This window comes from Lytechinus variegatus, chromosome 19 (genome assembly GCF_018143015.1).
Source record: "Lytechinus variegatus isolate NC3 chromosome 19, Lvar_3.0, whole genome shotgun sequence".
Lineage (NCBI taxonomy): Eukaryota > Metazoa > Echinodermata > Echinoidea > Temnopleuroida > Toxopneustidae > Lytechinus > Lytechinus variegatus.
Window position 1 is genome coordinate 13,077,281 of NC_054758.1, and position 60,948 is coordinate 13,138,228.

Here is a 60,948-nt window from a genome sequence, read left to right on the forward strand (position 1 = left end):
CATGGACATGATGGTAGTGTGTAGCTCATAGTATTGATTATTGATCGGCTGTATCTTACATCTGAATTAATAATGACAATTGCATTGTTTATGGAATCGATAGCACTTTGTGACGCGGGTGGGTTTTACTGCGTTTTAATTTCATTAAACGCAACTAAACGACGACGGGGTGTTTCACACAGATTTAGGTTTGACTTCATTTTAAAATTAAATTGCCCATTTGCAGTGGAATATAATAAATCGCCACATTTTGCAGATCACGTTCCAACTACGCCTCCTACTGCATAATCATCAATATTATCACTGGATCTATTAAATTTTCATGTAGGTGCTGAAGTATGACATTTAATCACATTCTATTTTTGTGTGAAATGCTACTCAGAAATCAATTTCCTATTTCTAGAAAGGTCGGAGCCATTTTCTTCAGGGAGGATCGCACCGTTTCCCTATCACATGAAGAAGATATAAATAGGGCTGATCTTTATTTCATTTTAATGTATCCCTTTATCTATCTTTTATCATATTTATTTATTTATTCATTCATTCATTCATTCGTTATTTTCAATACATTTTTTATTTTTTATTTTTTTATGGAGGGTCGGTATTTCTTTTGAACGAACACTGATCATTCTCTAGAAGCTCATTAAGTGGGAGTCTCTATTTTGTCAACCGATTCCCCCTCCAACACACCTTTTCACACACACACACACACACACGCACACACAAACCTAAATATTGCGATTCAGATTTTAACTAGTCATCAGACACATGAGTTTCACACTCAAATATAGTTAGTAATTTGATAAGTATCAAATTGATGGAGGCAAAATCGCGACCATGAACTTTGTAGCATATTTTCCAAAACTAATTCAACCCCATAACCTAAAAAAAAGCCCCCCCCCCTACCGTCTCCGTCTCCCACTGTGTTAAGTCCAGAAAATATCACTATCCAAACTAAAAATGGCTGAATAATTAGCATGATATAAAAAAAACACAATCTGATAACATTTGGTTGTGTAAAACTTATGCAAGACACATTAGGTAAATAAAGCGTATTTTTTGTCGCTATTTTTAACCACAAATAAGGTTACAGTATCCCTACAGTAGAAAATAAATATGCAATAATATTCAAAAGGGGGTGCTTATGTTTTATCGCAGAAAGCTTTCAAGTAGAAAGAAATCGTCATAAGTTTGTTTGAATCTATACGACATTTATTTTTTTTTTTTAACCAAGTGTACAAGAATCATGATTCTGGCGCTAATGCAGTTTCGCACCGGTCGATTACTAGCACACCTAATCACCAATACTTGTTCCCAAATGTCATGACAAGTCTCTCAGTCACATTTTGATGTCAATATATCCACCACTTTTCAAAATATTGTGATCGGGAATGGCTGTATTTCGGCTTCGATCTCAACGTCGTTGATCAACACGGCGTAGACATCGCTTCGCGGATCGCTTGGATTCACCGTGCACCGTAATGTTGATATGAACTGAAGTTAGCAACCTAATCATTCGAAAATGTGGCGAACAAACTGCCAGCATGCCGCATGCGAATCTATGTTCGCATGATTTGGTTGCTAACTTCAGTTCATATCAACATTACGGTGCACGGTGAATCCAAGCGATCCGCGAAGCGTTGTCTACGCCGTGTCGATCAACGACGTTGAGATCGAAGCCGAAATACAGCCATTCCCGATCACGATATTTTGAAAAGTGGTGGATATATTGACATCGAAATGTGACTGAGAGACTTGTCATGACATTTGGGAACAAATATTGGTGATTAGGTATGCTGGTAACCGGCCGGTGCGAAACTGCATTAGCGCCATGATTCTTAACCAAATTTCGGTTAAACTCTTCTTACGATAATCATTATTCTTCATTAGTTAGACACTTAGCGTTCCAAAGTTCACAATTTTTTATCTATGAATATTACTTAAAGTAAAAGTGTATTCAATGAATAAATAAAGCTCTGTTTTACAGGGATCAGGAAAATAATAGAACAAACAAAAACGAACAGCAGAGGTATACCCTCAACACAGAACAACTCGCTACTGATGTACAGAGTGGGAAAATTTAAGCATTAAAAATATTAAATATGTGGGGTTTGTATATAGGGCTTAAAGTGTACGGCTGGAAAAAAAATCTTTTGACCGGGAAATGGGTCTTCTTGTAAATCAATTTATGAAAACAAGAACTAATATCAAAGAAATGTCTTAATTCTCACAATCAAAGTTAAATTTAAATTTATAACTGCATTAAGGACGTAACAGCCCCCCCCCCAAAAAAAAAAAATTGAATTGTTGATGCGATTTCAGTCGTAGGTGTATTGTCACCTATCATCATGATCATGTCCATAAGCAGAATATTGCTGAAAATATCTATATCTCCATAAATAGAGTAAAACACACGAAGCAAAATGGTAAAAATTTGTTAAAATCGGATAATAATGGAAGTTATTAAATTTGAGATATTTTCATTATTCCGGTGAAACAGTTCTGGGCATGTCTTTTTGAATATTCATAAGGTTGGCTGATGTAATATCCCCACTTGTTCTTTTGTATTTTATCACATGAAATTAGGTTTATTCATTTTTTTTTTTACCAAGAACTAAACAATTGGATTGACAACCGATCAAGTGCATTAGTTATTTATTGCCGCCATTTATTATATCATAATGGAGACACATCATTTACACATGTATGAAAAATGAAACAATGACGATGTCATGTAATATCATTAAAAAAAGAAAAGTGGGGATGAGACATCATCAGCCCACCTAATAAATATTCACGATGATGTACGTATAACTATTTCACAAAATATTGATAAAATTTAAAATTAACTAACTTCATTATTTGTTATTCGATTTTGATGAAATTCTTAGGATTTTGTTGTGTGAATTTTACTCTATTTATTAAGATATAAATATTTTCAGCCCGGACCATCCCTTTAATAGTGATCATAATCTGACTCTATTCACATCGCCCACTAACACACGTCCAACCGTTAAAAAACAAGATAATTACTTGTTTGAAAAATCTCATCAAGTTTGTCAAAAGTACTTTCAAGTGTAAAGTCAGGTCATTAAAAACTAATGGAATTGCACTTGTGACTGTTTTTGTTGAGAAATTGCATTGTGTCTGAATTCGCCAAAAAAAACCCGAATTAGGTTAGTGTCTTACGTGGAAAAGAGACAAATACCATCAGTAAAATGATCACCAGTAAACATTGTCTTGAGTTCATATGAAAAAATACAAAAGGAAATTACATTATGTTTTTCATGAATGATGATATACTTTAGAACGAGATCAGACGTTTCATATCAGGAAATTGATTGGATAATAACTTTTGTTATTGGATAGAACCTGTAGGCAGAAATAAGTCTGGTATATTTCCATGTTGTCTGAGCGGAAGTGTATGAAATTTGAGGGGGAGGGGGGGGGGGGTTGGAGCTCTTAGGAGTCAAATCTACGCTATAATAGCTTTAATCAAAGACTGAGAAGAATGCAGCATACATGTCTGAGTGATTGTTACATGCAGGGGCAGCGGAGCGAATTTGAAAGTGGCGGGTCACAGGGGAAAAAAGGACCTTTTCTTTCGAAAAGGGAGAATATTACTTATCTACAGTGCGTAACGAGCCAAAATTATTGAGGGGGCTTGATATGTCATATCACGTAAAATTTATAAGAAGTTGTGAGCGAGCAAAGCGATCGATCAAAAATCTTGACATTTTTATAACGAAAATCCTATTTTGTGATAGATTTTGACAAAAGATGTAGAGAATATTGTCATATTTCACCCTTCTCTCTTTTGTTTTCTCTATTTCTTTTTGTTTTTAGTCGTGAAAAATTGGGGGGGGGGAAGAGCCAAGCTTCCCCATCTGTACGCCACTACTTGTCTGTCCCACTGACATGACTCATAAAAATAAGGCACGTAGGATTTTTTTTTTCTTCTTTCATAAGTTGAATTAGAATATTAACTGTTTTCTTGTTTTAAAGAGGCACTCGTAAACACATATTGTGTCTTAACTAGTTTTGTATTGATATTATTAGTTGATTTCAATGTGGCGTAATGAGACAATTATTTGAGGGGTCTTGATATGCGTTAGTTAATGAGCAGTTTGCAAGCGAGCAAAAATGTCGACATTTTCATTACAAAAATCAACAAAATGGGCAATAGCTCATTTGATAGAACTTGATAATTGAATATAATATTACTAAAAAATTAAATGTCGATTAATATAGAGGTCGTGATATGAGAAACGGACTGAATGCAATCACATGTTTAAAGGTCAAATCCACCCCAGAAAAATGTTCATTTAAATCAATATAGAAATATCCAACAAGCGTAATGTTGAAAATTTCATCAACATCGGATTTAAGATTCAAATTCTCGCTTATTTTTCACAAAATAGTTATATGCAGAACATCTTTGTAAAAGATTTTGACGTAACGTATGGAAAATGATATCATATTTCACTCTCATCCCTTTCCTTTTTCTCTCTTTTTTTTCTTGGTCGTGAAAAAAAAATGGGAGGTGGGCGGGGAGGGGGCAAGGGCCCCCAAGCCCCCTCCGCCCCCATCTCTACGCCCATGATAGAAGACTATAAAAGGAAATGATGTATTGTAATATAAATCATTTCCACCGCCATGAAGTGATGTAAATTTTGATTAATCCAGGAATGTATTTTAAGTTTTCAAGAGCTGACTCATTATTATTGATAAGAGGCACCGATTTTGTCACTGCCTTATCATTCGGAAAATTCAATTAAATAAATAGGGCGATGGAATCGTTAAGAAATCCTGCAAATTTAGTGGGCATTTCTAAATATATAATGCGATGATTGCGTACTTTCTTCCTCATATCGTATAAGTATAATATGCGAAACGGGAAACCCCCACAAAAAAGGTAAATCTGAGAAAGAAATGAATGACGGAAAGGAGTAATAATTGAAAAAAAAAATTTACATAGTAGGCCAACACATTATATAGATAACATTGTTTGGTTAACATAATCATGAACCAACCAAGTGTTAGATGAACCAACATTGCATGTAAGAGTTTTCAACCAACAAATAGTTGCCCAATATTAATGATTTAAATAAAAGACACTGTAGGTTATTTTAAAAATACCTGATGAAGATAAAATCGAAATAAGCCCTTTTAGTTTTAGATTTTAGTAACATAAAAAATGAGACTGTAGGTGATTTTAAAATACCAGATCAAGATCAAATCTTGCTATATTAAGAAATTCCTATTTACTATTCACAATGAAAATATATGACAGACCAAGATGAAATGTGAAAGAGGTCTTTTAATTTCCCCCAAAATACTTTTTTAAACAAACATTGTAGTAATCACTAGAGCGAGAAAGAATTAGGCCCTAATCATTCTAATTCAAGAGCTTAATTTTCATTATTCACAATAAAAATATATATATACAGCATACTGATCTGGTTAGAAATGTCAATCGTAATTGCAATTCTTTTCATATTCGGTTTTAGATAATGTAAAAACAGGGTCTTCTGAAACATCTTAATTTCAAACTCAAACTCTTTACTTGGGTACATTCATTTACACTGTACAGAATGTGCTATAAAGTTCATTGAAGAGTCATAGCTATCGTTGTCCTTGGCTTTGACATTTCTAATTTTTCAAAGCTTTACTTCATGATAACATTAAGCTTGGCTTCGCATCAGTTCAATCAAAACTAATTTTTACCCAAGGGAGAAAAAAGGCTCTCGGAAATGGCAAAATTTATATAGATCATAGTGAACCAAAAAGTTGGTGTACTTTGGTTTAAAAGGCATGGGCGGAAATTCTAGGGGGCCTACTATTTGGAAAGGTGGGGGCACAATATCAAATGTCCCCCTACTATTTGTGTTCTTTCATGATGGATTTTTTTTGTCATCAAATTTTCCGGGGAAAAGGAAACCTTGATCCGCCCCTCGTCCCCCCCCCCCCGCCCCCACCTTCGGGGAAAGATTTCCACCCATGTTAATAGGTAGTCTCGTGTTCAAGAAAGCAGATTGATGGGTTAGCACATTAGTTCACCCTTTTCGATAAAATCACCTTGGATGTTTTCAACAGGAAAATATCGTTGCTGGTTACGATACATAATAAACATCGGTGGTGTGTTTCTGAGGGGAAAAGAGACCAAAATTAGTATTCCGATGACGGTCAGAGAGTGATCTTGTTGGCCCTAGGAATGATGTTTTTTTTCTAAGTTTGCTGGTTTGAATAGTTTCACAAGTAAAACAAAACGTTCGTTACCAAAAAGAAGGTCATTTTATAAAAAAAATGTGGTAGGGGGTAGGGGTAGGGTACAGAGGGTAAGAACCCCGGTGACCGCCATAATGAATCATTCGATAATCTGTCACAAGTAATTGTCCACTTGACTTGTTTATAAGCAAGGGGGGAGGGTTACAATAAGTACAAGCAAATGGTGATCATGGTGATGTCAAATGATTCGGTCACATTTACGATACCGATTCCGAACCGACTTGTGATATGCTATTCGAAATAATGCAAAAGCTTTAATCGGGTGAGGGGGTCATTGTTTGATGTGTCTTAAGGGTCAAGTCCACCTCAGAAAAATGTTGATTTGAATCAATAGAGAAAGGTCAGACAAGCACAATGCTGAAAATTTCATCAAAATCGGATGTAAAATAAGAAAGTCATGACATTTCAAAGTTTCACTTATTTTCAACAGAATAGTTATATGAACGAGCCAGTTACATCCAAATGAGAGAGTCGATGATGTCACTCACTCACTATTTCTTTTGTTTTTTTATTGTTTGAATTATACAATATTTAAATTTTTACGAATTTGACGATTAGGACCTCCTTGCCTGAAGCATAAAATGTTAAAATAATGGAATTCCACGTGTTCAGGGAGGAATGAAACTTCGTTTCACATGACAATGACGAAAAAATAAAACTATTTCATATATCATATAATAAAATACAAAAGAAATAGTAAGTGAGTGATGTCATCAACTCTCTCATTTGGATGTAACTGGCTCGTTCATATAACTATTTTGTTGAAAATAAGAGAAACTTTAAAATGCTGTAACTTTCTTATTTCAAATCCGATTTTGATGAAATTTTCACTGTTATGCTTGTTGAATTTTTCTCTTTTTATTCGAATCAAGTTTTTGTTGGGGTGGACTTGTCCTTTAAAGATAAATGCCAGTTGTGGTAACGATCTCAAAATGACTTTTTAACAGAATCCAATATAATGACTACCCAAGTGTCTGTTTGTATGAATAAAAAATATGTGCCAAAGGATTCTGGAAGAAATTTTGTAATTACTGAGAAATGAGCAAAATAAGCGCGAATTCGGGCACTTCCGTCGGGTCTTTATTCCAGCAATAATGATATACACTGTCCTACGTGTGTCTATCTGTGTTGGCGATCCACAGCGTGATCGTTTTTCAGCTTTCACAAAGTTCAGTTTATAAAATTGTACCAGATCTAGATCAACGATGATATAGTAAATCCTAACCTTGGTTTTACAGACTTTCTCACAAAAATCAGTGTTTTACTGCAATTACTTTCATTTAGCTTTAACCATTGCTATGGTATACTAAAGTCCAACTCTCATACGAATGCTCTCTTTAGACCTTCTTCTACTGGCGACAAAGTATTGCAGACCACTAAGCTCAAAATAAGGGAATAAACACGTAGCAAGGCCAAATTAGCGCCCACAGCTGAAATTGTGTCCGACACTTAGCAAGACCACAATGTTTCAGCTAATAAGCTTGTAGGAGGAGAAACTAGAGCCTCAAGCGAGCTAGCTGGAACTACACCTAGCGGGGCTAGGGGAAAATGTCCCCATCTCAAATGAGGGAGGGAGGATAAAGCGAAATTAAGGAACAGAGACGAAATAAGGACATCGAGAATTTAAGGCCATCTCAAATGAGGGAGGGGGAAAACACAAAAGAAATGAAGGAAAAGAGACCGAAATAAGGACATCGAGCATTAAAGGTTGGTCGGTGGTACAATGTTATACTATTATTAAAGAAAACAAATCATGTTGCCTTATTTGGTCGATCCCGCTCCTTCTACTTCCCCTGTTAAAATACACAGGACGCCCCTGCTCCCCAGGCCTGTGGGGGTGAGTACAACGTAAGTGATGAACAATAATTAAAAACCACATTTAAAGGATGAATGGTTGGTGGGGGCTAAATCAGCGTTATTGCAAGAACATTTCCTGTCACAGAATTCCCCTAACCGCCAGATAAAACAGTTTTATCAATACAGTCTACGTGTTTTAATGTTTATTTTTTTTTGAATAAAGAATGGTTTTGTGACTGCGGTTACAAAAATCAATTTTGGCAATGCTAAATGCAGGTGATAGCTTTTAAGTAACAACTAATCGCGAACCTTTGTGTTACGAGACATAGATCTTTCTTCCATTTTGTCATGCTCGTTACTGGTTCACTCTCGAACGAGAGAATCTGTTTGAATTTAAAGACATATGAGATGAAAGTTAAGATAAATCTTACATCTTTTTTTATATCCCTCCTTGGTGGGGCCTCCTCATTTTCACCCCCAAAATTTCGAGGTTATATTATTAATGTCATATTTTGTTTATGTACATTTGTATACCTGCTTGATATTTGTCTGAATTGTAACCATGATAATGATATGTTAGACGTCTAATAATAGTCACATTACTACAAGTCTTCACATCACTATCTTTATTGTTATCCGTTTGTAAATTGATGCAAGCTTTATTTTCTATATAGGTTATTTTGCAATGTGGGTTTTCTTGCGTATGTACGTTATTTTATTTATCCAATTATCTCTTTCTCTCCCATTTTTTGCAGTTCTAACAAAAATGGCCTCGTTGAATTCCAACGTGTGTGACTTAAAAATTTGCCACGCGAAGAAGTTTTTGTATGACTTAATTTTCATCTTATAGGCCTTTAAATTTAGCCAGGAAGATATGTTGATGCGTATCTGTTATTAATCCTAAATCTTTGATATTTTCCAGCAGCTCCAAATTTCCGGAAACGAAATGGATGTATGCTACATTTAATATCGTAAAGTTAGATAAATATCTAAGACGATCATGTTTTTATTTACAGAATCATGTATTTATTTATTGTCTAGTTCCTTTAACGAATGCATTCGGATGTACTCTAAGCAGATTGAAGAGGGAGGGGGACTGACGTGGGTTATAGCAAATTCATTTTTTTTTGTTCAATTATATTAATTTTTTTTATTTAGAGCAGCATAACAATATATTAATGTTATTTATACTACCATCACCACCAAAAGCAACAACACGAGCCACCACCGCGACTACTTCTACTACCATACTACTACTTCTACTACTACTACTACTGCTGCTGCTGCTGCTACTACTACTGCTGCTGCTACTGCTGCTGCTACTACTACTACTACTTCTACTACTACTACTTATACTGCTACAACTATACTAGTCATGCTAGTACTGCTACTGCTACCACTACTTTTGCTACTACTATTCAGTATATAGTATAAGTAGTAGTGCAGTAGTAGTAGTAGTAGTAGTAGCAGCAGCAGCAGCAGCAGCAATATCAGTAGTAGTATAGTAGCAGCAGCAGCAGTAGTAGTAGAAGTAGTAGTAGTAAAGTAGTAGTAGTAGCAGCAGTAGTAGTAGCAGCAGCAGCAGCAGTAGTAGTAGTAGTAGTAGTAGTAGTAGTAGCAGCAGTAGTAAAAGTAGTAGTACAGCAGTAGTAATAGTAGTAGTATTAGTAGCAGCAGCAGCAGTAGTAGTAGTAGTAGCAGTAGTAGTAGTAGTAGCAGTAGCCAGTAGTAGAATGCAGTAGATTGATACAGGAAGTGGCAATGTCATACAACACAGAAACATTTTCCCACTTTATGTATATCAACACGAATCTTTCTGCTTTCCACGTTCAGTACGGTCATCTCCTGCTCACTCTTCAACTACATGTAAGATGAAGCAAAGTACTCCATTGTCTGCCATCCACCATCAATTCATTTCAGGTTAGCGGCAGAAATATGAATCAAATTATGTCTAATTGTTATGAAAGATGTCGCCCTAGAAAAAGAGGCACGCGCGGAATCACAGAAGTGAGCGAGATATATGAAAATAAAAATATTTCGACAAATGATAACTGAATTTCGCATCCATCCCTCTGCGCCATGACTCAAGCGATGTATGGATTTGTCATACCATAACGAGATGTATTTTACGGGTTGCTTTTTCGCGGCTTAAAATTACATAAAATGACGCTTGACATATGAAAAAGAAAACATCGCGTTAAATTGCTCATATACTTTTGCCAAATAAGGGGATTAATTGTAAATGTCGTGTTCGTTAAAACCAAGGCTTAGAGTGTGCATGTGGACTAAAGGGAATTCATTCAAAAAATGCATTTTAAACTTAAACTTAAAAATGCTCAGAAAGTTAACCTCAAATTCTCTCGCTTTGAACCGTGAAACAGAATGATGCACAAATCAATGTGAAAGACATAACGACGTAACAACATAACTTGATTTACCTCAAAAACCTCGAGAATAAAATTTATTTCATCGTATTCCATCCTCAAACAGTACTTTACACTCTAAAAACACCGAGTAAAATTTTACCAAAATTGGGTAAAAAGGGAACATGCATGTTTGCTGGGTATTTTTTTTTCAACGCAACATTGCGTAAAATTTACCCAACTAACATGCATGTTCCCATTTTACCCAATATTGGGTAAACCATCTTTTAGAGTGTAATGATAACACAACATAATCGCTCATTATCGCTAATTGATCCTCTGCATCGATTTCGTGCAGCTATACCCTTATTATTTCACCGAAATGCTAGGAAACCAAATGATAGAATAATACGCGTAAGTTTTATTTTCCGCCATTCTCTCCTCCTCTTCCTCCACGTCCTCCTTGACGTTTCCATCTTTCCTAACCATTCTTTTTTTTATATTGCATACTGCTCATACAACGACGCAGTCACGCAAACGTCTTTTTAAGGCTACATTATTTTGTCATTTGAAATAATTCCACATCTGAATATGTTAAAATCATCATCAAATTCATTTTCATTCCTTAGTCATACTATAGGGGTGGAATGTGAACGACTTGTTTTTCTTTCACGATGTTTAACGGAAAAGCACATTCGTTGAAATCGTTAGAAAAATGATGAGTAATTGCATGTGATATATATCTTGATTTCATAAACTGAGCAATGTTATGAGAGTAACCCCCCCCCCTCCCCTGCATCTATATTGCCATTAATAACAAATGTTTTCGAGATCAATTTTCACTAGCCAAATGTCAAATATTTGCGAAGATTTTTCCCCACTCATTCAGAATTTTACTATATTGCTTTTAGTATTAACACCGGTTTGTACGAATTGCTGACGTGTGGATGTCATGGAATAGTGCGAAATCCAAAGTCTGGATTGGACCTGTTTGTGCGTTTGTTTGTCTTTTGTTGTTTCTTTTGTTAAAGTTACAAAATTACAAAATATATTAAAGAATTAATAAATCAATCATAAAAATGATAGGTCTATTAACATTTAAGAACAATATGAAACGACAGTTGCTCGTGTCACAATATTCATTGTTCTGGGCTTTATTTCGTCTAACAAGTCAGTTTAGTGATAATGGTTAGGATTGGGTTTAATGCTTCAGAATAGGGTATAGTGTTAATTTCATGAGTCATTAATTGATTATTGATAAATGTGTATGTGTAGTAGTTATATCGATTGTCTTGGAGTCATTGCGAATTATGAACGGCTCGAAAAATATAGGACAAGGAAAAGTGGAAAAAGAAGAATAAGAAAATGAGGAAGACGAAAGGGGAAAATGTAATAATAAAATAAAAATAAGAAGAGGAGGAAAACGTGGGAAAAGAAGAAGTGAAATTGAAAAACATTGTTAGAAAAAACCCAAGATGGAAAAAGAGGTGAGAGTAGGGTGATAGTTAAAAAAAAATAAATAAAAAGGAAAACAAAAAGGAAGAATTTTTTTTTATTTTGAAAGGAGGGAAAAGAAAGAGAGAGTTGTAGAAGAAGGTGGAAAAATAATGACAATAATAAGAAGAGGAAGAATGGGTAAAAGAAAAAAAGAACAAAAAAGAAAAGAAGAAGATGATGAAGAATAAAAAAGAAGAAGTAGAAAGAGGAAAAGAAGAATAAAGAAGAATGGAAAACTTTGGAAAGGTATATCACACAGTACGATTGTTTCAATAACAACATCACTGATCAATAATCTTACGGACGAAAATAACCACTTTCAAACCACATTCGCTAATCATGGATACAAATATTGTTCGTGCTGATGATAGTCCTTAAAATTGCAGAAAATACCCGGGACTTAAGTGAGTTAATTACCACCATAATGGACGCCAATCGCTCTGCTATTTACACAGTTTTAAGCAGGCTGATGTGTGAGTTCCCCCTGTCACTTGCAGGCCTCCTTGAAAAGTGGCGACGCGTTTTTTTTTTATCCCTCGTGGAAGGGTGGTTGGGCATGGTCGCCATGTGGAGGAGGAGGGGGGGGGGGGTGTGCCAACATTAAAGTTTGAAGAAAAAACACAGCAGCGGAATGTGGTGAATTTGCAATAAATCGCATATTAGTGGCACACATCATGATGCTAAACGTTCCCCCCCCAAAAAAAAAAAATAAATGAATAAATAAATAAATAAAAATAAATAAATATATATATATATATGTCTTCTTCATTTGTATCATTATTTTAATCGAATTGATTATTTATTATTCATTTGTTTTATTTGATCATTCATTAATTTTTCATTATGGAATATTTTCAACTTGGTGATAATTCATTGATGTGCAAAACAAACTTGGATGTTGTATCTCCTTATATTTTTCAGACGCTTCAATCTGAAGAAGTCTCAATTAAAAGACGAAAGCTAAAGCAAACAAATGGTGTCCTGCGTCATCTGTTGAGTTGGCCTCATATTATTACATACATGTATATAAATATATATATTTATAAAATGAAATAAAATAATAATAATAAATAAATAAAATAAATAAATGAATGAATAGTAAATAAATAGATAAATGAATACATAAAGAAAGAAATAAAACGATAAAATACATTTTCTCTCCCTCTCTCTCTCTTTTCTGCGTCAAGTCGATTCCTTCGGCACTTTTCATACTTCAGGTGACACGACATTTTCATGACGCTATAATAGTTTGTTGTAATCATTCAATGAAATTGCAATGGGAATGAATATAATAATCGCTAAATTCATCCATGCCGGTGTCACAGTGTCACACAGTGTGGTCAAAGTGTGTTCACATAGGGGACTATGTATTCATGTACTGTTGAAATGTTCAAATTCAACAGTGTAGAGATATTTTCACACTGTGGATACCTCGAAAGTGTGACTGTTCACAGCATGTTCACATAGTCGACTATATATGTGAATATATGATTCACACTGTTGAAATGCTTAAATTTAACAGTGTACAGGTGATTTCAAACTGTGTTCCACACTGTGGAACACTGTGTTCTTTCTAGTAGGGATATAGCGAAACTAAGCCTGCGATATAACCACGATTATATGAAAGTATGGAATTAACATGCAAAATCTCGATCAACTCGAGTTGTTTCTACCCTTCAAAAGCCCTGCGTTTGATCGTTATAGCTTCAAACAGCATGTTTACGACATGACTTGTATCCCGTTAAATTTCTAAGAATTCATCAGTGCAATAATGGCAATCAATTGGCAAATGGCGTAGAAGTTCAAATTGTATAGACTGTATGGACGTGGTGGTGGCGAAAAACATGCTTTCAGTATTGTTAATTCTTCGATCGCTCATATCAAGGGTTGATATCATTGCATCGATTATCAAAGAAATTCTCTCTAATAATTGTGATAATTTGCACTTTGCGTTTGTTTACTGGAACGAAGTGAGTGTTGTAAAAAACTGTTTTCCCCATTTTTCTTCTTGCTTAGCAGCAAACGGTTCGCGCAAGGTTAAGATGAATACACCTATACCTCAGTGAAATGTCCTCTGCAGCGGCGTTGAGGCTAATCGAAACGGGTTTTTTTCGCCGGCTAGACATAATAGATTGTTTGAATGAAAATGAATAAAACGACTGTCTTCTACTCGACGAAGGTCTTCAACCACAAATATAAAAAGGTCTTCAAGCTCGTGTGACGAGTCACAACCCATGCAAAGGTCGTATCCCTGCCCCCCCCCCCTGACGAGCTTGAAGACCCCCCCCCTCCCTCCCGTAGGTACGCTGGTGTTCGTCACAGAGTTACACTGTAAAAAGTATTGGGTAAAATTTCAACCAGCACGAGGGTAATTATGTGTCCAGCCAATTGGGGGCAGGATTTTATCCAATGCGCGAAGCATATTGTCCAGTAAGGTTGAAAAATAAGCAACAATTACTTTAGAATGGGCAAAATTTTACATCTCACTGGATAAATAAAAATGCCCAAAAGAAATGCCAAATGATGGACACTTTAACCCTCATGGAGCATTTTACCCAATATTTGTAGAGCGCAGATCTAGGGAAGCATAATATATTGTCCAGTAAGGTTGAAAATAAGCAACAATTACTACAGAATGGGCAAAATTTTCATCACACTGGATAAATAAGAATGCCGAAAAGAAATGCCAATCTCATGGACAAATAATCGCCCTCATGGAGCATTTTTACCAAATATTTTTTTAGAGTTTAGGGTTAAGCATAGGATAGTGTATAGTGTTACGTCCGTGGTTGAATTTGGTTGTTCCATAACTTCCATTAGTGTGCGAAATGTATAGCCTAGCAATTGTCACCAGAGAAAAATGTCATGAAACCTTTTTATCATCTTAAGCATACCAAAGATTTTTTTCTGACATTTTGGCAATGGCATTGTTTATAATTAACAATACCTGATATTCTTTAGACAAAAGGATGCCATTAAAGATAAATGAAAGTAGATGCAGTAAACACTGATTTCACGAGAAAGTGTGTGAAACCAAGCGTAATTGTCACTATATCATCGAGGATCTAGATCTGGTACAGTTACATAAACTGTGAAATCTTGAAATCTACGCTGAAAAATGTTCCCTCTGAAGATCACCAACACAGATAAGCGCACGTGGGAGTCACAGTGTATAATTATTGCTTTGAATGTCGGCCCGACGCTTGACCCGAATCCCGTGCTTATTTGTTAATTTCTCAGCAATTACACAATTTATTCCAGAATCCTTTGGCATATATTTTTCATTTATACAAACAGACACTGGTGGTCATTTCATTGCATTGCATTCTGTACGAACTCATTTTGATATCGTTACCAAAACTGGAATTTATCTTTAACTCTGTCAAAACGTAGAACGAGAAATTGAAGTTCGCCATTGAAATAACTGACTCCTAGACATGCGAGATCGAACTTGTTAATAATGATAATGAATTTTCAACCTTGGCGACACCAAAAGTAGATTCAACCTGTAACAGCGAATGAATAACTGTATGTCCGACAGTCTTCTACAAGTAAGTTGTCAGTATATCCCTGAAGTTGGTTCGCTGTCTGTGGCCGAGCCTGTGGGAGCGAACTAGCCCCAGCATAGTGAGGAGGCCAAAATAGTTCCAGAAAAATGTGGAGGGGATACGTGTATTAGCGCGAGCATGGTTACTCAGTGGCACAGCGCTTGCCACATAACGGAGGTCTAGTTTTCGCTGTCTTCGTTCCAGGGCATAGTTATACCGAAGATTTACCAACCATGCAGGGACCTCTTACCTATACAGGGCCTGCTAATATCCAAAGTGAAATAGCCACAATGGGTAAATAAAACTTTGTAAATACTTGTTTATGTATCCGAAGTTTTTCCCCTAACATTTTCATCGCAATATATAATATTATACAGATATTGACTAATGGGGTGTGATATGTAAACATTATTTGGACCCCGAGAGAGTAGGCCTATATTTTTTTACGAAGCGCGCAGCGCTGAGGGAAAATATAAATCCTTCAGGTAGTCCAAAGAATGTTATTTCACACATCTGTTATATTGGATAGCTCTAGCCTTTAATGGTGAAGATATATCTAGACTGTAGATAGATCTTGGTCTACGATGCATGCCGTAGAACTAGACCTTTTCTGACATTCACAGTGACTGGTGGAACTGGTATAACATTAGTCTAACGTTAGGCGCAGTGAATGACCCTTTTCAAATCAAAATCAATCAATCGTTAGAGTCCGTCCTGGTCTATTCTCCAGGACCCAATCAAACCAAGGCAAATCGAGAATTAATGTTGAGCCATGATCAGGTGCACATTCTGATCTAACTTGGGGATGAGATAAAACATTACTGACTTAGGTATAAATGTAGATCTATGTCAGACCAGGTCGCGGTTGTGTTACTGTTGGTGGTGGTCCTGATCTTCCTGTTGTCGAACCAGGTCCAGGTCACCAAATATAACGTTTCGTTAGCACGAAAGTTAGATATTAACGTTAGATCATAACTTTAGCAAGATTAGATTTATTTAACAATTTGGACTCTAGTCCTCTAGTCTAGATAAAGATCTAACAAATTAGAACCATATATATTAAGACCCAGCTTGTAGGTCTTGGCCTAGGCCGAAATGTAAATCTACTTACCCAACTTTGTAGTCCGAAATTCTGATCTAATTCCCAATATGCTTATCAGACAGCACCACAAAATCTGACGTTAGGCCTAGACCAAACTAAATAAAAACCAAGCTTCAGTCTCTATCCGCTGGACTACGATGGCTCCAATCACCAAAACATAGCCTATCCAGAAATTGTTGAATAAAAAAAATCCCCATAAAAGACGGTTATTCCTGTCTACACAAATATATAACCCATATCAGTGACTGAAGTAGGCCTTACGTTAATTCTAACGTTAAACCAAAGACATCTAACCCGGAAATATAAATTTCGCGGTCCAGTCCGAATGATATCGAGTGTTAAGCGATTGCAAACGGTCGCTTATTTAGTCCAACATATTTTATTTCTGTGTTATTGGTAACATCTAGTCCACAAGAGGGCACCATACACGTAGAAAAATATGGCTCACAGGCCTAATTCATTTCCCATCACAGATTCGTGTGTTAAAGTGGCACTTAAAAATAATTCATAAAAAAGGAGGAAATTCGAGGGTTCAAAGTTTACTACCATTGGATAGGATACATGTCTGACATTCCATATCTGACCAGAAAAGGGTACCTCGACGGGCTCATTTGAAAAATAAATCAGCATTTATGAAGACTTCACCTGACGGGACCAAATTCATCACTTGAGAGAGTAAAATGACCCTAATTCTTCCGCCAGTAAAAATATAGTTCCATAGTGGGGATATATCTTTCCAATTTGGAAAAAAGAAAGTTCAGTAGGTACCCTCCATAGAATCAGTGTTAGATTGTCAGTCATATTCATTCATTTTTGTCAATCAGCAATATCAAATTTAAAAATTTAGCAATGGGTTGGCTTTAATGAATATCTATGGCCTGCCAGTTGTGATTAGGCCCATGCAATCATATATTTATGGACCGGATGGTCAATATAATCATCGAAGGTGGACCGGCTGGGAAAATACACAGATTTCAATCATACCACATGACGCGCTATGGACCAATAGCTATCTAATATTTTGCTATAATCATTGATATAATCACTGAATTGCAAACGGGAATGAATATGATTGCTAAAACCACAGTGTGATCACAATATATTCACATAGCGGACTATGTAAACATATAATTCCCGCTGTTGAAATACTCAGGTTCAACACTGTGTGTATACATCGACAGTGTGACTGTTCTCAGCATGTTCACACGGTCGATTATGTGAATATGTGATTGACACTGTTGAAATGCCCAAATTCAACAATGTGAAGATATTTAACACTGTGGATACCTCGGCAGTATGACTATTCGCAGCATGTTCACATGGTACACTAAATGTGATTCACACTGTTGAAATTCTCAAATTTAACCGTTTGAAGGTGATTTCACTATGTGTTCCACACTGTGGCACACACTGTGGAAACACTGCGTTCTTCCCAAAAGGGATATAGAGAAACTAAGCCTGTGATTTATCCAAGACTACTCGAAAGTATGGAGTTAACAAATCTCGAACGACTGAAGTTGTTTGTATATAACCTTGAAAAAGCCCTGCGCCCGATCATTAGTTTTGAACAGCATGTTTACGATGTGATTTCTGATATATATCTTCCTTTAATTTCTTTCATAAGCACCATCATGACAATCATCTGACAAATTGCGTAAAAGTTTAAATTGTATAGACTTGGTAGACCGGTTTTGTGGCGAAAAACATGCGTTCGTTCGTATTGTCTAAGTCTTCGATCGCTCATATCAAGGGTTGATATAATTGCATCGATTATCGATGAAATTTGCGCTGAAAATTTTGATTAATGCAGTTTGCGTTCGTTTACTGGAACGAAATGAGTGTTAAAAACCTTTTTTTTCTTTTCTTCTCTTCTTGCTTAGCAGCAAACAGCGCGAGCAAGGTCAAAATGAATACAGATATTAAACAGATATTAATGATAAATGTGTCGTGAATACGACCCAACATTACATTACGAAGGATTGAACCAAAGTTACAATCGGAGGCGGGGAGGGAGGGGGGGGGGGGGAGGATGGGGTAAAGGCGTGCAACCCTTATTAGAAAGGTGAAAATAGGCAACTTTTCGCATTATTTGAACCATCGTTACACCATCAATAGTGCAGGCCTGCATGATTTAACGACGAAGAAATTTTTGCCTGAAAAATTGAGAAAATTTAAACTTTTTTACCATGTTTACTACAACCCTAGGCCTTTTTTGGCGTCTCTTAATTAAGGAGCAAATAGCTTAAAATAATTTGCATCCTAAAACGAACTCCAAGCTACACTTTTGAAGAATGCTATAATTGTATAATTGTTAGATAACAGCTATTTCATCAATATATATGTGTGTGTGTGTGTGTGTGTGTGAGGGTGTGTGTATATATATATCACAAAAACATAGCATCTTCCATTCTTAACCGTTTGGCCCTACTGGATAAATTCATACTAAAACTTTGTCTGAATATAATCTCATAATACCATAACTACGAGGTCTGTGGCTCCTTGCAGAAAGAATTGCAATCAATCGCAACTCTAAAAATCATGCGCAACTTGATTTTTAACCAATCAACATGCGCGCATTTGGGACTTGCGTTTGATTTTTGGGCTTGCGTTTAAACGCAACTCTTTCTGCAACGAGCCCCTGTACTACTTTTGCGTGTATCAGGGTGTGGGTGTGTGTGAATATGTTATGTGTGCGTCTGTGTACATGTTACATGTGCGTGTGTGTATATGTTATGTGTTTGTGTGTATTCCGCGGGTGTGTGGTTGTGTTTATTTTGCTTTTGTGTGATATGGGAAAAAGTGATGGTGTGATAATATTCACATATGAGTGTATTACTAGGACGCGTACATTTATTGTGTATTTCATCATGTTCATGTGGTCATCAAAGTAGAATGTCATGCCTTTACTGCCTACGATTATTTGACATCTTTTATAAAATGAGATGTCAGAAAAACATGGTCAAATTCTCTCAACCTTCGGATGTGTACAATTTATGGCGTAGTTTGTGTGTGTTAAAAACGAGAGAAATGAGCAGATGCAGGTTTTAAATACCGTTTACCTTTGGTAGCATTACAAAGTCCACCAATACAATTTTCTTATCGGTTTTCAAAATTGTTAAGTGTTCCTAACGCTGCCGCACCGTCTCTCCGGCGCGCTAATTTTCCTCTAACTATTCAGTTAATTTCTTAATGCAAATACATACCAACGTTGCTGCATAAACTTTGAAGCTATACACACAATGATTATTAATATCGTTCGCTGCTGTTCAAAGATGTTATAATGTAGCATTTCGCGTATTGCAACTTGTGACAAATGGATGCAGGAACATAAATTTAAGAGCATTGTGAAAATGGCCATTGTGTTGTAAGAAAAGTAAGAGAGGGGAATAGAGAAATAGAAAGATGGGGGGGGGGGTAATGGAAGAAACAAAGAGAGACAGAAGTGTCTTAGTCTAGCTGATATGTCTCCAAACTTAACACCACACAGCAAAAACTGGTGTTAACCGGTGTACATAGATGACCACACCAGTTATTTTACACCGGTGTTAAATTGGCGGTGTTAGTTTTACACCTATAGGTGTTATTACAACACCTTTGGTTGTTACATTTACACTCGTTGGTGTTATGTTCAATCTTTAGGGTGTAATTTTAACACCTCAGGGTGTGGTCCTCTATTAACACCAATTGGTGTCAGTTTTAACACCACAGTTTTTACAGTGCACAAGAACGGACCATGATAGCGATTTTTCGCAATGGCAACACGGACGGATTAACACCACAGTTTTTACAGTGCACAAGAATGGACCATGATAGCGATTTTTCGCAATGGCAACACGGACGGATTCTGCTACGCGGTAAATCTATTTTGAAACTGCAAGTCGAATCACAATGGTCAGCTGAGAGGTATTTGTCGATAAACCGGGACAGTAGATCGTCGTAAGATTCGTAGCTGACGAAAAAAAAAATCCGAATATGTCGTTTGTCCAAATTCACCGATTTTTGACAAGGGTGTTTTGTCATTGAAGTACTTTTGATAAGACATTATCAACATTACAAAAAGCGTCTGCTTAGTGAGTGAAAAACGCCCTGCTATACGGCAATAATGCCCTTTGGCAAGGCGTCAATCTGCATCTTGCCGCATTGCAGGTAAGTGATTTTTATCTCTCTCCCTATCTCCAGATTCATTATCAATCTAATAAAACGAACGTTCATTTGGGCACTTCACTCACTACTGTAATCGTATCAATGGAAATAAACCATATACAAATAACTAGCATCTTGTCAAATTCATGTAATGTGCTTCAACAGAATACAATTCACATACAGTTCGTGCGATTTATCTAGTGCGAGGTTTCTGTGGCCGAAAGTTACACATGAGTTCATCCCCGGGGCAATCATTAAAGGCGTATTTTAGCATCCACTTCGCCGACGTTTTCTGCAACGTTCGTAATCTATTGAAAAATTCCCGTCAAATCCCAATGGACAGATTAGAAGTCATTGTCGAAAGTTGTTTGACCGTGACATGATCTTAAAATTCAGACAGGACAAAAAAAATGCAAATAATAATGTCCTTTTTCCAAAGTCCAGGTCGACACTACCGTTTGATTTAAAAAAAATCGACAAAGGTTATTTTGTATTTGGAGGGTTTGTAACAGAAAAAAAATATATGTGTCATAAGAAAGCATCTGCGAAGAGATTGCTAAAATTTCCCATTAACCTTCCAAGTGGATTTTATGCTACCTACATTTTATGAGCAAGATCTCTCCATCTTTAATTGTTAAATGCTCGTTGGAATTTGGGTTGTTATTATTACTATTATTTTATCATTGTCATCAAGGAACAATGTCTGACAACTACTAACAGTTAGCATACCATATGTCACCGTTAGACAAGTTTCGATAAAATTATCATATAACTTACAGAAATTGAGTAAATACTTTGGGTGAATATTCATCTTTTTTCGCATATTTAGTTTCAATTTTTCGTTGCCAAATAGTTCCAACCTGAGAGTATCTTCAACCAATAATGACGGTTTTCAACTCTTGTCAATCATGATAATGGAACTATAGACTGAAGTTTTCTCATATAATTGAAGAGGCAAAGAAATGGAGCTATCGACTGAAGTTTTCTCACATAATTGAAGAGGCAAAGAAATTTAAAAGTCACTTTCTATGACTCGTTTTTTTACACGTGAATAAAATCAAAAGATAGGCGCAATTGCACATATGAATTCAACTATTCTAAGACGACACATCTTCCATGTGCTGATCATGCCAAGTAAACTATTTGTTCTTCTTTATTTGAAACATTTACTGCACTCCTCAGTCATGTGATTACATCATGCACAGATCTTTTAAACTTTTCTGTTGACTATATAGCCGGCTAATTGCTCTTTTCACAAAACTGGAGCGAAATAGATACACATCGCGCATCAATTTATCACAGATATATCAATAGGAAACGCAAAATGGAGCGATTCATACGCTTCCGCTGCGTGCCGTTTCCATAACCTTCTTGAACCGTCACTTGTATATAACATTCACCTATTGTTGGTTTAGCCTTGTACTTTTTTCTTTCATAAGTGAAAAGTAATACCTGGACATGCGTTTGTTTAATAGGATGCTAGATTTTGTTTAACCCTTAAAGTTTGGGAAAATGATAAGGAAAATTGGTTTTAAAAGGAAACACATCGAAAGGTTCCAAGAAGTTTTTCAGAATCATTCAAGCCATCCATGGGCATGTCTCGTGCTCATTGATACGTTTTTTTATTAATCAGAAGGAAAATGAGACATAAGTCTTAAGAACTTGAACTGGTGTTCTCTTGAATAAGCAATACCAATATGAGGTCAACTAACGGCATCTCCAACTCTTATCCTCCACAACATGAACTTCAAACAGAAAAGTATGGACACTGATAAAATGTAAAAACTGTCTTTCTTTCCATCCGATGATGCTGAATTGTCAAGCGTAATGCTAGTTTGAAATTTGCCTATGTTTCATCAAACTACACTTCTATTTTTTTTGAGGGGGGGGGGTTGTCTTCCCCCTTAGTCCGTTGAGAGCTGAAAATAACTGAATTGACTATTTGAAGAAAAATGTAAAGGCAAGTTGCTGTTGATTTTCTTTAGACAGTAGCGTATCTAGCGGTGGGGGGGCAAGGGGGCACGTGCCCCGGTCGCCAATCTCAGGGGCGCAAAAACTGGCAGAGGGGCGCAAATGAATGAAAGGAGAAAAAAGAGAAAAGGATCGGGAATAAGGCGCAGAAATGGTATACCACTAAAGGTGATTAATACCCCTGTCCTATGCTTTTACCATGGTTATGCAGTGTCCAATACATTTAGATAATGACTCTTGTGTGCCTTTATACGCATAAATGAATATTCGTATTAATATTAATACGATATTAGTATTAATATTAATATTGTTGATGTACTTATTCTCTTTAAGAATTCCAACAGAAAAAAAACAACATAATACATATAAACGATTTATTTTTTTCAGACGCAATTACCGTAACTCTTCGTCTCTATGGCTGCGGGTTTCCATTTTGATGACTCTTTGTGGTTACTCTTTATTAATTCCTACAAAAGCATCTAAAATAATATTTTTCTTGTTTAATTGTCCAAGCTTTTCATCACGTGCTGATTTTGATAAGGAATATACGAATCCTCTTCATCGATTTTTCCAATCACTAAAACGTCTCTTTTTAAATGAGATGTCTATGTAAATAAAAAAAAATCAGCTCGCCTCGCCCTTTGCGCTTGCTTTACGCCGATGACATACGTATCCTTTTCATGAAGTCCCACAAATAGTCCTTAATATTTTTCTTTTTCAGGTAAGTATATAATTAAAATTTCAGCTCAGCATTCCTGCTTGCATTAACTGCTTAGTTAGATACGCATCGATGGATTACTTCTCCCTAAAATGTCCAAACTGCAGGTTTAAATATCAATAATTTTTCACCTCGCGCTCGCATTATTTGTTATCATGTATAATCATGTTAATGATTACAAAAAGTTCTTAGAAGATTCAGTCCTGGTATTATGTTTTAGTTTTATTTTGTCTGACCATGTGTTCACTAACTAGAAGTATATATATATATATATATATATATATATTATATATATATATTATATATATATATATATATATATATATATATATATAACTAATTCTTTGAAATGGACGCGATTTGAGAGCTCGCCCCGGGCGCCGTTTGCCCTAGATACACCACTGCCTCTAGAGTTCGCGATTATTCTTGCCGTTTCCGCGTTCTTCTTTTTTCGGTATTTTTTAGAGCTACTCCAAAAAAGTCAAATTTAGATTCGAATTTTGCGCTGACGTAATCTTTCACGCCTATTTCCAAAGAAGGGGAAGTCCCACTAATGTCATATTTATTTCACTTCAGACGCAGAGCTATTACAAAAATGTGTTGATGAATGTTTGACGAATTACATGTACATCAAAGAATCACAAAATAATATATATTACGGGAAATTTGATAGGCGCTCATTTGTGTGACGTCATGTGCGAGAAGCACCAGCAAATATCATGTGGCATTGAGTTTCAATTTCCATTGGATAACGACGATGGAATGTTTTGAAGAAGTCTGGATAATGTGTTTGATTATATTGAGTACATGGATGAATCTACTTTCAATTTTCTGGGAAATGACAATGAACTTTACATAATATGATATACGGCTTACGGAGAGAACGGCCCGCGGCTTGCGGCATTACAATTTTAAAGATTTTAAAATCCATAACTTCATCAATAACCGATAAATTGGGGCAACTGTTTAATCGTCATCTTTTTGTCCTTGGTTTCATGAAGCTGACGTCAGGGTTGCCCCCCCCCCCCCTCCTGCCTTCCACCTCTGAATGCGATTGGTGGGTTTTGACAATTCACTTGTCAAATTATCTACAAATTGACAGCAGCTCCGAAAGTGACGCAATCGATGAGCAAAAAAAAAATCAATAATAAATGAACTGAACTTTACAGAGGATTTTATCACTGAGTGAAATAAATAAGATAAAGGAAGCGATGGCAGGGACTAACGCTAATTAATTTATCAAAATTTGTTTTTCCTAAGCAGAAGGAGAAGTCTTTATGATCATGGCCATTCATAATGTAGGTTGACGCTTCTACGTCATTTCGCAATCACCACGTTTTGTGATGAAATGGAAAGACGACCGTTACGGAACACTCAATGAAAGGGTCATCGCATATTTCTTGGCTAAAGCTAGCAGCCGCATCATCAATCATTCTATTTTATTCCAATTAAAACCATGACGAGATGGACTCGTCATTATCCCTTATTATATTTTAGCAGGAAAGGTGATACCTAATACTGTGAAAAGGATACATTTATCATCATTTTAATAATATTTTCAAAGTACGTCGATGACTGGCTTAAGGTAGTAATAGATCCAGAGAAAATCCGGAAATTAAATCCGGATGCAAAGGTTTGCAAGCCCAGTTACCAAACAGAGAATGGTAGTATTTTGATTCGTAATTTTTTTTTGTAAGCCCCCTAACACAGTGTGCTCACATATTGGACTATGTGAAATTATTATTATTCACGCTGTGAAAATGCTCAATGATGTTCACAGTCTGTTGGTATAGAAGGCTACGACTGTGGACATGTGATTCACACTGTTGAAATGTTCCTATTTAAAAGTGTGAAGGTGATTCCACGTTGTGTTCTACACTGTGAACATACTGTGGCACACACTGTAGAATACTGTGGTACTGTGGAGCGTTGTGGCCCAGTGGATTAGTCTTCGGACTTCGAAACAGAGGGTCGTGGGTTCGAATCCCAGCCATGGCGTAATTTCCTTCAGCAAGAAACTGATCCACAGTGTGCTGCACTCAACCCAGGTGAGGTAAATGGGTACCGGTAGGAAGTGATTCCTTAGAAAGCTGTGTGCGCTATAAACGCTTAGCTTAGCCGGGTAATATAGGAGCGCCTTGAGCACCTAACAAGGTGGATATGTACGCAATATAAATATCCTATATTATTATTATTATTACAGTGTTCTCTCCAGTCGGGATATCATACTCCCTTACCATATGAATACATTTTGCATTATGATGATGCTACAGTCATACCAACGACACTGACTCCAAACCGACCGATGGTTTGGCATATAATGTAACGTTCCAGCTTTGGTTGTTCCGGCGTCGGTTCGCCAATCTGACAGGGGCATAAGACTGGTCTTAACTTGATATGATATTGAAATAACGGAAAGCTATATCGCCTCACCTCGAGTTTCATGCAAGAACGTTGATTATTTTAAAGGCCTACTCATTTTCGATTCCTTTATTCGTTCTCATCGAGTGTTGATTCCAAAAATATTCACCCTCCCCCACCCCTCCTCCACTTTCACAATTTTTCCCTTCTTTTTTTTGCAGAAACGTGACGGAATAGACCAGTTCGTAGTTACTTCATGGGCAATTTTGGTCAAATGACCTTTCATTTCTTTCATCATGATAGGCACATTTCAAAGCAAGATATTACGTAAGCTTGCCTTACATAGCAGGATGAAGAAATTGAATAGACCAGGTGACTAGAATAGCACACCAATGAACACTTAATGAAGGTATTTGTTGCATTCCTACTTTGAATGCATATCTTAGCATGTTGCACAATGTACTTGACAAACTGTGAAATACCAGTCGTTCGTGGAAGCATTGTTGTTTTTTGTGGATGTAAATGAAAACGACAATTCAAAAGAATATATGAATAATCAAGACATCAAAGTTGTTGCTTATTTCATTAGATTTTAAAGCACCATGTCACTTGAGTACAAATGACCTTCTTCTGATCATGCGTAGAATCTTTTGATCATGCGCAGAAATGAACTAGGAACTGGCTTATATCAGGCATGATATCTGTTAAAAAGTCAAATAGTTGTAAACACAGGCGTCTCTCGATGACGCTCCATCGTTCTAATGTAACAAACCCTCTTAATTGCTCTCCTCTAATATTATGATCTCTTTAATTATAATGACGTTTAAATACCTTATAAGAACGACGCGTCTCCACGTCTCGACTCGGGTTCTGGCAACATGACATGCCCATCGCATTATAAATATAATTATCCCGCTCATCTTCGGGGTCGCCATCGTTCGAGAATATAAAGCGTGATGATGGAACAGAGATGATTGATAAAACAAAACCACAATAACAAATTATATTGTGATGTCATTACCACCTGCCGTGACGTATATAGGAGCTACGAAGAGTTGCCCACTCCCCCTCCCCCTCCCTCACAAGTCTCCCACCATCAGTCAGGGGTAGCGTTACAGTTAGGGGGGCATGAAACACGAATAAAACATTAAAAATGAAAATCCTAAGCATAAAGTATCAAAAGGAAAAACAACATACACGAGAAACAGCTGTGAAGTGTGACTTAACCTAGATAGTTATTAAAGTGATTGGTTAACATTGGTTTGACTTTTAAAAAATCTGAGCTTGCAGGTCACACTTCTCACCTGTGTCTGTGATATGTTACAAAAATGAAGCCCAGAAAAAAATTGCGTTCGAAAGTAATTATTTAGTGCTTGAAAAATTGAAATATAAAGTGACCGGACACACCATCTTAATTTCATCCCATACACTTATGTGTACTATTTAGGTGTCTATAAGACGCCTATTTACAAAATCAGGGTTTTCCTTGTAGTTTTCGCTTTTCATTCTCAATAATGGTTGTTTTCAGGGTTTATTAGTTCTAATACATGCACTTGTACACATGTTTCATCTTGGTTTGAGATTTTTTTAAAATCAACTGCTCACAAAATTAAACAATACCTTTAAAGCAGCAACGAACCAACAGTCTCAATAGCGCCACCACAAGTCCTTAACTACTCACATCTAGCCAGCATAATGCAACATTCTGAGCTGTGTGGTCCTTCAATATAGGCCCACTTGAATGATAACACACTAATTCACCACTCAATACATTCATACCACACCAACTCACCACGTATACAAAACAGGTAGTTTTCCCCCCCCCCAAAAAAAATGATAATAATAATGATAAATAAATAAATAAAATAAATAAATAATAATAAATACAATAAAAAATAAATGAATGAATAGTAATAATCTATCTGTATAAATGGATCACAGGCTGCCTGATTCCCTGTATTACTAATGATTAACTAAAAATGTATAATTTTTAGACTAGTTATGATCTGCAGCACACGGTCAATTAGAGACCTACAATTTAAGAGCCAGTTTGCTCCCCTTTTTCATGGCACTTGGATCGATTTTTGGCAGGGGATGCTGATGTACATTTGAAAAGAAAAAAAATTTCACAACAAAATGAAGAACAAATTGGTCCAGAGAAATTCGAAAAGGAAAATAAAACAGTTTCAATACAATATTAAGGTCATTTTGATGATTTTTTTTCCATTTGTACACATCTTTCAGAATACCTGGGGATGCTGGGGATGGATTATAATACACGCAGCACCCCGAAGAAAATTTTGGGGAGTGCTTCAGAACCTCCTGCACCCCCGCTTCCCAGCAAGGGCCGTGCCCTTTTCAGAGGTAAGCCCTGTTAGTCATCTTCCGGAGAGGAGAAGATGGGATGCCCACATGGAGCTAAAACAAGGAGGGTGTTTGTATAAGATATGATGACTGATCCTATGTTTAGTTTTCACGATGATGTTAATAATTATCATAGTGATGATAACGATGACAATAATAATAAAAAATGAAATAAACATCTTAAACGTAGATATCAATAAAAACAATAATCATATCTAAAATCATATACATGCCCTTTATAATGATTTATGTATTGCCTTTCGAAGCAAATGCTCCTGATAACATCGAGAAACCAGGGAGGTAAAAATAACATGGTAGAGATATCCACGACAGCGTGTTACTAGTGCAGCATGACATGCGGATTTAGTGGAATATCGTAAATCGTTACGCAGCTCTAGATCAAATTTTCGAGCAATCTTTTACAAATCTCTAGATCATGATGACCCTCACACTCTAAGTGAAAAGGTTTTAAATCAAAAACCATTATGTTGAAACATAGAGAGATCTGTGAGATAGGAACGATTAAAAATGACATTTATCTCTTTATTGTCACTCCCGTGCACGTCAAAGGGACTCGTGAAGTTTTGCGAGTGAATTGAACTTAAAAAATTATCAATTTCTAAAATCTGATTTAAAGAGATAATTGTATATAATTTCCACAACATACTGAAAATACACAGGGATGCTGAACTTTGCTTCAGATCATGGGGGGGGTATAGTCCCCATCACACACACACACAAACTTACATGGAAAGCAAAGTGTTAAACTCTCTTTACGAATTATTTTTTGCCAATTGTGTTTTTTTAACTTCGTAATGTTTAAAGACCATTCTACCCATTTTATGAAATTGGCAGTGATATTCCAATTCTATTTTATCGACTAATGTTTCTGCATTTAAAACCAAACTCAAATGTTCATTCATTGATCATGTTGATAACTACGAATGCTAAATAATCTCATAATTCATATTCACACCATTTTCCTGACCGCCCCCCCCCCTTCCTTGTTGGATTAGTATCTTTCTTTTTCTCATGCATTGTTTTTTGTATAAGCCAGTTCGTAGTTCCTTTCTGCGCATGATCAAAAGATTCTACGCATGATCAGAAGAAGGTCATTTGTACTAAAATGACATGGTGCTTTAAAATCTAATGAGATAAGCACCAACTTTGATGTCTTGATTATTCATATATTCTTTTGAATTGTCGTTTTCATTTATATCCACAAAAAACAACGATGCTTCCACGAACGACTGGTATTTCACAGTTTGCAAAGTACATTGCGCAACATGCTAAGATATGCATTCTCAATGCAACAAATGCCTTCATTAAGTGTTCATTTGTGTGCTATTCTAATCACCTGGTCTTTTCAATTTCTTCATCCTGCTATGCAAGGCAAGCTTACGTAATATCTTGCTTTGAAATCTGCCTATCATGATGAAAGAAATGAAAGGTCATTTGACCAAAATTGTCCATGAAGTAACTACGAACTGGTCTATTTGTATTCTGTTAAACTTTTATGTATGGTACATTCGGGTTTCCCCATTCAATAAGCCTCTGTTTTTAGAGGCACCTTAAACATTTAAAATCTATTCGCCATAATTGTTATTCATGTATAACTTTAATAAAATTATATTGACTTTGAGCATGAAACGACATTGATAGAAACTCGAGACCCGTCTGAAACTTTGTACAACTTTCTATGACGTACATGGATTTTCTGCAGGGAATACATGTATGGATTTTATATCAATTCTATTGGACTTGAGGTAATATCATCGATTTCATTTTTTACATTGAAAAACCGTAGTTAGATTGATTGTGATGAAAGACGTATTTACCATTATTCAGAATAGTATTTTTTCTATCTTCTGCAAATCACAGGGTTTTGTATTCATTTTATACTAAATGAATCAGAATTGAACCCCCCCCCCACCATCATATCTACCTTTAGACAGTGACGCAGAGTGTGGTATTAAAGGTTCAACTTGCAAAAATAATTCGATTAAATTAGTTTCGCATGCTAACGGTGACATTTCACTCTTAACTTGTATTCGTATGTGATTGATATTTACACGCTACAAAGTGAAATGTTAAATGAGTGATTGAAATATTTTCCACATGCTACCTTTACTTCTTTAAAAGGTTCGATCCAACACTTATTTTTTTTTAGATTTAGCTTTGTGTAACGTTGGATATAGCCTTTGCAAAAGGTTGTCCCTCCTCCAGCCTTTCAACTAGTGATTTAACATTTCAATTTTCATTGAATACTTTTAACTTCATGACATCATCATTGTTCGTGACATATTATTTTCATCCGAGCATTTTTTTCTTGATTTTTTTATTTTTGATATCTTACAGGTCTAAAAGTCTCTCTTATAGAAATCCCCCATTCCCACAGGTGACCTTTAATGACGTGCTGTTTGCGAAGACACGAAACCTATCTCAAGTACAAGGGGAATACTTTAACTGTATCGTAATAGCTATTTCAGTGAATTGACCGATTCAAACGCCATGTGCGTGCCACAATGTGAAAACCAGAACCTATCCCTGGGCCTCGTCTAACAATAAGTTGCCATCGATTCCATCAGCAATTATTGAGATGAGGCAACGCGAACATCTAAAATTGTATATTTGTTCAAAGTGTTTCCAAGATATGATGCGTAATTGCCATGCCAATTCAGGGTGCTCCACTCTGTTTACAAAAAGACACTTTGCAAATTCCCTGTAGGGAAAATGATGACATTAATGGATTTCTATATAGTTCAGGTTGATCGGATCAATCACAACTCATTGTGAGACGGTGCCCGGGTTTCTTGCTATATATATATCTGGCAGTAGCAACGCGGTGGAATATCACGAGCGGATGCGGGTTAAATCGAGGTCACGTGATTGATGAATGCGATCAAAGGCGCCATGTAACGTTAACTCTATTCACATCTGACGGAGACGCGGCCACAATGGGTATTGTGTGTATTGTAGGGTCACTGCGGGGTGATCCCTCTCTCTCTCTCTCTCTCTCTCTCTCCCTCTCTCACTTAGCTTAACCATGTATCTATACCTGTCTCCATTGCTTTCTATCTCCTCACTCTCTTATATGTATTTCTACCCTTCTCTCTCCTCTCTGACTTTATTATTTTTACGCTTTCTTCCCCCTCTGCTGTATCTCTTTCTGTCTCCCTTGTAATTCTCTTTTTCGTTGTTGCTGTTGCTGTTCTGCATTCTCTTTATTTCTCTTCAGCCACTTTATTTTCCCTGTATTTTTACGTTTGTATTTAATATTTGAATTTTCTACAATTTTAAAATTCAATCTCAAACAGAATTCCTCAATATATTTCCGCGTATGTTTGCATTAATATCTTTCTAGACACATACCGCACAAACCCCTCATCCATCCTTCTGCTTGTTCTCATATCATTTCCCTTTTTATCTAATATTTGGAAATGTATAGGTTTTTAATTCAATCTGAAGCGAAATTCCTCGGCATTTTCTTCGAGCATTTGTGAGCTCAGGGTGGTTTCTACTTACGATTCGCATACAGTTATATGAAATTAAATCTTGCATTTCCGTTAAAGAACAGTGGTTTCGTTTGGTATTGTTTTGATTTGTTTTGGTTTTGGAATTTTTTTCAAGGTTATCGTCAATGAAATAAATCTTTAACTGTTTCTTTTTTTTATAAATCAATTACAAGTTGCCATATTTACCAACTCTTATTACATCCTGCCAATAAGTTCTAATGACGTTTTTACTAAGGGATAGTGCAATACACTTTCTCAATACAATTTCTCAAAACCTATTATTGCTTTCATTAGATCAAAATGCCGGAATGATATTGCAGATGAACTTAAATCATGTCCTTCATTGTCAGCATTCAAACTTGTGTTTTCCCTCCTTCCTAATCTTTTTTTCCTTATCAATTTTCTATTGTCATCTTATCCTTATTTCCCGCCTCTCTCTCTCTATTTCTCTGTCTCTCTTACTCTTTCGTTCCATTCTCCACTCTCCACTCCCATTTTTGTCTGTCTGTCTCTCATAACAACGTAACGGTTATTACCTTCCCCACCCCGTACTAAATTAGCACACACAAAAAAAAATATGTCGTCTTTTTTTACCAGTGTTTTGGAATTCCCTGCCGAACTAATTTAAAGATTCTCCAAGCATTATTGTTTCCAAACGCAAACTTTAAAAGATGTTCACTTGGCAATACTTCACATCAAGAATTCAAGGTATCATATTAACAAAACTAAAAGTATTGAAATTTAAACAATAACTACACAGCAAAAACTGTGGTGTTAACCGGTGTACATAGAGGACCACACCAGTTGTTTTACACCGGTGTTAAATTGGTGGTGTTAGTTTTACACCCATAGGTGTTATTACAACACCTTTGGTTGTTATATTTACACTCTTTGGTGTTATGTTCAATCTTTAGGGTGTAATTTTAACACCTAAGGGTGTGGTCTTCTATCAACACCAATTGGTGTCAGTTTTAACACCACAGTTTTTACAGTGTACTAAAATGCTTGATGACCTGTGCAACTGCTATACTCCTAATTTTCAGTTTCACTTTCACCACCCTTCTCTCCATCTTTCTTTACTTTGCCTCATTTTTTTCTCTTTATTTTAATTTCATAACTATATTTTTCTACATATACGAATGTCATTATTTTTGTTGTTATCATTGCAATGATTATCTAAACTACCATCTCTTAATTTTGTAGTCGCTTACCAGCTTTACCCTGACATTTTGTAGATGACTTGTTTTAAGCTTGTCTTTCGTCCATCTCATTATTGTATATAATAGATTTTGTTAACCAGCTATTGAAACTAAGGGCTTTTTCACATGTGAATGTTGAATCATCGTTGTAATGATGATTGCTATTGTAATCGTGACTGTGATTCTAATCAGTTTGGTTTCACACGTGGTAAATATTCGTCATTAGCCTTATTTTTCACTGGAATCATCATTCAAATTAAGAATTCTTTTACAAACAAATGAAATAATTACTAAATTGATTAACCTATGAGAAGACTGCTTTAGATTAATAAACATGATCGGTACACCCATTCTGTTATTTTGTTCTTCCTTATTTATATTAATGATTTTGGTTATCCAGTATGTTATCTCATACCTCATGCAATTAAGTTATCAATATTTTATCCCAATAGTAACACTCAATTTTATTGGTTTTCTACTCGAATTCAGTGAATTTACTAAATATCTTATACTCAACATTGATTATATTTGCTATTTTAGTATACAACATTCTGTGCTCAACTATTCTCATTTGACCTCCATTAGATATTCAGTGTAATTAATTCAAATGACAATGGAAATCATATTACTTCATTTATGTATTCATGATTTTACGGTAATTTTGTTATCCAATATCCTACGCTTAACTTTTCTCTTTCCGCTAATTTCTTTTATACATTTCAACATGTTATTTTAAATTTGATTTTTATAGAATTTTCTAGTTTGGTGTGTTCAATTTATTTTATTTGTAATACATTAATTACTCCTATGTATAACTATTTTTGTTACTTCTTATGTTAAAAAAACAGTCAAACTGAAGAGAAGAGAACGCCGTATAAAGATATTCTAATAGATAGCTGAATATCAAATAATAAGTGACTGGATGTAGTCGATAATAATCGATAAGCCATGTATAATAAACAAGACGAATACATTAATTAGAACTAAAGACAAACTAGAATGAAAATAAGATAAAATCCGAAGATCTGTCTATATATTTGTCCTCATTTTTTTTTCTTTCAGAGTCCAATTGTAGTTATGCATTCGAAGCTGAAGCGTAGAATTCAAAGTATATACCCTTCTTATTAAGATAAACAAAGTCTTGGATAAAGCAACGAAAGTACTCAGTAATCATCCGAGCACTATACTACTTAGATTTTATTTGATTATGATTATTGGTAAAAGCATGGCTTTTATCTTTTACTGGAGAAGGCGGAAAGGTCGATGACCCATTTTTTTTTCAATTTCTTGAGCAAGCTCCAGTCGGCGGGGTTTCTTTTCCTCTCACCTTTAAGAAAATTGAGATCAGTATTGCTGCACTCAGAGAAAATTACTGCCTCTTACCCATAATGCCCCGCGGGGATGTGCGACATCTCATCTCCTTTTTTTTTTTTTACAAATGATGGACTTCTTAGAGATCCTTAAGTTTACTATGTTATGTAGGCCATCATGTGCATGAAAATAATGAAATGTGAAATCGTATTTGGGTATTCAGTTAGAGATTATTTGCCCTTAAGTTTCTTCATAAGTTCTTACAAAATTTGAGAGTAAAAAGAATTTCGCGAACTAAAGGAATCACTATTTTTTTTAATTGAAATTAATGGAAATATATCAGGGAAATTTCACAATTTTTGTCTCTATTCATGCCACTACCACCGATCACTACCTTTATATGCTAACTCAAATGTATTAATTATTACTTCTTATAAATTGAGATATATTTCAATATATTTTTTCAAGTATTATTGAATTGAAATAGAGTATTGTGTTCCATCATTATGATGAATTTTTTTTTTTCAAGTAAAAAAATTATTACACTTGTATACATTTGTTGTTAAAGAGTGGAAATGAGTATCAAATTAAATCGTAGTTGACTTACCTGTAAGGCCACCGCACACCTTACGACTGTTCGCGATCCGATTTTGGAACAAATCGCATTTTGCTCATTTTCTGAAGATGTGAATGGAACAAATCATTTTATTTGAGGTTAAAATTAATTGAAAGAATTCTAATACATGTATAACCATTTCGGAAGTTTGCAAGCCTTTATTATGGAGTAAAGGCCAAATTAGTTTCAAATCGTAGCCAATCGTACGACTGCTATGACGTCATTACGACTAGATATTAAATTCGCTTTTATTCTACACAGTAAAAACGCTGTTCTAGATTTTATACAACGTTGTTTACTATATGAACCTTACAGTATCTGTTGAACCGTTTAAACAATCATATTTAATTCATTGAAAATTAGATATTAAAAAAAATTGTTGCTTAAGATTTAAACACTTGTTTAAACTGTTTAAACAATTACTGTAAGGTTCATATAGTAAACAGCGCTGCATAATTTGTTTTTACTGTGTAAGAAGGATGAGAGCATCGTCACAGATTTGAACATAGGTATTCGTACGATGATTTAGAACATTACACAGTAAGATATTCCATGTCTCAATATTAGCATCAAATTCTACTACATTTTGTCCTGAAATCGGGTCGCAGACCAGTCGTAAGGTGCGCGGTCGCCTTTAAAACAGAATTGCCAAAATTATTCTAATGACAGAAAGGAAGTGAGAAACACTTACTCAGAATGTGAAGTATCAACAAGAGTTGAAAGTGCGGTAACAAAAATACGTTTGTGAAAAATTTGAAGGGCAATATTAGAGTCACGAAAAAATAGAGATTAATAAAAACAAAGAACACAATAAGAAATGAATGAATTGACAAAAAATTGACTGGGTGTTTAACCCTCAGCTTTCTTTAGAATAATGATTAGATGTCGTGTATGGCTACGGTTTTGAGACCTATTTTAGAGTGGGGTCCTTCAAATGTACTTGGGTTGAGCAAGATGTTTGCAAGTATACGAATGTAATGATGAGAGTCTCTTTGTCGGTAGGGTTGAGTGTGACATGAGTTTATTTTTTAATGTGTTTAGTATCTGAACGATAACTTTCAGGAAATTATTGTTCAAAATTGATAATTATAACAATAATGATAACATGCAACATTTAAATGCGATAATCCTTTGAGATGTATACTTGTAACCTGAGTATATGATAGTAGTCGAGCATTAAAAAAAAATCTTCCTACGGGGTACCTATTTATGACACATAGATGGAGAGTAGCAAAAGCAGATAAACGCCTTGTCACAGGATCCTCGTTCTGCAGGATGATTCGACCCCGGACCTTTTGGTCCAAAGTCCAGAGCAGCATCTTTACATCAAATCCTGTATTCTATACATTGCCGAATCATCACTATTGCTTCATCTGCTTATTCGATATTCCATTCATAAACTAAGAAGGTATTATTATCTTGGAAAGCTTTAGGAATATTAAAGTATCAGCGTGCACTTTTTTAGAGTGGAGTTTTGCTTTTCTGTCCATTTCTGTGTTTTTCTTTGGAAATTTAAAAACCAGACATTGCTTGCAATTCAAACTTCAATTTTTATGATTTGAAAATAATTTTATGTTTTATTCATATTCGTTTCTAGTAAAATGATTTCTAGAAAAAAAATCCCAGAAGATTATCTGAAAGGGACGGACTTCACGGATATCATACTCAAGCTGCTTATAAACTTATTCATACAATTACTAAACGGCTTTGTTTTTGGAAGGCTTTGGGGCCTGTAACAGAGAGGAATGTAGATCTCCTCCCCCACTCATTTAGGCAATAAATTAAATTGGGGCAAAATTATGTTTCATAAGATAACCCAACAACTATGGATTTAACGTTTCAATCCGCTTAATGAAAGAATCATATCGAAAGGATTTTGAATTCGTTTGAACATAAATGAATTGAATTGGATCCGATTTATTTCCACAACGAAATGGTTATCAATTTGATCTCTCACAAATGGCATGCCGCGGGCTTTATATAGTTTGATATAGTTACGTTTGATTTGTTTTTTGCTATTATCCTAGTATTATTACTTTATTGAAAATATCTCGGACGAGATACAAACTGCATTTGCCGAATTTAATGTTTATTCATCTGAAATGACTTGCATTACAAAATCACTTTTTAACTTGGATTGCACATTGATATATTTCCTTTTTTTACTGAATGGATAGTTTCGAATAAAAATGGAAATTTCCAAATTTCAAGCTTTTTTAGTCGTATCATTATACCAAATAAGGGGATGGATAGGGGGTGTTAATTCCTACTGGTAAGAGCACACACTAAAAAATTGCGGTGTTAAAACTGACACCAGTTGGTGTTAATAGAGGACCACACCCTGAGGTGTTAAAATTACACCCTAGAGATTAAACGTAACACCAAATGTGTAAATGTAGCAACAAAAGGTGTTGTAATAACACCTATAGGTGTGAAACTAGCACCATTAATTTAACACCGGTGTAAAATAACTGGTGTGGTCATCTATGTACACCGGTTAACACCACATTTTTTGCTGTGCAGTATTTAACAGTGCATTTCACACTGTGTTCACAGTGTGGGATACAGTGTGAAATCACTTTCACACTGTTTAATTGAGAATTTTAACAGTGTGAATTGCATGTTCTAACAGTCGACCATAGGAATACGCTGTGAACAGTCACACTGTCCCGGTGTCTACAGTGCCGTGTTCACACTGTTGAATTCGAACAGTTTAACAGTGTGAATAATATTTTCACATAGTCCACACTGTGAAAAAACTGTGAACATCCTGTGTTCTGCTATCAGGGATATAATTTGAAGAGATCAACCAGCATGACGACCAATATAAAAAAATGGGTTTCAGTTTGTTGTCAGGTCAGTAGATTTGGAATTCAATTATTTTCGTAGTTTGTTCGTAAAAAGGAATGGCATTTAATCACCATATACATGATAAAGATATGAATAGTATTCATTATTTGGATGTTATGGGCTTTGTCATTTCTACGTTCGCTTTTGGATTCTTATCGGTAATTCATGTATCATAATGGTAAAATTTTTCAACTTGGTTTGGTCTATGTTCTGTACAAAAAGAATATTGACTGGATTTGCGCCTGCCTTTTATTATTTATTTTTTATATTTTCTCTCTCTTTTAAACGTTAGTAGGATAAAATTGTATTCATTACTTGGTAACAAGCAATGATGATCTTTTTTACCCACAATACTTTCTATTTCAATTTAAGTGCTCCATGTGAAATGAGCATAATGTCCTGTATTGCGAAGTAGGGTTCGACGTAGACCAAGGTCTCACTGTGAGGTAAAATTATGGGATGCCCAAAACGTCAATATTCGTTTACCTTGTAATGTTTCTTGTGTTAAATGTGGTTTTTCTTTATTCCCTTATGGTAAATTAATTGTGTACTTATTTATCCATCCGAGACAGCGATTTAAGAGTGATATTAGCTGATATCTTGAACATATACTATTAGAGAATCCTGTCACAATTAGCTATCCATAGTTAGACCATGGACCTACTGGTCAGACCACAACTCTAGACCAGAGTTTAGGTCAAAGTGATTGGTTAACATTGGTTTGACTTTAAAAAGATCTGAGCTAGAAGGTCACACTTGTCACCTGTGTCTGTGATATGTTACAAAAATGAAGCCAAGAAAAAATTGCGTTCGAAAATAATTATTTAGTGCTTCAAAAATTGAAATATAAAGTGACCGGAAACACCATCTTAATTTCATCCCATACACTTATGTGTACTATTTAGGCGTCTATAAGACACCTATTTACAAAATCGGGGTTTGCCTTGTAGTTTTAGCTTTTCATCCTCAATAATGGTTGTTTTCAGGGTTTATTAGTTCTAATACATGCACTTGTACACATGTTTCATCTTGGTTTGAGAATTTTTTAAATCGGCTGCTCACAAAGTTAAACAATACCTTTAAACTATGGACCTACGTCCGTGGTTAAACCAAACTTGAGAATACGGGCCAATGGGTCCACAACAGGATAACATTATGAGGGACCCCTTATCCATGATGATAAACCATATTGTTCCTCTTGCACCTATATGACTACCTATTTTTCATTATCACTCCATCTCGAAATGATGGTGAATGTTGATCGAAGTATGAAAGGCGAAATTTCGTGACGAAGTGTCAACGGTAGTAGTCCCGTTACACTCTGCCAAGATCGTCATCATGGTCATTATTCACCCCACCCCCTCTTTATCTCCGCCCTCCATCTCTCTTTCTCTCTGTCATCTCTCTCTCTCTCTCTCTCTCTCTAGTCACGTTACACTCTGCAAATACAATCATCATGGTCATTATTCACCCCCCCCCCCCCTTTTCTCTCTCTCTCCATGTCTCCTTCTTGATAATTCATGTCGTTCGTCATTCCATCCATATTTATCCATTTGTTTGTTGTTGTTTTTTCACTCTGTGCTACTTATCAAAGAATCGCATATTTCAAGATAACACCTCCGACGATATGCTTGAAACCGGGGGGGGGGGGGGGGGGGATGGGAAACCCTGGTGAAAAAAATACATGTTACTGTGGACTATATGAAAATGCTATTTCACACTGCAGAAATACTTATCAATCTAATTGGGTTTTTTCCACACTGGTTCCAACATTGTGATCACACCTGGGGACACATTGTAGGGCACTATTATTTTCCAGGAGACACCCTCCCCTTGAATTTATACAGCCAATCATTTTAGAGGGCGTTTCGCCCCCCCCCCTTCCTTTTTTTTTTAAGAAATCGCGACTCTTCCGCCCCAGGAAGTCCTCTGTTCGCGATTCGTTCGACAATGCACGATGCTTGAAAAGTGTCTTAAATCCCAAGAAGGGGAAATACATGCAACGAAACCCCGAAATAGACCTAACTTAAGCATTTAAACTAAATTATGCCCGGAATTTTTGTGTGACATCACGATATTTCCGACAGCAATTTATCGGGGACCACTGCGATGTGTATTGATCGCTGTGGGCTTGCTCAATTAGGTGTTAACACTTAATTGAATTCTTTGACGAGCAATTATGAATGCTCCATAGTTTGGGCTTCCGGCCAATTTGGGAGGCGACAAATACCGCCCCCTCCGGCCTAATCAACGAGAATATTGGATACTGCAAATAATTATGAGGTCCAAAGAAATATTATTTAGTGATCGCAGCAATACATCAAAATGACACCCGAAAAAATAGGCTGTATACTCAGGGAACAACTATACAAATAAAAAAAAAATTAAAATTTCATTCAATTATGTTTACAATATGAACATAACAGGGGTTGTTGGGACTTAAACACTAAAAAGGGAAATTTTGTTGCTTAAAGCCTTTAAACACTTGTTTGAATTGTTTAAACATCTACTGTAAGGTTCATATAGTAATTAGCATTGTATAGCAATAATTTAAACAGTGTTTCTATTGTGTGAAGTATTCTATTAACTTATAAAATCGGGTAGAGCGGATGTAACTAATTAGTTGAAGAATGTTCAAAAGATGAAGTATTATCACCACTCTAACGTTGTTTCACTAATTGATGTGCTTTTGTTGCCCCCCCCCCCCTCATAAAAGGAGAGGACGGAGACCTTTAAATTGCGTTGATTACATAATGTAGGGATGCAAATAATTTGTTACAAGATTTGCCAACTCGTATGTGAGATCGCTAAGCCTGGCGTTCTATTCATTCCCACATTTGTCCGATTTGTAATGTAGTAGTTTCACTAATTGCATATTTGCAAATCATGTGAATATTGATTGGACATTATTGATTCTTAAATGTTCCAGGAAATCGAAGAATGTTATTTTTTAAAGAATGTTTTACTCTTGTTTCGTAATGGTAGATAGCCCGAAAGAACTCCTTGGGATTAAATCTGATATTAACATCAATTTAAGCAGATATTGATCATGCAACATCATGTTACGTCTCTGTGACAGTTATCGAATTCCTTCAATCACCACGTGAGGACACAAATTTCGAAACGCATTAAGTTCAAGTTCGTTCAAGTTCGTCTTTAATACCAAATAAAAAAAAACTTGCACATTTTTGCTTCATCAGTTCTCGCTAAAATGATAAAAAATCATATTCATGTGATGATATACATATATCTATATTCTATCCATTGGCAGCGGAAGCCAAAAAATTTAGGGGGGTCCACCAGAAATTTTGGGATGGACACAGGTAAAAAATTGACAAGCAAAAAAATAAAAAGTTTAGAGGGGACCCCACCTCGAATTTAGGGGGGGGGGCAGCCCCCCCCCCCCCGCTTCCGCCGCCTATGATTCTATCTAACTGCCAAAATTCAATCAAAAATTCGTTAAAAATCCGATTAAAAATGTAAATTTTTAGCAAAGTAAACAGATAAAGAAGATGATAATGATCCACAGCATTTATATTCCTGTGAAAACATTCGTAGGCGCAGGCACATCCAACTGAGTTAATTGCTAACACTTCTCCTCGAACAGGTAAGATATGAGGGACAATTTAAAGGGAAAAAAGAATCATAAATGATTTTTACAGAAGTGGATGAAACGAAGATGATTATTTTAATTTTAAATCATAAGTTTTTTTAAGAAATCAGTGTTGAAATTGAGAAATACATTCTAAGAGAATATCAAACGACACCGCTCCTGAAAAAAGGGATGACCAAATGAATAAGACAGGTGTAGATTTCTTCTGGGCTAATAAACATGATTAAAGTTCGTAAATTATTGCAAGGGAATGTTCACAAACAGCTGATTTGTCCCTCTCTTAAATAACGCCTAATACAAATTGAAATAAATGCAAACAAATGAATATTTCATCGAATGCATCTCGTGTATATAGTTGCGTATGCTTTGGATAAAGATCAGTCAACATATTTTCAAACGTGTAATCTCAAAGGGAACGGACCCCCCCCCCCCCCCCCTATGTGCGATTTGTCATTGACTTTGTGTTAGGAATAGCTAGTCTTCCAATTTGCATTTGAAAATAACTATTGGTAAAACAGAGACAAATTATTATGTTAGCTTATTTCATCTCCCAAAAATATTTAGGAGATGAAATATATTTGCTTTGATTCGCGGTGACATATTTATTGCGATATGAATGAATAGAGTTTATAGTGAAATAACGTTGAAGTGGGCCTACACTTCTCAGAATGTTGTATTGTGGATTCGTGGGTAAGGAATTTGGCCAGATTTGAGTAGGTGAGGTCATAAGGCGGGATTATCAAGTTTGAAGAATCTTGTGTTTTTTAAAGCATCGTGAACAAAAAACTGTGTTCGTATCGGCTAGAAATGGAAAGATAAAAAGTGTGCATGTGCATTGATTACAGGATTTCAACAACCATGACAACTGCATCTTTAACGTATAAATAACAATCATCAAAATAAGACTCCAGAATCGTATGCCCTTTAAAGCACCATAAACAAAACGCTGTGTTAGTATCAGGTAGAAATGGACTAATAACATGTATTCATGTGTAATAATTACATAATTTCACCATCTGCATCTTTATTGTATTAACAATTATCAAAATCATTGTACCCCGATAAATATTATATTTACACAGCAAAAAATGTGGTGTTAACCGGTGTACATAGAGGACCACACCAGTTCTTTTACACCGGTGTTAAATTGGTGGTGTTAGTTTTGCACCTATAGGTGTTATTACAACACCTTTTGTTGTTACATTTACACTCTTTGGTGTTATGTTTAATCTCTAGGGTGTAATTTTAACACCTCAGGTTGTGGTCCTCTATATTAGCGCCAATTGGTGTCAGTTTTAACACCGCAGTTTTCACAGTGTACAATTCAGCACCACGCCATGTTTGCCGGTATAATGTAACCATGGTTATTATCATGATTACGTTCTTCAGATTTTATTTCATCTCTTTATTTTTTTATTATTATCTCGGCCAATGTCAGTTTCATTTCTTTGCTCCGACGGAACCTGCTTTGTAAAATCATGACAATGTCTTTTTTTTCTTTTTCCCCCTTGTTTGTCATTAATAGAGAATTATGTTAATTAGGAGGCTTTTTATAGGAGGAAATTATAATTTGTTAACAAATTTTCGGCATTACTCCTATTTGTTTAAGATCAGTATGCTCGATCTGTAATGAAAATCATAAGATCAGTATGCTCGATCTGTAATGGAAATCATAAGTCAGAAAAAATGTCAGAACCAGAATAGCCTGGTGGTTGAGTCGCTGCCCGGAAAGCAGTAGATGGCATGTTCGAATCCCACTGGTTCCAATTTTTTCTGACTTATGATCTTATGATTTTCATTCTAGATCGAGCATACTGATCTTATGATTTTCATTACAGATCGAGCATACTGATCTCAAACAAATAGGAGTAATGCCGAAAATTTGTTAACAAAAGGAGAATTATGTTGTTATGCATGATGAGGATAAATGAAGCAATGATCTTCCTCAATGTTCTGTAAACAAATGTTTTCCCCCTTAATCGAATGTTTTGAGAAAGCAGTAATATCTTCAAATTTGGGAGAAGTAATTGAACACATATCTTGCATAATCAGATCTGAAAGAAGTCTTTTGACTTGGGTTAAAAAAAGGTCGACGTAATGGAACATTACCTGCCCGTTTATGATTGCGAACTTTACGGGCTCAACAGAATTCCTTAACAAGACACGGCAATTGGTGAATATAATTCTGTGTTTTCTTCTCCCTCAATTTCACCTTTATCTTCCTTAATATTTACATCTCTGATTTTCGCCTTCTATTTCCCCCTTGCCATCCTTAATTTCATGTCATCTCACACTATTTTAATATTCGATGGGTCTTTTAAGAACACAGGCCTCTGAACTGCCGGCGAAATTTCGCCCATTGTGAAAGGTTAATTGCCAATTGTTTCTTGACACGGCGAAATTGCTCGAGTAATTAGATGTTCCACCTGACAAGCCTTGCACTCCGATGATTCTATGAACATTAGAACTAATCACATAACTTTGAAGTTGTTTTAACACACATCTAGTGCTTTCAATAACGCTGTCCCCTCCCCCATCCCCCCTCCCTGCCTTGGGGCTATGCGACGCGGAATCCTTCTTCCGCCTTGTAGAAACATTGGAGGACGCATGCGCACTCTATATGGCAGTGCAAAGCGGTGGGCGGAGAGGCCGTTGCCGCCATCACCCCCCTTCTACAAAAAAGAGAGAAAAAATTACATTTTCTTTTAAAAAACCCAAAGTTGTGCATAAAATCCTTAAATCCTTAAATACAAAAGCGCCATTATCATGATTATGACAACCTTGGTCGCCTCACTCCCTCACTTTTTAGTTTCTTCGAAAATATTTTCCACTCTCCCCCTGGAAAAAAAACTGGGTACTGTGTGAACCCTCTTGAGTCTATTGAAAATGCCTGTCAAATCACAATGGAGAGATTAAAGGTCATTATCGAAAGCTGATGAACCGAGACAGCACATCGTGTGAATGGCCTAGTCCCACTGCACCTACGGATGCAAAGAGGATGTAAAACGGAAAATAAAATCGTTCCATCCGTTGGGAAACACTTTCCATCCGTTGTGTACTCATTGCATACGTGCTTCGTATTCACTGTGATTTCGTCCGCGCTGAAAGTTTTGGTCTGCGAAGAACTGTTAGAACGGATTAAATATCCGCCGGGTACGATGCAAATCCGCAACATATACGAGCAGCACGCGTTCCATGCCCGTTATCATCTGTTAAACGCTGTATCCTCTTTGTCTTCTCTGGGCAATCTCGCAACTCAGATGCACTGAAGCTGAACAACGGAAAGAGGGAGGAAAGATAAGGTACACGGAACGTCTATACATCGTTAGTAGCACGGAGATGGGAGGGATGTGAGGGTATGCATCTCGTAAAGGCATGGCCACACCGCCCGAGCGTTGTTGGAGCGGTCGTGGAGCGGTAGGGAAAGATGGTCGAATTGCGCTCACAAAATTGTGGGAAAATATCGAAAACAAAAATCGAAAAAAAAAACCCATCGAAATCGAGTATGGTGAACGATAGCGACGGTGATGATTTTTTTTCTCCCGCTCCACGACCGCTCCAACAATGCTCGGGCGGTGTGTCCATGCCTTAATAAAGTATTCAAACCGCCGGTAACCCCTTCGGAGCTGTCCTCCACTTTCATCCGTTTTCATCCGCAAGGTTTCCGACGAACAACCGTTTAACATCCGCGCTACATAATACCCCCGTTCTTTCTTTTTTTTTGCCATTTTGCCCATTTCTGGGGCGGATGAAAACGGATGGAACCACCCGCCAAATTCTGTTCGTCCGCTGTGCCCTTTATGAATGCGTTTTGAATCCGTCAGCCAGTAGGACCAGGCCGTGATTCGAACAGGACAAAACTTGCAAATGTGTCGTTTGTCCAGAATCCAATACGACATTGCTGTTTTGATTCGCCGATTTTCTAAAAGGCTGTTTTGTTATGAAGGGCTTTTGAAAAGAGAAAGATTCTCTGCTTATAGCAAGCGTCTGTGGTGTTAACCGGCGTACATAGAGGACCACATCAGTCATTTTACATCAGTGTTAAATTGGTGGTGTTAGTTTTACACCTATAGGTGTTATCACAACACATATGGTTGTTACATTTAAGTCTTTGGTGTTATGTTCAATCTCTAGGGTGTTATTTTAATACCTCAGGGTGTGGTCCTCTATTAACACCAGTTGGTGTCAGTTTTAACGCCACAGTTTTCACAGTGTGCGAAGTGTTTGAAAAATTGTCCTACTAGCCATTTCTGCTACTAAGAACGTCTGTAAGAAAAGAGGTCATTTTGTGCCACATTACCCAAAATATCCGGGCACCGTCTTTGAAGTTTTATGATCTTTTTTCGTGAGTTGGATATTAAATTTACATTCAATCATTTCAATGTACAATGTGCAATAACGGGAGCATATGGCTGCCTCTATCATGTCTATCAACCTTCGTGGTCTTTCAGGTTGAGTATTCGTATTTATCTTAAATCTTGACCCCAAAAGACTAGATGTACTTTGCATACAAGAGAAGAATTTCTGTGTGAGAAGCATATTATATCGACCTCCTTATGAGTATATTTAGCTTTTTGGTGGTGAATGAATATGAAAAGCAGTAAGGCCCTACTTTTTTTTGCAGCGAATTGCGTATGAGTACTTTATGTGTTGCGTACTTGAATGAACAAAATGTAAACAAGGATAAAAAAAATAGACTGAATGAGGGAATGAATAAGAGAGAGAGAATGTGTGTGCGGGAGGGTGTGTGTGAGGGTGTGTGTGCGTGTGTGTAAATGAAAGGTCACATGTATCGTACTTGAATGAAAAAAAGTATAAGAAATTACACTGAGTCAGAGGAGAGATTGTGTGTGTGAGGGTGTGTGTGTGTGTGTATGAAAGAGGGAGAGAGGGGGGCAGTGCAAGGGGAGGACGGAGAGAAGAGGGAGGCTGAAAGGGAGACGGGCAGAACAAGGGGAAAGAAGCATGAGATAAGGGTAGAAAAATAATGGATCGCTATTTGGAAGAAGGAAATAAAGATGTTGGGAGAGGACAAACAGTGAGAGAGGTTGACAGAGACAGAAGGACAAAAAACCACTGGCGTCATATTAGAGAGGGGTGCTGGGGATCATTGATCCCCAAATTCTCGCGACAAGGGAAAACAAAAATAGGAAAGAAAAGGAGCGGAAAGGGATGAAATATAATATTTTTCTACATCTCGATGTACTGTATGTTTTTAGAGATGTGAAATAAATGAATTTGAATTCAGATCTTAAAATTTAATTTTTAAAAATTTTAATTTAAGCTTATCGGATGTCGATAGCTGGATAGCTGGATAGTAGTTTGCTCTCAATGCCGGCTGGAAAATAATTATACGGTCACATGGTGGCGCTATGTCACAGAGATCTACGACGGTACATTGTTCAAAGTACTTTTTTATTGATGGATGGCAACAATAACATTGTATGAAGTCACTTTATAATTTTCTTACTTAGAGAGAAGTACAAATTATTGCTGGTGTCCCAGGACCTTATCACTAAGTAAACTCTAAAATGTACTGTTTTTGTTTATCAAGACAGCATATTATAACATGTTTATATGCATGGATATAAAGAGTTAGAATCGATTGTTTAGAATACCCCCAAGATAAAAATTCAAATGGTCCAGATTAGGTACGCCAATATCGAAAAAAAATGAGTTGGAAATATCAGGTAAGTACATGTATATCGAATTTAAAGAATACCTCAAACGTCGGTATACTATTTAAAAATATTACTTAATATACGTGCTTGGGGATATAGGCAAAAGTTGCGCTGCAAAAACGCCAGTGTTTACTTTGACACCAGCCTGGTCCACGCCAGGGAGGTGTTGAAACAACACTGGTTTGGTGTTACGCTAACACCAATTCGGCATTTAAGCAACATCAATTAGACCTAAGCCAATATCGGTTTGATTCTTAACTGGTGTAGTTTCAGTGCTTCTCTGGTGTGGACCGATATAGATACCGGGCTGGTGTTAAATCAACACCGGTGCTTTTGCAGTGTGGAGGATACCCGATTGATAAAGAAGATTTTTCTTCAAGATGGAGGAAATGTGACTGCAATGTGCACAGGACAAGAAGGCATGTTGGTATAACCAAGGAGGTACTGGTGACTCCTTGGTATAACAATCCGTACATTTATCAAAATGCGTAGTGGAAGCAACGTGGTGTAGCGCTGTTTATAATCTGGCCTTATAATCAGAGGGTCGTGTGTTCGAATCCCGCCGCGGCGTAGCGGCCTTTGTCAAGGTGTCAATCCACACTTTACCACTCTCCATAACATTTGAGTCTTAGAACTCTTGTTGGAATCAGAGGCGTCGATTATGGGGGGGCAGGGGGGGCGATCGCCCCACCAATGAAAATATTGGGGGGGCAAACATATCGTTTTGCCCCCCCCCCCCCCCCCAATAATTCCGCATGTGCTAAAAATAAAATAAGATTGTAATGTTACACAGAAATCAGCAAGCGAGATTGAGATACACAACTCGTTCTTCGTCTAAAATCTTGCTCAAAATGTCCACTTTTCAGATTGGAATATCAAAAAATTTCAGCTCGCGCTTCGCGCTCGCATCATTTCTGTAACAGAAACCCATACTTTCCATGATTAAATAGGTGAATATGGTCCCGTTTTCAGTTCTAAACCTCAAAAGAACTCCCACTTCGATTTGCAATAATCTTTTGTTGGATATATATCTTGTTCTTTATTAAAAACGTCAATTAAACTCATTTTTTTCATATAGAAATATCAAAATTTTCAGCTCGCGCTTCGCGCTCGCATTAATCTGCTGGTGAGATATGTATATACATATATATATATATATATATATATATATATATATATATATATATATATATATATGTATATAATTCTTTAGTTAGGGCGAAAACCCATGGCAAAAAATGATACATTAGGGGGAAATTGACGATAAAGCGAAATATGCATTTCCCCATACCGTTTCAACCCAATTTTTACATGCTATATATATATATATCAATATATATTTATATCTATGTGTGTGTGTATATATAGATACATACATATATATATATATGTACACATATATGTGTGTGTGTGTGAGAGTGTGTTTGTTGATTCATGATTTTGCCCCCCCAATCTGAAAAATGGATCGACGCCCCTGGTTGGAATGCTTCCCGTGGAGTGGAGTGGAGAGGCAAGGATAGTTGTGTGCGGGCATGCAAAGATCTAATGACCGGAGAAATGTTGCAATGTCAAGATCTTAGAAACAGAATGCAACAAGCGCTATATAAAATGTAACTACTATTTTTGTATTATTAAAGTCACATTTTGCGATTATTTTAACGTGTTTTATCAAGGAGCTGCTTGGTTTTATATTACTGTTCTGATCATGATTGAAATGGCCTTCTCTCGAAAAGCTCCTCACGCCATCTACGGCAGCCGTAGTATATTACGAAGATCACAACGAACACACAGACACACATAAAGATCACTGTTGAATTGGTTGGCGTTTTATTTTACATTATGGGAATTAATATCGAATTCATATACATATTGTAAAGGTATATTTCTTTCTAAAATCGTATGTGTTTACATATTAATTCAGCACGAATGAACTATTACTTTTTCTGTTTCACCCCTTCATGATCCATTACTTATCATTATATCAATGATTTATGCTGTAATGTAACATGCAGCCTGATCATTTAGAATGTCAAACATAAATCATACGCTTTGTCAGAGTCTGTCTCTGTTTGATAAAGCAATTTATTGAGTGATTTCTTAAACTTCAAGCAAAACTTATTAAAGGTATTATAATACATTTGAGTTCTTGTATAGAAATTAACGATAGCAAATAGCTGGAAGCAATCCTAAAGTGTTTATCTATAGGCAAAAAAGTTTGTTTAGAACAAAGTCAAATGATAATTCGGGCCCTCTTAAAATTATATTCATTTCATTACCACATTCTTTTCCTGATGGAGCTTACACGGAATCAAGATGTGGGACCAAGCTATATTATAAAACAGTTATTTTTATCCCCATTTTTCTGTAATTAGAATAATTTTCCATTAAGAATTATTAGGAAGTATCATTTTTACACTTTCTTTATAGTCATTTTTATTACCAGTACCAGAGTTATAATTGCAAGTTTTCACTTGAATTTAAATTATAATCGACCACAGGTAATGACACCACTATCATAATGGAAGGGGGAGATAAGAGGTACATTTGTTCAACTCCTTAGGGATTCTTTATTTTTATTTTTTTGTCAGAAAAATATTGCACTCTTAATGGATTCAGAATCTGGGGATGAACTTTGACCTTTGTTTTAATTGTCAGGTGATTTGAAGTATAACAACGCGAGGGTTAGATGGGTTGAGCAAGTATCCTATATGTCTCTTTGCACAAGTTAGGCATCGTTGTCTGCATGTTGCGTATTGCTTAAAACAACATCATCATGATCATTGAATGCGTCGGATATAACCAAGTCAACAGAAAGTTTCCATTTCATTTCCATTGTCAAGGTTTCTCCACTGATTGAAATCGATGGAAAAGGAACCACGAGCTCGAAACTGATACTCGAGGGGGGCTATATATAGGCGCAGGAAGCGTTGCATTGGTGATTCATCGTCACACACGGAGAAGGGGGGCAAAGAAAGCCTCGACTACGCAAGATTATATAGCTGCTGCTCCCTCCCTTGGTCCAGACACGGATGCAAGCAATAATGGTTCGCAGATGCAGCATCCATCCTTGTAACTAGTCTGTAAGCACAGACTCATATTTGACACTTTAACCAATCATGCCATGTTTAGAGTGAACACTAGACGCCAAACTCTGTGTCAGAAAAGAGCCAGTCACAGTACGTAGTGAATCTAGTCTCACTGCTTCAGACTCTGTATTAAGCACTCTAATATGGGAATTGCACAAACGAAGGGTCTGTTCTTCCAGACTACCTTGACAAATCAAGAGGGATAGGGATAGGGCAGAGACAGAGGGGTGGGGGCAGAGACAGATACGGAGAGAGGAGAGTGAATTAGAGATGAGGGAGATTTTTTATGTAAATGTAGAGAGAGAGAGGGGGATAGAAAGGGAGATGGAAGAGGAGAAAGAAATGCGTGTTAACCCACCCAAAGCGCACCCGCAACACACACACCTCTCCCACCCTACATGCACCCCCCCCCCCGATGCACACACCCTCATGAAGACGAGGAAGGAGGTGTGGGGGGATCAGGATACCCCCCCCCCTCCTTCTTATCTATAGGGCTGACCCACTCATTAAAGGTCAAGTCCATCTCAGAAAAATGTTGATTTGAATCAATAGAAAAAAAATAGACAAGCACAATGCTGAAAATTTTCATCAAAATCGGATGTAAAATAAGAACGTTATGACATTTCAAAGTTTCGTTTATTTTTAACAAAATAGTTATATGAACGAGCCAGTTACATCCAAATGAGAGAGTCGATGATGTCACTCACTCACTATTTCTTTTGTCTTTTATTGTTTGAATTATGCAATATTTCAATTTTTACGAATTTGATGATTAGGACCTCCTTGCCTGAGGCACAAAATGTAAAATAATGGAATTCCACGTGTTCAGGGAGGAATGAAACTTCATTTCACATGACAATGACGAGAAAATCAAAATATTTCATATAATAAAATCGAAAAAAAAATAGTGAGTGAGTGATGTCATCAATTCCCTCATTTGCATACTGACTGAGATGTGCATATAACTGTTTTGTGAAATGAAGCGAAACTTTACAATGCCATAACTTTCTTATTTTACGTCCGATTTTGATGAAATTTCCAGTGTCATGCTTGTTGAATTTTTCTCTTTATTCTTGTCATTTAATGGGTCTTCATCTCGACTCGTGTAAGATTCCCAGTGAATTTCGCTATTTTTACCATCTGCCAACTGGAAAAGAACACAGTGTCACACGGTGTAGTCAACGTTCTTACACAGTGGACTACTAATATATTGAAACATTACTCACACTGTTAACATTCTCAAATTCAAAAGTGTGAAGAAATATTATGTGGACTGTGGACACCTCGATGGTAGGACTGATCACAGCTTGTTCACGGCCATGGTCGACTATGTGAATATGTAATTTCATGCTAGAATTTAATAGTGCGAAGGTGACTTAACGTTGTGTTCTACACTGTGTGACACACGTGTTCTTCCCAGTATATTCCCCCGGATATTCCCCTTATATTTCCTCTTCTATGTGCCCGAATTAGCATCACTCCCACCACGGTCAAATGTCATCTGATCTCCCTTTGTTATTTTTTTCTTCTTCGATTCTGTTGTTCTTGATGTTCCCACGATCCCTGTTTAAACTAATCTGTGCAATTTTCTTTAGGGATCGTCGAAAGAGAGAGAGAGAGTGCGAGTCCATTCCACATCCATCCCTGATCGGTGTTATACCTCCGCCTATTAGAGACGTTTCGCATTTAGTACGGAGCCGCTATTTACAACGCACCGATTCTTTTGAAAATGCAATCAAAATCACAATGGAGAGCTGAGAGTCTTTTATCGAAAGTTGGTAGACCGGGACAGCAGATTATCCGAAGATTTTCACCAGATGAACAATTGCAAATATGTTGTCCAGAGTCAAGAGATTCCGCTGCTGTCCCGGCCCATCAACTATCGACAAGAGCCTCTCAGCTCTCCGATGTGATTTGACTCCAAATTTCAAAGAAATTGGTGCGCTGTTCATTATAGAGCGTGGCTTCGTAGTAAATGCGAAAACTCTCGAATGTGTTTCATAGGGGAAGCGTCGTCGTGTAGCGGTTCTGACTCGCGCCTTACAATAAGAGGGTCGTGTGTTCGAATGCCACCTCGACGATTATGGTCTAACGTCCTTTGGCAATGCGTCAATCCACACTTTGCCACTCTCCACCCAGGTGTTAAATGGGTACCCGATAGGATGCGAAAGTCTCTATGCAGTATACCTAGCAAATCAGTTTGTTTATTTCCAAATCGTCTAATGCCAATTCGTCCAATTGCCAACTCATCTACAACCATTTGGTCCATCATCAGTTCGTCTACTCACCACACGGTCTACTTTCATTTAGTTTAATGCCATTCCGTCTAATAATCAATTGGTCCAATAGCCATTTAGTCCATATACCATTTGGTCTAATTAAACTAACGTGTTAATTGTGCAAAATGACTGAAAGGAAAATGGGTATTAGACCAACTGGTTATTAGACGAAATGTTAATAGACAAAATGGTGATTAGACGAAGTGATGATAGGACCAAATGGTTATTGGACCAAATGGTCATTGGACCAAATGGTTGTTAGACGAAATGTTGATGGACGGCATGGCATTAGACTAAATGAAGGTAGACCATGTGGTGAGTGGACGTGCTGGCAGTGGACGAATTGTCAATTTACCATAGAGTCTTGGAACTCTAGTTGGAATGCTTCACAGGGAGTTGAGAAAATTACAAACATTGTGTGCGGCATGCCAGGATCCGATGGCCGTGGTAATAATAATAATTGCAATGTTAAGCGCTTTATAGAAACAATGTGCAATAATTAAGCGCCATTAAATGTCACTATTATTTTTATTTTCATCATTAACTTCACCATTTTCAACTTTCCGATTTTTTTTCTATCACCGTACGTAACGTGCGGAGGAGCTACTCGCTTTATTTGTTTGTGGATTTTGACCAAACTTCACCGATAAATTTCTTATTATTTTGTTTGCTTTTAAATAAAAATGAATTTGAAGTCAGGATGATATCCCCCTTTAGGTGTGCGGGATTTTTCCAATTTGGCAATGTCAACTGCGCGCAGTATTCTTTGCGAATGCCAATTAGTGGGTAGCACGTCTGTTCATGAATCACAGTATCAACTGCACCCCTCCCCCTCTCTCTCCCTCTCTCTCTCTCTCTCTGTTGCTCTTTCCTCCTCCCTTTCCTGTTTGTTTTTTCCCATACTTTTTTTTCTTAATGTGTTTTTAGCATATTGCCTTGTTCCTGTCACATGTAAAAGATCAATTGAAATAATGAAATCTTATTTATATGTGCATGTCAATCTCAAACTTGATATCAATCATGAAAAAACATTTATATTTTTCCTTTTTCATCATTGCAGTACAGTAAATAAGACTTCGGAAAATGAAAGCAATAAAAGCAGTTAAATGTACATGACTTTTATTTCGAAGATATCTGGTTGTTTCTTATAGAAAGCTTGACATGGAATACTTACACATTCAGATACAAACTTGAATCATATTTACATCACTCATAGAAATTAAACACAAATTGCACTGCGAAACACTTTGAAAGACAAATAGTAAAATACTGTTTGCATATTTTTTTTTCAATTCTAACAAATAATATAAAAGTTTACATCTCTCTGCAAAGCACGGCTGTATTCTCCATGGTTACTCAAATGGCTTTAAAATATCACGAAAATAACACAATTAGTCGAGCGTTTAAAATTTGGTTATATACATCAGCGAAATAGCATGTTCCTTTAATCATAACGGATATTTGACCGATTATAAAGTACCAACGGTTTTTGGTGGGATCCCAGAATTTAGTCATTTTTAGCAATCGTCTAGCCTTATTTATAAGGCCTCATGAAAAAGTACATAATGTTCCATGCAGCTTGTGGCAGACTTACTTGCTGGGAAGTTGAATGTGGCAGAAAGGAGACTAATTAGCGCTGAGGATAAAAGAAAAGTAATCCATGACGCAAATAACAGTACATTGAGGGCCATATACCAGCGCGTAAGAAACAACACGCACACGCAAGGAAAAAAAGAAGAGGAACGCGCTTTGCCTTTTGGGGGTACTTTCAGCGTTTATATGATTTTGAATAATTTACTGAAGTATTAGTAAGGGTTACCATCGTCAATCACCACAAAATCCTAATATTTATACGGGGGGGGGGGTGGTTAAGGGATTTCAGTAAATTTCATAAGAATTTCTCATTCATTATTCCGAGTTGTGTTTCCCTTTTAAGCTATAGAATACTGTTTTTTTCATCAGGAACATGGCTTTAGTCCTTCAGTTGCAGAAAATATGATGTCCAGTATTGAATACACACCATTTACATGTATCTCAAGGGCTTGGAGCATTACAGCGGGTTATCGCGTCCGGTCAGGCAGTCGCGTAACCCGACCATTCGAGAAAATGGCCCCTAAATTCCCGAAAAGTCGGGTTGAGTTTACCCAAAGCTTGGTGAAAATTTCAGTTAAAAATGCGAATGTTCGGGTCCAATTTACCCGAAGTTTTGTGAAAACTGTTAGCCCAAATATACAAAGGGTCGGGTAAGTGGTACACATTGTTCAAATTGTCCTAGCGGCTTCAAAGTCTTATACCAAGACCTCCAAATTTACTAGAGAAAACGTAGTTGTTGTATCGGTATTCATATGGTCGGACTCCGGTTGGATTGTCTGCATATCTGACTGGTTGGTTCGGTCTGTTGGGACCGCCTTGATTGGGCCGGCTTGGCCATTGGGGCCTAATAGGTGAATTAGGGAATCCGGGTCGCTGGTTGGGTCGGCTTGGCCATTGTGGTTGATTAGGTCGGTTGGGAAAGCCTGGAGCGTTAGGTCTTCCTGGTTGGTTGGGCCTGGACGGGAATCCAGGGTAAGGCTGGTGAGGTTGGTGTGGTGGCTGATGGGGGCCATGAGGTTCATGTGGGCCATGAGGACCATGGGGTCCATGGGGACCATGTGGAGCGTGGGGACCATGGGGAAGATGAGGCTGGTGGGGACTTCCACCAGGAAATTGTGGTCTACCTGGAATCTGTGGTCTTCCTGGGATTTGTGGTCTTCCTGGGATTTGTGGCCTTCCGGGGAACTGTGGCCTTCCAGGGATCTGTGGTCTACCGGGTTGTCCAGGGCGGTGGGGGAAACCTGGTGTTTGAGGTTGCATTGGAGTAGTTCCCCATGGCACAGGGGTAGTAGTCCCGGGAACCGCGGTGGTCGTCGGCTCAACGACAGGTGCAACCTCTGGAGCTTCGCAGATATAGGGGAGTTCTACTTCGCAGGGTGCTAATGTCATGAACTCAATGACTTGCTTTGGGAGCTCTAGTGGCGTAAGTTCTTGCTGCATTGCACTCTGGGGAAAATCTACTGCAGGGTAGACGGTACAGGAGAGGGTCTCCAAAGGTTCTGGAGGTGGTTTCCCTATTGGCTGGGTGTTAAAATTGTTGAATCTGGGGAATGGCTCTGCTGCAGTAGTTCCTGTCCATAGCTCCTGATTCCAATCGAAAGACAAGGATGTCCAAATAGCACGCTCCGGTGGAATGACTTCCAGCTGTTGCCCAACTGGTGGTTGGTAGCCAGGTATTGTGTGCGTGTACATGTTCCTAATAAATCTAAAAGTGTCGTAGTCTATAATGTCCAGGAGTTTTCCCCCCTGTAACACCAGGGACCTCTTGACACTTTACCATGGCGTCTTCTTTTATCGCAGGCAAAGGAAAGTATCTGAAACAAACAAGACAAATTGAACACATTAGTACGATTGTATAAACCATGTAATGAGCAGTTTTCACCAACAATTATGTTATTTGCCACTAATTGCAGAAGTTTATTTATAGCACAGTCACATTTCCTTACGATGGCCGTATGGCGAGTCGTTTTAACATTATTTTTCCACCTACATGTAGGCGTTTGAATAAGAATGAATATAACGATTATTTTCGACTCGCCGTGCGCGCACCAGAGGGGAAATGTTACTCCAGCATAAACATGATAAATGGATCAAAAGGAGTAGACCGTACGAGGGCTTTACAGAGATCGTGTGGGAACCGTATGATCGCTATTGCAGAGACCGTACGGATATCAGGATGAAATAACTGAACATTCGGGATCGGATTCTCTGTTGCCTAACGAGAATGGGAAGGTAAAGACATGAAGTAACCCAATGGGGTTGGATTGTACATGCGTGTTAGGATTACCCAGGCATTGGCATGTTTTCATATCTACAGATGATCATTTACCTAACTTTACACTAACCTGCTAACCGCATCACCTAGGCGAGTAAGCGATTGTCTTGTGAAAATATTTCATGAAGAGTTAAATACCCTTATGGTATTTTCCTATCTACATGTGCTGTCCATCAACAAAGTGAAATAGAGTTATACGACCGATAAGCGCAATACACTTGATGATATAACGAATACATTTTTCTACACTCTTAAAAATATTGGGTAAAAATGTTCCATGAGGGTAATTATGTATCCAACCAACACTGGGATTTCTTTTAGGCATTTTGATTTATCCAGTGGATGGAAATTTTGCTCATTCTAAAGTAATTTCTGTTTATTTTTTAACCTTATTGGACAATATGCTTCCCGCATTGGGTAAAATACTGCCCCAAATTGGTTGGATACATAATTACCCTCATGCTGGTTAAAATTTTGCCCAATATTTTTTACAGTGTAATACATCTTCCAGGGGGTTTGAAATTTCAGGGAATAGGCTAATGAATGCTTGTGATTCGTTCCCTAGGGGAAGTTCAATTGGATGTTCCCCGAACATGCAATTATATTACTGGGATTTCGATATTGTTTGACACAGAGTCTACACACGTGAAAAGAAACTCAAGACAAACCTACTTAATTTTTTGGCAAGGACTCCAAAGAGGAGAGTCAGTTCAATACGGTCAGTGTGCTAACATCACAAACTCGACCGCAAGTCCCTGAGCAATTTCTAAATATGGTAGACGTAGGAAGCGCCGTCAACCATCGTATATACTTATTCTCGGCATAGACAGACGAATATAGGTTGAGATTTCTCTCGTGTCTGCCAAGTTTTTGATTAGACGTTTATGAAAACCAGAAGTGAATTAATCTAAAACGGTTTCACGGAGGAAACAGGAGATGTGTGACGTTTACTCCACTCAGATGCCCTTGGTCACCTGTTTTCGAGGTTATGGCCAAAAAGGGGTAAAGTTAGTCAAGGAATATTGAGGTCAATGCAAAATCCTGAAATACCTGTTAAAAACCTCAACAAGCGTAATATTGTCATTGGGCCGTCCATATGGCCTGTTGATTCACGCTTTAGCCAACTTTCTCTGAAGGCCGTTTTTTATAGAATTCATAAAACTTGCAATACTAATTTATTAACACGTATATGAGTTTGAGATGATACACGATTTAGAGAAGAAATCATGATATCAAGCAAATTTGCATATTTAGTTAAAGTGTTATTTTAAACTATGTAAAGTAATACTAACAATACTAACAAAGAACATGAAAAATAAAGAAAAATTTTTATGAAACAAAGTCTATTAAACAAGAGTGAGGTTAGAACCCAATGTTTATACCTATCTATCGGTGCTTATGCAAACTTCCTTTCGAGATAGCATTACCACAAAAGAGCAAACGTCTTAAGATGGATTTCTATGATTAAAAGGAGCTGGTTATCCACTTCTTATTTGAATACACTCTTTCACCTTTTGAAGGAGGGGGGGGGGGCTTATTTTTAGGTTGTAACCAGTAGGGGTATTTCCGCTCGTCAATCACAGACAAATTAAGAATCCGTCGTTTGTAATATCTGCACTTCCTCTAAGGATAGCGTAAGAGGATGGCTCTACTTGAGTTCGTATAATAACACAATATAAATGATGAAAATCGCTGTGTGGTGCAGCTCCTTTGTGCATTGATAACATATATGGCTAATACCTGATTTGTTAATGGTTAGACATGTGAAGCCATGTTGGATTTCTAACTAATATTGCTTGCATTATTTCTTTGCTTTGTTTTTATTACTGGGGTCAAAATATTTTTACATATGCCGTACACAAAATAATCCATAATATAAACGATAATATTGTATAGTCATAGTAGATAACGAATACAAAATAACGATGTGTGCATAAACTTTACTTTTATATATATATATATATATATATATATATATATATATATATATATATATATATATATATATGAACAAAATAATTAATGAACGCAGTAGACGGATATCGTATAAGCAGTTAAGCTTAAAATTGATGGCGACCTCATCAATCAATCACACTGAAAGCCACCGAATAATTATTAATTGATTGATTAATCTATGTATTTATTTATTACTGTATTGTTAAAAATAGTAATGTGACTATATTTTTGGTATGAAATAGATAAAACCTACTGATGACAAAAAATATATATATCATGTATGTATTCATATTTATATGTAGAGAAGAGAAACACAGAGAACAAAATTATATAAATGAATATTTGATTAACTAAAATAGAAATAAAATCAGTATTATTACAAAAGGAATGAAATAATCATTGATTTTTCACATAAATAATGAATAAATCAATAGATTCCAATAAGTAACAATAATAGAAGGATAAATGAAAAAGAAAAAAATGTAAACAAAATAAATGGGAGAATATATTGAATGAATGGTTCATTTCTTGTTCAGTGGAATTGCAGCTGACCGAGGGATAACGAGTGGAATATCGTCCACCCCCCCCCCCACATCCCAACCCAACACAAACACGCGCACACTAACCAGCCGTCGGGGAAAAATTAAATAAACCGCCCCAAATGAGCTTAGAATGCATATATTTTTCACATCTAGACCATTTTTGCATTGCAATAACTGATTTCGAAAAAAATCCAATGGCATATAAAGTTTATTAATTATGTTTAGAAGCGAATTATTCAACTATTACCCATAATCCAAGATGTCGAACCAATGCTGAAAAATGGTTTTTGAACATAACAGAATAATTAAATGGTTTCCTTGTTTCGCGAACATTTTCTAAATTTATTGGTTGACATACTCGGTACATATTTCAACATTTGCTATGGGACACTCAAATGACACTGAAAGGGCCGATCCCACCCCCCCCCACACACACACACATCGACGATATTACCTGCCATTCGGCTCACCAATTCGAATGCTTGAGATTGATGAATACGGGCCTTTTTATCTGTTACAATCAATTGTAAAATATTTCAATTTTTCATCAAATTCTATATTCATTGGTTTTGTCTGTCATTTTGGCATAGGGGAAGACCATTGTCTCTCGGTTTTTTTTCTAAATTCAAGTCTGATGAATGCGTGTTCGATATTTCTTATTGATAAAAGTTAGCGCTATTCCACAATCCCTGCGAAGACGCTTTCCACAACGTACCCATTCCTTTGAAAATGCTAGTCAACTCACAGTGGACAGCTGAGAGTTTTTTTTCGAAAGTTGGTGGACAGGGAGATCAGACAGTCCGAGGATTTGGATCTTATGAAAATGGCAAATGGTTATGTCGTTTGTCCAGAGTCCAGGACGAAACTGCTGGTTTGATTAACAGATTTTCGACAAAGGTGCTTGCAAAAAATTGATGTTACCCAACATCAGGAAAAAAGGTTGAAGAAACTAAATTTGTCGAAATTCTTCGATTCTCAAGAAGCAGGCCCCATAGCTTCAATGTTCATGTGAGAGAGCAACACGTGTACACATTTTATTTTATATAACAGAAGAGAAGTCGTTTGTCTCATAAATATTTGACTTTTTGTGAAGTGTTTATTAAGTTCACAATGGAAGAGAATAGTTTTTTAGGAAGACCCAAGGAAAATCGAGAAGCCTATCACATTCCAATTCCCTTTCGTATTTCTCCCGCGTGTCCACCGGTCCTGACAAGGGCTACTAATCTAGAATACATTATTTGCTACATTCATGAAAAAGTAGGAAAATGTTAATCAGAAATAATCAGTTACTAGAGGTGATCCAATGTATTATTTCACACCATTACGTGGTAATAACATCAGGTCTAATGAATACAAGGTTGTTCAACGTGTTTAATTTTTAATAAAAAATCGTGATGAAGGTCTATCGTACAGTATCAATAATGGAAATTAGTATTTATAAAGTGAAAGTCTGAAGTAACTCACTTGTAACATTTCTTGAGAGCGTACGTCCATCCCTCCGGACACTGTCTTAGGGCCGTTGCTGTTGCTAGCCAGCCGAGAAAGATCGCCACTAGCACCTTCATCCTCAAGTCTCCCCTTGACAACGTCTTTCTTGAAAAAATAAAAACCTAAATTACTGTAACAGTTCAGCTCTTCTATAACTAACAAAAGCCGGGCAGGAGCCGGTACAATTTCCTGGCTACTAGTTGTCCTACTACGACCCGGTCCGAAACTCACAGTGTCCTTTCCCCGAAACGCTCCCAAAACATCTGAGACTTTCCCGCCTTTACACAGAAGAAGTGCGCGGATGGGTGTCGTCTGCGCTCTCAAATTAATGTTCAGGGATCTCTATTTTTTCGCGCGCAAACTGTATGGGTGTGAGCTCGCCTCCTTGCACTTGTTAGGTGCGTCTGTCGAGCTATTTCCTGGCTTAGTTCAGGTTGGAACTTAATCCAGGTTTGCGCTCACTCCCTTCTTTAAAGGGAGAGGAACTACAATATTCCGCTGGAACTGACAATGACGCACACAGCCCAAGGAAGTTCGCAACCCTCTGGTGAATAGGCTTGAGCAGCCAGCCCTTAAATTAGACCTTAATCACTGCGACTTCTCGTTCGGCCCACTTAAAGGCATGACCAGCGAGAATTTGTGAGAAAAGGGTTTCATCAAGATTTTCGTCGTCTGCCACATGCGTATCAATTACGTGGTGAGAAAACGATGCACATCGCTCAAACGCAATCAAGGAAATTAGTGTAACCTCATTAATTAGATGTAATGGCATTTAACATAATTAAGAGATAA

The 60,948-nt window shown here is 36.8% G+C and overlaps 1 protein-coding gene across 1 annotated transcript; it reads right to left on the reverse strand.

Annotated features, from left to right (window-relative positions):
- Positions 1 to 53,404: 53,404 nt before the first annotated feature.
- On the reverse strand, positions 53,405 to 60,651 carry LOC121406053 (translation initiation factor IF-2-like). The gene is given in 3 exon segments (XM_041597061.1): positions 53,405 to 55,641; positions 55,643 to 55,709; positions 60,133 to 60,651. Coding segments are annotated over 3 exon segments (1,227 nt in total). The 5' UTR covers positions 60,234 to 60,651; the 3' UTR covers positions 53,405 to 54,582.
- Between the last annotated feature and the right edge of the window lie 297 nt (positions 60,652 to 60,948).